Raw genomic sequence first — 69701 nt, forward strand, 5'->3', positions numbered from 1 at the left:
TCTTATTCTATACATTACAGAAATAAAGAATAGAAACGGCTCACTTATCCCAGCAGTCAGCTCTAAAGATATTACAATTTCCCTGGCATTTTTTGTGTTTATGGTTGAAAATTCTACAACTTACTTAAAATACATTCATTAGTTTTAAAGCAAAAACTCCACTAAACCTTGGCAATGAATACAAATTGCCCAATCCTGCTGTTTACGGAATAACACAGAAATGTTAGTGGCACTTTGATATTTACAACACGCATTCAATTGTTTTGTTATATTTTGCCTGATCATATAATCTTACCATTTCTTGTCTTTTCCATTTATTCTTCTTAAAGTATACCTCCAGGCATGAAACATGTCAGGAGCTAACATTGGGAGGATCCACGTGCTAATAAACTTTACCTTTAGTTGTGGGGACCAATCACTGATGCCAAAAGGCATCCACAGTGTGAACATGGCCGTACACTGTGGTTATACAGATTTGTTAGTTCTATTTAAAAATCTTAAGCCTTCCAGTACTTATCAGCTGCTGTATTCTCCAGAGGAAGTGGTGTAGTTCTTTCCAGTCTGACCACAGTGCTGTCAGAAACTGTACAGAGCAGCTGAGGTTAGCTATGGGGATTTGCTCCTGCTCCAGACAGTTCCTGATACAGACAGAGGTGTCAGCAGAGAGCACTGTGGTCAGACTGAAAAGAACTACACAGCTTCCTCTGGAGCATACAGCAGCTGATGTACAGGAAGGATTAAGATTTGTTAAATAGAAGTAATTTACAAATCTGTGTAATTGTCTGGTACCAGTTAATAAAATAAAAAAAATTTCCTCTGAAGAACCGCTTTAAAAACAGTTCATCAAATTTAATGTGGCGCCTAAAATCATTCTATAATAAGAGGTGTGCAGGGGTGGAAGCTTGGGCATTTAAACCAGTCAGTGGTTTTGGGCAGCATGAAACAGACACCACCAGTGGGATTATGACATACTATGAAATGTTTATCCATTATAGAGAAATTGCAGCTTTAAAACCCACAGTCACTCTGCAGGCCTTGGGTGACACATGTATCCCTATTTGTTTATATAGGGAGATACACGTCACTGGTGGGGCGGAAAGCAGCTGCAAGGACTGTCCCTCATGACTTCTTAGGCCGTATTCACAAAGCAGAATTTCCTTGTGCAATTCCACTTTGGAATTCCACACAGAGGTTCCACAGCAGCAGAGTCCCATTGATTTCAATGGGATTCTGCTGCGCTGTTCACATAACAGAATTTCTCTTTAGATATCTGACATGGAAATTCATATTCCGGTGTCCGCAGAAAGAATAGATGTGTCTATGAGATGGCACATTTCTGAGCGATCCTAGCGCCAGCATGTTATGCCAGTGCTCTGCTGTCAGGGAATGTCTGCATGGAGGTTTTCTGTGCGGAAATTCCCCCATGTGAACATATCCTTACTGCCTTCCTGGGGGCTATTAAGACTATGATTTCTCTTAAATGCTCAAGAGTTTTAAAGTAAATCCTATTATGTTTTTATGTTCCCTTTAAACACCATTTAGTTTTGCTACATTGCTTCCATCTACATTGCATATAGAGATGAGCGAACTTACAGTAAATTCGATTCGTCACGAACTTCTCGGCTCGGCAGTTGACTTATCCTGCATAAATTAGTTCAGCTTTCAGGTGTTCTGGAAAAGATGGATACAATCCTAGGAAAGAGTCTCCTGGGACTGTATCCACCTTTTCCAGCCCACGGGAGCACCTGAAAGCTGAACTAATTTATGCAGGATAAGTCATCAATGACCGCGCCGAGAAGTTCGTGACGAATTGAATTTACTGTAAATTCGCTCATCTCTAATTGCATACTAGCAGAATTTATGAAGTTCCAAAACCGATATATCATATCTCTAATATAGAATTATTGATACCTGATAAATTTGGCTATGCCATACCATCTGTTTTTTTATTTATTTTTTCCTTCTTTTTTTTATTTTTTCAGAAACCTTTGGTTTCATGTTGTAACTGGTTTTACAGATTATGGAAACAACTGCAATGCTGAGTCCTCCTTGTGATAACACAGACCGTCTAAGCATTAATGGAGTCAAGTTTGCTTCTCACGTTTTGTAGAGTTACCCAGAAAAAGATTTTTTAGGTAGCATGGACCTAAAACAAGGCAATTGGGGCCAAACGGAACAAATGAAATTGGAGTCGAAATATAGAATTGGTGGATCATGTGAAAGCATATTTTCTCAAGCCTCCATTCAAAGCCCTGGCTGGACGATACTGAAGTCAAGCAAGTCCCAAGATGCCATAATATGTTCTCCAAGTTGTTCTCAGAATCAAACCTGGTCGGACCAAGAAAATGAATTTGGGAGCCCAGAAATTGTTGACGATGTTGTGGGCGATGAAATGAACTTCAGGTCCTCCTGGCAGCAAGTAGAAGACAAAAAAACAGACTGTCAGCCTAATCTTAGTAAAGCTTCTTATTCTATCTCCCAAATGGGTAATTCAAATTCTAAAATGTCGATATCGGAATTTTTACCAGAACATTCTATAACCAATGATGAAAGGCTCCAATATTTCCTGCAAGAAACAGAAACTTATCAGCGGAATAAAGAGCCAGGCCCCAACCTTGTCAGTTCTGAAGAAGTGGATTCTGAGAACTCTCAGGTAAAGTAGGCTGCAGGAAAATGACATCTGTGTTTGGAAAATGGATCAGCAGTTTATTTCATAAGATTGGTATTGGTGGTTTGGGCAGTCGAGTTTTTTTTTTTAGTTTTATATTTATTGCTATGTGTCGGTTCTCATTGAAACATGTCAAGTCAACACCAGCAGCTTAAAAATGCAGAGTGTCTTTGATTTTTTTTTGTAGTTGCCCAATTTACAAGATATACTGTGATAGCAGGTGAATCTCTCCCCAGTCACCAGTGTAGTTATGTGACCTAGATATGCAGGGATTGCTATTGGTAGGCCCCAGTCAATCATTTCTGAAGGAGCAGCTATCTGCACAGAGCTCTTTGTGTGTGAAGTCTCAAAAAAATCGTGCATAATCATTTCGGCTGAACAAAGACTCTGGATGCATGCTGACAGCAAGCCTTTAAGCCACACAATGCAGGTAATGGGGAAAAGGAATAGATCTTTTACATCCTGCTGATTGTACTTGTGATGAGGCATGAGGATGAATCATTCAGATTTAAACATATTTTGGTTATTAAATGGGATATAAAGTGGGAGAGTGTGTATAGTATGTTAATGTTAAAATACCTTGACAATCGTATTCAAATGAAGACTACAGTACGCTGCAGAATTTCTCATTTTAAAGGTGTCATCTGAGGTTAGATGAAAAGCATCAGCTTCTTTTTCCAGATGTAGTGCCACCTCTGTGCATGAGATATGTCTGGAATTGTAGCTCACTTACCATTCAATGGAAATATTCAATAATCACCACATCTATGGGCAACCTAATATATGTATATGCAAACATGTTTACTTCAATTAAAGAAAAAATACTTAAAGATTTTTCATACAATTTGGTCAGTACATGGGGTATTACTTTTAGATAAAAAGAAGCATTTCACATGTGCATTTTACATGTAAAAGATAATAAACTACAAGCTTAAAACTGAAGGATTGTGCCCTACAGGAAACTTCTGTAGTGAAAAATAACTTATCCCCTATCTAAAGGATTAGTTGGGGATAAGTTATAGATCCTCGGGGGAGGGCATGGGGGACTCCCTGCGATCTCCTGAAAAGGGTCCCAATAGTTTGCTGGAAGGGGGCGTACTGACCCCCGCACGGAGCCCCTGCCGACACCCCCCCTCCATGTATCCCATAGAGATACATGGAGGGGGTGGGTTGGCCACGGCTTCCTGCAGGGGTCGAAACAGCCGCTTCTGGCAGACTGCTGAGGCCCTGTTAAGGGCAATTGTGATATGAAGTTTTTTAACTGACAGATATGAGCATTGGGACTGTGCGTTTTAAGAGGACAACTCCTCTTTTTTGTCAGGATCAGGACCTGACGTAGAGAGGAATTGTCCTCTTGAAACATGTAATTCCTATGCTTATATCTATCAATAAAAAAATTCTTTATATCATGATTGACCTATGGGATTATTAACTTATTGGTGAACACTACATTTTAGAGGAAATTTTGCCAACCTCCTCACTCTCCATGCTACTGTCCTTCACTGCTCCTGAACAGACCCGGCAATGGTGGCCAGTGGCCAGCTACCAGACAAAAAAATTATTATCCATATTAAAGCTAAGACAATGAAGCAAGGCACAATAGAGATAATAGAGATATTTTTTTTTAAGGCCATTGGATATTGTAAGTAGTACCTAAATACCCTTGATAAATTTTCTTTTTTCGAATAATTTTGGTTCTTTATATACTGTTATTGTATTCTTATTTAATATTGCATATACTTATTGTTCTGTAGTTTATTATGTTGCAAAATAAAAAAAATAAATAAAAAAAAGAGATATTCGGAAGATATCCCGGGCTGCCAATCTCTCAGAGGTAAGGTAGAAGCCAAGGGATATTGGGAAAATACTTTATTGTAGGATACAATAAAGGCTTTTCCCAATATCCCTTGGCTTCTACCTTACCTCTGAGAGATTGGCAGCGCGGGATATCTTCCGAATATCTCTATTGTGCCTTGCTTCATTGTCTATTGCACGCCAACCGGGCGTGGGAAGTCCGCAGCAGCCGTGCAGCACCTTCGGTGTGATCTATGATACATTTTCTGAGCGTTGTGCCTCGTTTATTGCACAACTCCACAAGGTGAGCATAACCATCACCTTTCTACCACATTTCTACTGGTGATGCCACACATGGAAGCGCTCTTGTCCTATTTTGTTTATATTAAAGCTAAGAACAGTGTTGTGCCTCAGCACAACATCAAAAAGCAGAGCAATTTCTACCTTATTTCACTATAAGGATAAGGGTACCAAATAGCACCTTCCTCTCTTTTTCTTTTTTTCTATATCGGCCCTCACTACAAGGTACAGAGCCTCATATTAGCATCCAGCTTATAGCTGCAACACCTGGAAACCTCATTGGTTCTGCAACAGACACAGATCATTATATGCGTTGTTCTATTGGTGTTGCAGCCATACTGTGAGCCCTAATGGGAGGATGTATTAAGCTGTCTGCAGTGGACCTAGAGCTCTTTTTTTCAGCTCTGTATTAAAATGGGTTCTCTCCTGGGCTTATGTCCATACACCTAATTAGGAAACTAGAACCATAGAGGCTCTAAGAGCATGACCCAGCCCATCCATGCATCACATGGACAACATCCCTAGCTGCTACAGTAAAACTCAATGGTTGGCTGAGGTATGATCTAGAAATAACAGCTGAGAACCCGGACATGTGGACCCGCTGACCAGCAGATGGAATCATTGGCTACCAAGTAGAATTGTTTTTTCTTGTTTAGACAATCAATTTATACATTCCCTGTATATAGTACATAACATCCAAGTATATAGCTGTGAAAAGTTTAATTTAAAGTGTTTATTTAAAAGTGTAAAGAGTGTTATAAGCGTAAAATTTCCCAATGTATTTTATTTTACGCGATCATTTTCTGCAGTTATCAGCAATAAAGGACTGCTTTTTTTAAATGTGAACCTAGCCTTTGTATTGCATTACTTTTGTAAGCGTAGTCTCAGTAGTGACCATTAAAATGCATTTCTAGTAGTCACATACAATTGAAGGATAAAATGCAATAAACACAGAAACTGCCAGTCTACGCATCCCCACTTTATGATAGAATTCTTAAACTTAGAAAGGTGGCAACTTATCATACAAGAGGGAGGTTGGTCAGTTGATACAGTGCTAAGTAACTACAATTGTCAGGAGATTCAACTGAGCTTCAACCTTCAACCGCATGGTGTTTTGTGAACCTCGCTCAATGTTGTGTGTGTAAATGATCAAAATGGCCTATTTATATATAAATCGTCATTGCTGTTTAACTTTATGCGCAACTAGCAAATAATGCTCTCTGTTTCTGTAAAACATGACTTAGTTTGGAAAAACAAATATTCAGTACAGAGAGGTATCCCCAGCTTCTAAAGTTATCTCGTTTTTTACAGAATAGGGGATAACAAGCTGATCACAGATCTGGAGAAAGGAGGAAATTGTCCCCTAAATTTATCGAGTGCAGCACATGTGTGGATAGCATTCTATGCATTCTCTATGGGGCTTCAAAATGTTGCAGACTTCAGAAATGTTTAGAAGCCCCATAGGGAATGAGTGGAGTGCTGGCTACACAGGCACGCTGCTCTCCATTCATTTAGTCGGACTACTACCAATCATCTTGTAAACATTTGTTGATGGGAATACCCCTTTAAGGGCTAACTAATATACAAAACTAGCATTTAGGTTCCAAAACTGTCCAAGAACCTAAGCAACCAGCTAGAAGAGTAGCATACCTATAGATAACTAGTAACTTAAGAATTAAGAGTTGCAAGGTGACGAATACAAACAGTGTCCTATGGTTACGTGTTACTTATTCACCAGCATGACTACTACAGCAGCCTACAAACATTAGAATTACTGACATGGATATTGGTAAGTACAGAAGTATTTCTTTTTTTACAAGAAAAATCATTGCAGAAAATTTTGGAACCAGGTTAAAATCTGGATAAACATGTAAATTGTAAAATGATGTGCACGGCATATCACATACAGCGAGAACCAGAGAACGACACCCCTTTATTTAGACAAGACGTCTTGTGAGAAATGCATCTACTGTAGGTTCTTTTAAAAAATGAGTGACAACACAATGAGCGCCTGTGCTTTTTATTTTTTTTATTTTTTTAAACCTAGCAGCTTTCTTATTTGTCTGCTATTTTATATTCAACTCTCTAAGTATAATCTCTATTTAACAACAATACGACTGAATTTGTTGTAAGTAATTGTACTATTTGTTGATGTTTTAGGATGTTAAGTCGGTATTTATAATATAGATCAGAGCTGTTAAGTGTTTGCTTTAAATGATTACATTTGTAGCTCAGTAGAACAATACTTCAATGTATTAGACTCTTGTGAATTCTCTATTTTAAACTGTTAAGTGCCTGTGCTTATTGTACAGATAACACAACACTGATTAAAATATTTATTTCTGTTGGTTTAAGGCAGCAGAATCGAATGGATCTCCAAAAATCTCTGTATCACTCCTGAAATCGATCCTCATGGAGCGGGAGTTTAAAATAAATGACCTGGACAAAGAAATACGGAAATTGCAAAATGAGAATCTACACTTGCTAGAAGAAAGACAAAGTCTTCTTTCTGAATGCGATAGGCTTAAACAGGATATGAAGGTAGAAAATAAAAAATGTCCTTATATTTAAGTGTAGTTAAAGGGGTACTCCGCCCACAGACATCATTACCCCCATCAAATGGATAGAGGATAAGATGTCTGATCACGGGGTCCTGTCATGACATCACAAGGTGGTGTGTCCTGATGTCACGTCTCTGGCGGCCCAAACCCAGCATTCTAAACATGGGTGGGTTATGTTGATGTTAAGGGGGTCCCAGCAGTGGGAACCCCGTGATCAGACATCTTATCCCCCATCCTTTGGATAGGGGATAAGATGTCTGTGGATGGAGTACCACTTTAACCTGTTTGTGTTGAGGAATATTATTGCTAGTTTTCTTTAATAATGATATGATGATGTAACTCAACATTGCTAACATACGTAAAGCAATATATTTGTCAAATGAATACCCATGATTAGGCTGGACTAGCAGAGATTTGTTTTGTGTTGTGCTTTATTTTGCTATTTGCAGTTGCTGTAATTTTTACAAACTAAGTATGTAAAATAAGAAAAATAAAACCAATGATTCAGTGATAAAGTTATCTAAAGGTATATTACATAAAGTATATGTACATTCCTACAGGATGAAGTACATAGCATCAACTCTTGGCTCTGCATTGATGTAATAGGATTGTGCAATATGTTTTGTTATATGTGCCTTTTACCTAAATTCACATATGTCTGGCATAAGTGAACTCAGCCTAAATCTCGACGCAATTGATGCCATAACTGATGACCACGTGCATCAGTTGTCATCAGTTGTTTAGCATCCGGCATCCATTATCTCTGAACGCCAGATGGAGGAACGAGGCAAGCAAGCTGCATTCCCCTGTCTGGTGCCATCCGGCGTGTCTGGAGCTAGATCCCTTATTAGTCGGAATTGCTAATATGTAAATCACCGGCTTCGTGCAATGGAGGCGGCATGACATACCTAGCATTCCTGCTACCATGCCTGATCCTACCTCCATTATGCAAATCTGGCAATTTGGCCGCAGTGCAACAAACTATCATAGTATCAGAGATACTGATCCTACAAAAGTCCGCTGTAATAACCTACCGAAAGGAAGTTTGTTCCTGTGAACAGTCAATATGTGGTATACATTGTGGTATACAGTCAATATGTGGCATACGAGTAGTACAGCAGAATAAAAAAGGTGCTGTGCACCACTCATTTGTATAGGTATAGTCCGCTCCTGCATGTAGTCATGCAACAAATGTTGGCATTGTGTGCTGTTACTTTCGCTTTGACACCCTTTTTCTGTAAAAATAGGGGTACTATGCACCTATTACCAATCTGAAAAGAATGGTTCCTCATAGTTCTCATGCTTACCCGCTATGGCTCAACCACTGTGTGCAGCCACTGCCAGCTAACAGGCCATCTGCAAAGGGGAGCCTAGGAAAGAAGAGGACAGGTTGTTGCAGGCTCCTGCCTGTTGTGATGTTACCAGCGTCCTTCTGCTGACATTGGAAACCCCCACTCTTTAATAGCTGGTATGGTTTTAAGGGGGTTGCTAATTTCCATATGCTGTTATACAACCTTTTTGTTGGAGACATTTGAATCTGTATGCAATAAGCTTTAAATAATGTTTGGGACCAAAATAGGCAAAAAAGAAATTAATAAATAAATACTGTAAAGTAAAGGGAATCTATCAGCTATATATGACGCTCAGAGCTAAAGTGTTATGAAGGCATTGCCGAGCAACAGCATGCACACCTTCTCCCTCCCCCACCTCTTCTTACCTTGCATGATTGTTGTAGAGGGCTTGTCTTCCAGCACAATGCCCAGTTCATCAATCAATCAAGGCATGGAGGTGTAGGGGAGGGAGGAGAGGTGCATGCTACAGCTCAGCAAACCCTCTAGGACACTTGAGCTCTAAGTATAATAAAGAAGTGACAGATTCCCTTTCAATGTATAGAAAAAGAAATAAAGATTTGAGACTAGTACAATTGTCTCCAGTAATGTTCCATTAATTGCCAATGCAGGTTATGTGAGCAACACAGCATGGGATTGCAAGTCATCTGTAGCTACTAAGAAGCTGGTTAAAGGGGTAGTCCACTGGTGAAAAGCTTATCCCCTATCCTAAGGATAGGGGATAAGTTTGAGATCGCGGGGGGTCTGACCGCTGGGGCCCCCTGCGATCTCTCTGTACGGGGGCCAGGCTCTCCGGCCAGATAGCGGGTGTTGACCCCCACACGAAGCGGCGGCTGACACGCCCCCTCAATACATCTCTATGGCAGAGCCTCAATACATCTCTATGGCGTCATGATCCTTTTGTTGTTTTGTGTTCAATAAAATTGCTTGATTAAGAACACTTACCTGCATCCTGTGTATACCTGGATAGAGCAGCGCCTGGATCCATTGGTCTTTTTTCTCACAAGTATAGAGTTGTATTGAGGGGGCGTGTCGGCCGCCGCTTCATGCGGTGGTCGACACGCCCCCTTCCCACGGGCTGCCGGGGCCCCGTACAGGACATCGCAGGGGGCCCCAGCGGTCGGACCCTCCGCGATCTCAAACTTATCCCCTATCCTTAGAATAGGGGATAAGTTGTTCACCACTGGGTCACCACTGGACTACTCCTTTAAGGACTACTTCTCTACTAGGTTTTCATAAAGAATCCACTTTTTAATACTTGCAAAATTAATACCAAATATGAAATGTCATATAGCTGATAAACATATCTAACACTTTTTGGTTTTATTTCCAGGCTATGGCATTTGATGAAAAAAGAAAGGAACGTGATTTATTTCTTTCATATGACCCATGCTCCCCCTTGGTTCTTCAGAAAGAAATTTGTAAGTCATTGTAATATGTCTGCTTTTTAAAGTCATAGGGCAGCTTGTTGGGTTCCTCTAAATATTGTGCCACCAAAACAGAGGGTTATCGTGTGTTTTAAAAAATTTTCATACCCTAATTCAACCAAATGGAAAAGTACCTAGAAAGTAAAGGCAAAAAGAAGGGAAAAGTGTCTTAGATACTTCATGGATCTGTCAATATTATCATCCACAAGAGAGTCATCCGTCCCACTTACATATCATGTGACATACCGGGGAATGGATTCAATATCCTAAACAATATAAACTACATCTCTTACAACAAGTGCAACATTTTGTTTGTAAAACAATTTGCTGTTCCTAACAGTAAGTGATCTGCGACAGAACAAAGCACATTTGTTCCTTAATAAAACCGAAAATTGCTTTATTTTGCAATTAGTTATGCTATTAGGAGGCCAGGCGAGGTTAACTCTGAAAGGAACAATTTATCAGCCAGAACATTTGAGCTTTTTCAGATGATGTGCTATAGAGCACTAATATATTTTCAATGTACATCTACATTAATCAAACTGTCACCAGCAATATATAAATCTGTAAGTAACATAACAGGGAGATAGCTTGTATTTGCATGCATTAATAATTATACCTTATTTAAAGTGGAACTACTTCTACAATCTATTCTTTTGTGATGTACATGAGGGTAATCTGAATTGCTTGGAAAAGTTCTTTGTTGTGTGTATACAGTATACATCACTATATCATTATTTATTAATCATTTCTGATACCTAAGGTCATAAGCAGATGATGTGCCATGCTCACTTATAGTACTATGACCCAGCAATCACATGCTCATTACCAACAGTACAAACACCTGGAAACCATCAAAACCACTGTGGAATCCTTTCTAGATAATCTGTCTATGATACATGACTTTGAAGTCTATTATTATTAGTTTATTAGTTGTATTAGTTTTTTTAATTAGTTTTATTAGTTTTGTGTCCCTTTAAGGCTGGGTTCACACTGCAGAATTTCTGGGCAGAATTTCTGCCGGAGATCGAGCCGGCGGTGCTAGGACCACGCGGACTGCATTGCTGCCCCCATAGACTGCAAAGCACTTCTGGGTGGAACTTTTAGGAGATCTGCTCAGAAATGCATTGCCATCTATGGGAACGGCAATGTAGTCCACACGGTCCTAGTACCGCCGGCTCGATCTCCGGAAGAAATTCTGCCCAGAAATTCCACAGTGTGGACCCAGCCTTAGGGTATAAGTGTTAAAATAATACAAACTATTAGGTCACAAAGAACAGGGTATGTTACATAATATGTGTGTCTCCACAGCTCTGTGACTCATCAGTATTCCTTTATGTCAATTTATCCACTCCTGTGTATCTTTAAAGGGTTTATCCAGGAATAGAAAAATAGCAATTAAAAAAAAAAAAAAAAAAAAAAAAAACGATCCCCCACTGTCTCTGGGTTGGGTGTGGATCTGCTGCTCAGATCCATTGAAGTGAATGAATGGAGCCAAGTTGTTAAACCACACACAACCTGGAGACAGACGTGGAGCTGTTTTTGAAAGAAGTTAGCCCTGTTTATCTATTCCTGGATAATCCCTTTAAAGTGTACCTGTTACTTTAAGAAAAACTTTTCATATGTTCTACAGACATGTCAAAAGTGTTGGATTAGTCAGTGTCTGATCAATTGCTAGAATAAGTAGGGAGAAAAGTGCAGACAATCCCAAAGACTTACATTGTAAGTTTATCTTGCTTAGTGTTCTTTTCTCCCAGCTAGTTCTAGCTATCGGTTGGGGTCTAAACACTCGGATGCCAATTAAAATTTTTTGACATGTCTCTGCAATAGTGACAGTGCTCATTTAAGGAATGCAGGGGAGTTTGTTTAGAATATGTTTTTTTGTGGTTTGTAACATCTTAAGTTGCAGCACATCAAAGCTATGTAGTGCTGGTTTACATTAGCCTTCTATGATGTGGATGACCTTTAAGGAAATCTGACAGAAGGGTAACCTGCACAGCTGAATAAAAAGGTAGAGTGTGCGAGTGACCCCCTAACGCTTACTTTTTTTCATATTTGACAGAACATTCTATGTAAAGACTAGTGGTGTTTCCATGGGAGCCAAACACTCACCATCCCTGGCAAATTTGACCATGTCCTTTTGGGAGTCCAATTACATTTTTACTTCTGACAATCCATTTGCCAACAGCATACAGTGGTACGGTCGCTTCATTGACGACCTCCTCCTCATTTGGAGGGGGGACGCTGCGACCGTACCACTGTTTGCTGCATATCTGAATGACAATCCATACAATCTCAAATTTACATATCAGTTTGATTCACAGACCATGGCATTTTTGGATTTAACCTTTACCATCACTCCATTAAACCATATTTCCACTTCGACTCACCGTAAGCCCATCTCTGGTAACACTGTCCTTACAGCTGACAGCAATCATCCGTTACATACCACCAGATCAATACCAGTTGGGGAGTTTACTAGACTCAAAAGAAATTGCTCCGATACAGCTACATATAAATCCCAGGCCATTGAACTGAAGAATAGGTTGTCCAATAGGGGTTATTACCACCACACCTTACATAGGGCTGAAGGTATTGTAGCCAATAAGGATAGAAGTGCCCTTGTTAATCCACAACATGCACCAACAAAACAAAGCAAAAAACCCATTGTGGCACTCACTTATTCTCCCTATTTCAATAACATCAAACAAATCATTAACAGACACCTTCATTTCCTCAGGAGGGATGAGACGTTATCATCCCTTCTGACTGAGGGGTGCCAAGTAGTGTCCAAAAGAGCCCCCACACTTGGTGACCAGCTGTCGCCAAGTGTGGTTGTGAGTGAAAGATCCAGCCATTCACATTGGTTAGCTCAAAAAGGTTTTTTCAAGTGCGGACAGAGAATATGCCGCACTTGTAATTATGCTAAACCTACCAAAACCTTTACCACTGCCGATGGCACCAGGACTTTTTCTATAAAGTCGTACATTAATTGCAATTATACCAATGTGGTGTACATCATAGAATGCTCACTCTGTCAACTTAAGTATGTGGGTTACACGACTAGGAAGCTAAAAACCAGAGCTTTAGAGCATTTGAATGATAGTACTACTACATCGAGCAGACACAGATCAGCTGCATCTGCCCACTTTCAAACTGTGCATCAGGGTAATACCAGTGGTTTTACTATCTATGCTATTGAACTCATCAAATCTAGCATTAGAGGAGGATGCATTAGGAAAAAATAGCTGACAGAGAAGCTTTCTGGCAGTTTACGTTAGGAACACGTAGTCCCACAGGATTAAATATCCGACGGGAACTATTGTTCCATTATTAACTTTATATATTTCGTCCTGTTCTTTTTATCCTTATCCTCTTGCTAGTTTCCAGCTTTTTGGTATGTGGTATTATATATTTAGTATTTATGTATTTTTATATACTTTTTAAATATACATCTTTTGTACTTTGTATGTGCATTTTATCTGCATACCTCGATCCCTGTCTATCAGTGTGATGCCAGGTACATGGGCGTTATTTCATCTGGCCCCACCCTTGAATTTGGGCATATAAGTGCTCACCTGTGCTCACACTGACATCACTGAGGAAGAGCGTTCGCGCTTGAAACATGTCTGACTAGTGTGCTTTTACTGTTTGCTCCTCACTGAATAAAGCTGCCTTCACTGCAGTGCTGGACTCCTTCTTTATTTCCAAGACCCCCTAACGCTGCCTACTGTGCGAAAATTAGTGCAACCAGTCTTGTTACTAATATTTAATTTTATTTCAAGACAGGAGGCATCCGCATTATGCATTAAATCTCTCTTTACTTTCTCTAGCAGCAAAGTATTAACGTAGCAACACAGAAAAAAACATTATAGAATGTTCAGGTGCATACAAACATGCTATCTAACACAGTAGCCAATCAGGATGGTAATGGCATAGTCTATATAAAGGTGATGATGCTGTAACTCTGCCTCTTTCTTTGCTGCTCCGCAGTAAGATACGTGTATATTGTGTACCCTAAGGTTTTTCTTCTAATTTACTTATTCATTTAATTTAACATTTGTCTCAATTTCCCCTTTATTTGATTTAATTTCCCCTTATTTCATTAACCCCTTGGGGACCAAGCCCATTCTGACCCTAAGGACCAGAGCATTTTTTGCAATTCTGACCACTGTCACTTTAAACATTAATAATTCTGGGATGCTTGTACTTATGAATTTGATTCAGAGAGATTATTTTTTCGTGACATATTCTACTTTATGTTAGTGGTAAATTTTCGTCGATACTTGCATAATTTCTTGGTGAAAAATTCCAAAATTTCATGAAAAATTTTAAGCTCTCTGCTTTTTAAGGAAAATAGACATATCAAATAAATTATATATTGATTCACATATACAATATATCTACTTTATGTTGGCATCATTAAGTTGCCATGTTTTTACTTTTTGAAGACATCAGAGGGCTTCAAAGTATAGCAGCAATTTTCTAAAATTTTCTAAGATTTTTACAAAATCTGAATTTTTCAGGGTCCAGTTAAGTTTTGAAGTGAATTTGAGGGTCATTATGTTAGAAATACCCCATAATGGACCCCATTATGAAAACTGCACCCCTCAACGTATTCAAAATGACATTCAGAAAGTTTATTAACCCTTTAGGTGTTTCACAGGAATATCAGCAAAGTGAAGGTGAAAATTCAAAATCTTTGTTTGTTACACTAACATGCCAGGATTGTGAGTTTCCTTTCGGCCTCAATTCAGGTGATCTCTCCAGCTCCTTTGCATTACTGAGCCCTTCAACGCCTAAAGATTCAACATTTAAGAGACGGTTTAGGATATTCCGACGAGATTCAACTGTTTACAGAAGCAAGAGAAGAACTTCTCTGGTGGCTTCATCACATTCAAGAGTGGAATTGCAAAGTGAACTTCATTGCCAAACTGAAACTAATCTTGGAATGAGATGCCAGCCTTCAAGGTTGGGGAGCTCGCTGCGGTTCCTTATCCACAGGTGGAAAATGGACATCTTCAGAATCTCATCTCCATATCAATTGCTTAGAATTATTAGCGGTCTTTTTTGCTTTGAAAAGCTTTGCAAAAGATATGTTGCATTGTTCCATTCTCTTACTCATGGACAACATATCTGCAGTCCAATATGTCAATTGCTTAGGCAGCACAAAGTCGAAACTCTTAGCGAACATCACCAAAGATTTTTGGCATTTTTGTCTGAACATATTGTTCTGAAAGCAGAATATATTCCAGGTCTTTCCAACCTAGTGGCAGATTGGCATTCCCGCAATTTAATCGACTCCAGCAATTGGAAATTGGACCCTCAAATTTTTCGTCTTCTCAATCTTCTTTGGGGTCCTCTTCTTTTGGATCTCTTCACATCTCGCACCAACCATCAAACCCATTGCTTTTTCAGTTGGCGTCCGGACCCAGAAGCTCTGGGAGTGGATGCTCTATCTCAAATATATTTCGATATTCTCAACAAAGCATGGGCACCAGGACTGCTTACCGATCAGCCTGGAAACTTTGGGTTTATCGGTGCTCACAACGGGATTTGGATCCCATACACGCATCTATTTTCGATGTCTTGAATTTTCTTTCAGAGGCTTTTGACTCTGGTAAAGCCTATCATACCTTAAATTTATACCGATCTGCCATTTCTGCTTACCATGCTTCTATTGAATCCTTTCCAATCGGTAAACATCCCTTAGTATGCAAGCTCCTTAAAGGTATTCGTTTCAAAAGACCTCCCACTCCTAAATATCTTTTCACTTGGGATGTCAATACTCTTTTGTCCCTATTTAACTCTTGGGATGATAATGATTCTTTATCCCTTAAACTACTTTCTTTTAAACTCACTACCCTCTTATGTCTTATTTCCATAAAGAGGGTATCTGATGTTAAGGCTTTAGATATTTCTAGACATCAATTTACACCTCAAGGAGTTATCTTTTCAATTTTCGGACGTACTAAGACTAATTTACATACTGTTTTCTATCCCTCTTTTCCTCTTCAAAGTAAACTGTGTCGTTCATTGCCTTCAAACTTATTAGTCAAAAACTCTATCTTTATGTAATCCTTCTAATTCTCAGCTTCTCATTTCCTATTGTAAACCACACTAACCGGTTTCTTCCACTACACTTCCCAGATGGGTCAAACAATCCATGACTCTAGCTGGCATTGATACTTCTATATTTGGTGCTCACTCCACTAGGGGTGCGATGTCCACCAAACTTGTTCAAGCAGGAGTTTCTTTATTGGATCTTTTTGAAGCCGCCAATTGGTCATCTGACTCCACTTTCAAAACGTACTACTTTTAGACCTGAACCCCATGTCTCCAAGTGTATTATTTAATATCTTATATACTCTACATGTATTGATTATTATACTATTCATTGTTACTTTATTGTTATTTTATTGTATATTATATTAAGCTTTAAACTTGCATAATGTGGATGCCTTCTGTATTGATTTTCCTTTCCGACGGAAAGTACAAGGAATTGAAGATTTTCCTACCCTAGGTGACGAAAAATATAGATTTTATGAAAGACAGGATGTGAGCATTATCCCTCCCTTTTGCCCATCCCTTAATGTTTGTTTTTTCTCCTAGCATATTGATCTCCGATGGATGTGGATCATTATTCACGTCTTCAATCAAACTTACAGTCTACTGTTCCTGTTCTACTGTTCCTAACTTCTTACCTGCTACTGTTGCGGTTTAGAGGTTGATTATGTTCTTCAACTTCTTATTTCACATTAAAGTAAGATGCAGAGTTACAGCATCATCACCTTAATATAGACTATGCCATTACCATCCTGATTGGTTACTGTGGTAGCATGTTTGTATGCACCTGAACATTCTATAATGTTTTTTTCTCTGTGATGCTATGTTAATACTTTGCTGCTGGAGCAAGTAAAGAGAGATTTAATGCATAATGCTCGCCTCCTGTCTTTCATAAAATCTATATTTTTCGTCACCTAGGGTAGGAAAATCTTCAATTCCTTGTACTGTGCAATGAAGGCGGGCTGCTGCATTATGTGCAACAATTTCTCCAGCCTGGAGGAACGGGGAGTTGGTGTAAATGCGGTCCATCGGTGCAGCTCTCAAGACACAGTTTCATAAAAGATGTGCATGATAGAGAGAATGAATGAAAGGGTGCACTCACCATACGTCTTTTTCTGTGCTTTATTCATATGAAGCATAACATGACACAACACCTCAGTACAGTATAATGCAGGGCAGATAACTAAGGAGCGCCTTCACCTGGACAAAGGTGAAGATGCTCCTGAGTAATCTGCCTTACTCTTCTCACTGATTCCAGGGTTTTACACTGAAACATCACCCTTGACATATAAAACATATATGTCTAAGCTTAGTAACCCTGTCACTAACAAAGGTCACCCTCAGATAGCATGAGCAACAGATCTTCTTTAGTGCTCAAAAAATACTGCCATTTTGTTTATTATAGCTTAGTATAACACATGCTTCACACACACATGGAGCGATAATACTGTATAAGTTTATATCAAATATATGAATTTACCATGTTACTGTCTGTATTTTAGACTGTGCATAAAGGAATCTGGTCAGTCATGATGCATTGTTATATTTCCTTACAGCGAACCTTAAAAATCAGATTAATGACCTCCAGGAAGCCAATGAAAGTGCCATTTTGGAGTTAGCAAAAGCTGATGAGGAGATTTCACAGCAAAGAAAGGACTTTTCAAAGCTTAAAGCAGAATATACTCAAAAACTAGAGGAGTCACAAGAAGAAATAAAGATTCTTACAGAGAAGGTAATAGGTGGCATACATATACTGTAAGTTACAAATAGTCTCTTCTGTTCTCATACAATGGATTAAAATTCACTATACAATTCATAGGCAGGTGCTAGACTGAGCCTGAAAATTCTGCTGCAGATCTTGTGTAGTTATATATCAGATCTGCACAAATGTATCAAAGAATTGGCCCCATTGTCATAAATTGGTGCTTATCTTCAGATGTTTCTGTCAGATGTAGTTCTAAGGATCAGTGACGCCCCAAGTGGTCATACATTTATCATCTATCATTTTCATAGGAGACAAATTACTTTTGCTGTCTTAACATCTTTAAAGGGGTACTCTGTCACGAGCTCCTGGCGCCAGCTCCACCATTCGGAAGTGTGTTCCAAATGCTGAGCAGCAGAGTACCCCTTCTATTAAAAAATCTTAATCCTTCCAGTAGTTATCATCTGGGGAAGCTGAGTTGTCTGTCTGACAACAGTGCTCTCTGCTGACACCTCTGCTTGTCTCCGAGTTGGAGTAAACCCCCTTAGAAAACCTCTAATGCTTTGGACAGTTCCTGAGACAAGCAGAGGTGTCATCAGAGAGCACTGTTGTCAGACAGAAAATAACAACTCAACTTCAGCAGTTGATAACTACTGGAAGGATTAAGATTTTTTTTAATAAAAGTAATGTACAAATCTGCTTAACTTTCTGGTGCCAGTTGATATATATATATATATGTATATAACAGCTTTTTCCTGGAATACCCCTTCAATGTTGTTTTCCCTATTTTTTTCCTCTTTATTTTCTTTATAACAAATTACTAATGCAGCATTAAATATATCATGAGCTTATTTCTCCCCACAACCCATCCGAGTGAGAAGAAAAAAATAAGCTAACAAACAAAAATTTATAAAAAAAACATGTACGTTCCTCTCCAACAATTTAATTCAAGGGTTCCCTATTTTAAATAGTGTTAAATATTTTGCAGGTTTTCCAATTGCTGTTGACAGACCTCAACAGATTATCTTAACTTAAAGGGAACCTGTCAAGTCCCAAGTCTCACAACACTGGCCCCAGTACCTTATAGCTGTTTTTCTATGCTGCCTCTGATGCCACAAACACAGAAAAAAAAATAAGCTTGGCACTCGCATTGTATGCAAATAAGTGTTTTTTAGTCATGGGGGAGTAGATACGGTAGCTTCTAATAATGACCGCCCTGATTGACAGCCAAAGTGCAAGGCTTCTCCCTGGTGTTCTCAGTCAACAGCATAAGCAAATAGCAGAAATGATGTTAGTTATATTAATTTAGATGTGTGTATTGACAATATAGGCAATTTTAATCAAAAGTGGAGCCTTATTTTACTGTCTGTGGTCCAATGGTTTTAACATTTACTACCACTTTATTTCATATCCATACTATTATTGATAGCAATATAATTACTATAAAATTTTGAAGAACAAATCCATCATGTATATTTGATGACCATTGCATTAATATTTATTTAAAATTCAATTTAGAAGAATAATAGAAGAGCTGATGAATTCTAAAAGCAAAGCGGTCATAATGATTTTAACTGTAAAATCTTTTATTGCATTCTAAAATGATTTAGCAATATACTAGATTTCTGACCAAATGATGTCAGTTTCCAGCTGCTCCTCATGTGGCAATATATCTAGGGTAGGATTTTAGTTAATGGGTAGAAGGTTAAAAAAAAAAACTCTTTTTGTAAATGACTCTATAATTATGGATTATGAGCCATCCCTCTGGGGACAATTGATGGACAGCCATTTTCAAGTCTCTCTAGAGATGTTCAATTGAGTTTAAATTAGGGCTCTGGCTGAGCCACCCAAGTACATTTACAAATTTGTCCCTAACTCCTGTGTTGTCTTGGTTGTGTGCTTAGGTTAATTGCCTTGTTGGAGGCACTTTGGATCAGTTTTCATAAAATATATTTCTATGCTTTGCTCCTTTTAGCTTTCCTTCATGTATGACCAGTCTCCCTGTCCCAGTTGCTAAAAAAGCACCCCCAAAGAATGATGCTTCAACCATCATTCTTCTATGTAGGGATGGTTTGGGGCTGCTCATGATGGTTTCCTCCGACATGACACTTGGAATTGAGGAGAAAAAGTTTGATCTTTGTTTTATCAGGTCAAATAATCTTATTTCTTACAGTCTGAGAGCCCTTTAGGTGCTTTTTATGCAAACTCCAGATGGCCATGTTACTGAGTTTTACTGTGTTTAACTGAGGAGAGGATTCTATCTGACCACTCTGTCATAAAGCCAAGATTGGTGGGGTGCTGCAGTGATGGTTTACCTTCTGGAAGTTTCTCCCATCTGCACACAAGATATTTGGAGCTCATTCAGTGTGACCATTGGATGCTTGGTCATCTCTCTTACCAAGGCCCTTCTCCCCCAATTACTTAATTTGGCAGGGCAGACAGTTTTCCAAACTTCCTCCTTTTAAAGATACCTGTCTCAAGCTTGATCATTTTTTTCTAAATCCTTCCAGTTCACCCCCACCCCCATTATGATAAACCACCCCCTGCATTTATTTACTTATTTTTATTATTTTTTTAGTTTTCTACCTTGATATTGCTCTGCATTTTCTGCTCAGTCTCAGTCAGATTCACAGACTGGGAAGGGGTGTTACCCAGCAGGTGTGACAAGCCATACAGGGGAGTACTTCCTCCCTCACTCTGCTACACACAGCCCAGAGAAATTCAGTGTTGACTGGCTGAGGCAATAAACATCCTCCTCAATTCTCAGCACTGAACTCTACAGTGTATCAGGTCTGCCCAACAGCTTCTAAAGGTAGCTGAAATATTTAGCTCAATATTTTGCACAATATTCAGCACTAGTAAATCATGTAAATCATGCCTCTACAGTCTAGCTGAGCTCAAAGGAAAGCGGAGCTGAAATATTCAGCTCTGTACACTCTACTCTGTGCTGAGCTGAGGTCCTTTCTACATTTTCTAAATGTTTTCTCTGTCAGGCTGCTGCAGGAGACAATCTGTTAGCAGGACAGTAGGAAGGACCAAACTTTTAGGGGGTAATTTAAATCATAAAGTAACAACATTTAGTAAGTATATTAGAAAAGTAATTCAAATAGGCTAATCTATTACATATACATTTTTATTCACAATATTCGGTACCATTTAAATATGATAAAGGCCACTGCACTCTTAGGAACTTTCAGTGCAGCAAAATTGTACCAATCTCCAGATCTGTGCCCCACACAATCCTGTATGCTATGCAAGTGATAGGCATGGTGTGTAAATTATACAAAACAAGTACAAAACCTCCGAAAGCTTATTTTAATATTAGGTTGTAATGTAACAAAAAAGGAAAAAAGCACCAAGGGGGAAATGATTTTAAAAAACCAATAAACAAGTAAAAGATTTTAAAAACTACGGTACTTCCAAGGTAGCAGAGGGGGTAATAGTTTAATAGGATGCCTCTCTACTAACTAGAGTGTATTTTTTTATTCACTTGCAGATCAATCAGCCATCATCTATAATATCTCATCCTGAGAATTACCAAGAAGGGCTCCAAAAGGAAATATCCCAACTCAGGAGTGAGTGTAGAAGATTAAGGACACAAAGTCACCAGTTGTGTGAGGAAAACTACTTACTTAAAGAAGATTTATGGGATCTTAAAATGCGAAATGATTGTTTACTTGAAAGAAAACATGTGTTGACACTTGAGAGTAAGTGAAAATTTTAAATCATTTAGCAAAAATATTGTTATGACATTGTATTCAGCTGACATTTAAATTGTATCTCTGGTTGGCGGTACCTAGACTAATATAATAGGGAATAAGATTTTCTGCCATTCTGTAATATATATTCTCCATGTCAGAATATTTTCTGCACCTAGAGCAATACCCATCATCAGGGTTAAAGTGTGCCTGTCAAATCCCCCAGAAAAAATGTTTCTCAGTACCTAATCCTGACCATGTACATCTAATTTTTATGCCTCTATCACCCATATTTATTATAAAAATTAATCTTTTAATTTGCTCACAGTATTAGTGTCCCTCCGATGTGTGTGTGGGAGGTGGTTGGTGTGTCTGCATGAGCCTTGTCCATGAGTCTTAACTTGTCCGTGACTCAGGGACAAGCCTGAGGCTGGGTTCACACTACGTTTTGTCCCATACGGGAGCACATACGGCAGGGGGGAGCTAAAAGCTCGCGCTCCCGTATGTGACCGTATGCGCTCCCGTATGTCATTCATTTCAATGAGCCGACCGGAGTGAAACGTTCGGTCCGGTCGGCTCATTTTTGCGCCATATGCGCTTTTACAACCGGACCTAAAACTGTGGTCAACCACGGTTTTAGGTCCGGTTGTAAAAGCGCATACGGCGCAAAAATGAGCCGACCGGACCGAACGTTTCACTCCGGTCGGCTCATTGAAATGAATGACATACGGGAGCGCATACGGTGACATACGGGAGCGCGAGCTTTTAGCTCCCCCCTGCCGTATGCGCTCCCGTATGGGACAAAACGTAGTGTGAACCCAGCCTGATGCTGCTGCAGGACTGGTTAGTGTCCCAGTAGGTATGGGGACCCTTGGTGGTGGGATTCTCAGGGACTCTTTTCTTTATTAAATATTCACAACCATATTACAAAAGGTCTTAAATTTTTATCAGTAACAACATATACAAAGTTTTTGGATCTGAAAGTCCCCATTTAATTTGGAACATAGCTGTCAATGGTAAATATGTATGCAATATTCTGCTGGTCAGATACAATGGCCAATTTTAATGTAGCCTGTACAACTGTCACGGTGCAAAAGGGGGACTAAAAGAATCAGAAAACTTTTATGTTCTGAACTTTCTACTGAAGGGGGACATACTAGAGGGCACCCCGTTACCAGTTTTGCTGTTGAGCTCAAGGTTACTTGCCATGCCCCAGATGCAGGAAAGCTGCATTTTACAGCGCACATTTCCACTGCCTGCATGTTCCTCAGGAATATTTTTTTAACTTTATTTAAGGTTGTTTATTACCCCCCCCCCCCCCCCCATCAGACACTGCTGTTCTCCTTACCAGGAACTGATTTTAACAGATGTTTCTTACACAGTTCCAGACTATAACTGTGTAACAGGCCCCATTGTTTTTAACCTGTAGACTTTTTCCTGTATTGCAGAGGGATGAGCTTATTAGATATCAACACCCACACTAACTTAGATACAGGGGTTCAGTGCCTTTAGAAAAACAAAAACAAAATTTAAGTGTCCGTGTGATTTGAAAAAAAAAAAAAACATTTGACACTTGAGGTCTGGATGTACAAAACCCCACCGATCATTAAAATAAGCTGGGAGAAGTGCAGGCTGAACACACCTCTCTGCTTGCCGCTCTCCTTGTCTTAATATCAGGCAGCAGTATTAAAGCACAACCTAAGAAATCTGTTAAATGAATCACCCCTTTGTGCACTATAAAATCATCAATGACCTAAGTCAGTACATTAATCCACCATTACTCAGTGGACTATCAACATGACCAAAAATGGTAAGCCATACACACTTGAGCACTGAGACACCTCCAACAATGGCGGGAGTACTATACAAGGCTCTAGTTACCGTGTTTCTCTGAAAATAGAACCGGGTCTTATATTACTTTTAGCCACAAAAAACACACTAGGGCCTATTTTCAGGGTAGGGCTTACTTATTTACAGTACGGTATGCACATTAAACAACATGACGGTTCCACGGTATTTACACCCCCCCCCATTATTATCATGTGATGGGCGCAGCTCTGAAGCCCAACGTCCCCCCCCCCGCCAGTTTATCAGCCCAGCACTCCACATTGGGGTAATAATCGTTTGTCACCCGCAAGCGCAGCTTCTCTCCCCCCAAATAATGATCGGCCGCTGTGCTGTATCTATTCCTGTGCCCGGGCTGCAAATAGGTATTACAAAACAAACTTTAACTCACCGTACCTTCGTCCTCCCTTCCCCCGTTGCTAAGGCACCGGCCTCATGGTCCCTCCGCTGTTATCGCTGCTTCCTGGTGTTGGGACGTCACCGAGCCTTCAGCCTATCACCGGCCGCAGCGATGTCCCGCCTTGGCCGATGATAGGCTGAGCCGACTGTCATGTAAGAAGCCGGCCGGCTTCTTACATCACAATGGGCTCAGCCTATCATCCGGAGAGGTGGGACATCGCTGCGGCCGGGGATAGGCTGAAGGCTCGGTGACGTCCCAACACCAGGAAGCAGTGATAACAGCGGAGGGACCATGAGGCCGGTCCCTTAGCAACGGGGGAACGAAGGACGAAGGTAAGTTTAAGTTTGTTTTTTAATATTTGTAGCCCGGGCATTGTCTAAGTCAGTGGTCTTCAACCTGCGGACCTGCAGCTGTTGCAAAACTACAACTCCCAGCATGCCCGGACAGCCGTTGGCTGTCCGGACATGCTGGGAGTTGTAGTTTTGCAACATCTGGAGGTCCGCAGGTTGAAGACCACTGGCCTAGGTCTTATTTTCGGGGTAGGGCTTATATTGGAGCCCACCCCGATAATACAGCTACTGCCTATTTTCGGGGTAGGGTGTATTTTCGGGGAAACACGGGTATTATCATATATACTATTATATACTCAGAGAAAAAGAATGCCAATTAGTGTATGCCCATAATTATCTCAGTATCATACACTAAATTATACTGTACATAAGTCCCAACACATTTCTCACCAGAAGGTGCTGGGATCATCAGGAAACAACTGGGTACTGGCCCGATGGGTATGGTTAGTTAATTATACTTTGACCATAACCAGGACATAACAAAACAAATGCATAAATATGCAGGTAAAAATAAACAAGCAGGATGTGCAAGGGACTTTAGGTCATATAGTAAAGCCATAAATAGAAAAAATAAACATAGTGCAGCATAGGTCATTATGATAAACAAAAAGGCCCACAATAGAGCCTTTCACTGTTCCCCATAGATGGCAGAAGTAATAGCAGGTCAGGAGCCTGTCTTGCCGCTGGAGACAATCTCCATAAACTCACTATAGAATCCATCACATGCAGCAAAATAAGGAAAACAGCAAACCTGGGAGAGGAATGTTTGCTGTGTACACAGCTGTCACACCCCCTCCCATTGACATAAAGGGAGGGGGCGTGGCATGATGTCACTACCACAGCCACCCAAAGCCAACTTTCTGCACATGTATGATCAGAACACCAGGGTGCCGCCCCGGAGAACGCAGGGGGATAAGATGTCTGATCGCGGGGGTCTGGCCGCTGGAACCCCCGACAATCAGACATCTTATCCGCGATCCTTTGGATATGGGAATAAGATGTCTAGTGGCAGAGTACCCCTTTAATGGCATCCTAAGTTGGTGCCTACCCTGCTTGCTGCTGGTCACACAATTGTTTATAATCCATAGGCTAATCCATAAAATGAACACATACATTATTGTTTGTATATATATATATTTTATCTTTGTAGATGACTGGAGTGAAAAAGATAATTTAAATGCTCCATTGATGAAAACTAATATCTCACTTGAATGGCATACAAAAGACCAGAGGTAAATCCAATGTTCAATGCCATTTTTCTGGCACATTGTCTATTGTATAATCCAGTGTACATTTCTGATCTAGTACCTTTGGGGACAAGAGGATTGATAGTCTATAGTGTACTGACTGTAGAGTGGTAATGCTAACTGGTGTAGGTAGCTGCTCTAACAGCCTCATTAATGTGGTCTTCTGATGTCTTAAATTGGGGGCTGTGGAAAAAAGAATTGGGGGAGTAGACTCAGAAGGCTTCCATACACATTACATTGTCAGATGATCAAACAGGTCACTTTATTCCCCATCGCTGATCTTTATCAACAAAAATAATTAGCTGGAAAAATGACATCAAATTCATAAATAATTTCCCAGCTTAATGGAACCTTGTCTGTCCTTCTGTAGGGTCATATCCTGCAAGACTGACAGACAATTTGGGGCAGGGGTCTCAAACTCAAATTATCTGGGGGCCACTGGAGGTAGTGGCTGGGTGAGGCTGGGCCACTTGCGCCCCTCATATATAATGCGCCCCTCATATATAATGCCCCCATCATGCGCCCCTCACATATAATGCCCCCATCATGCACCCCTCACATATAATGCCCCCATCATGCGCCCCTCATATATAATGCCCTCATCATGCACCCCTCACATATAATGCTCCCATCATGCGCCCCTCATATATAAAGCCCTCATCATGCACCCCTCACATATAATGCTCCCATCATGCGCCCCTCATATATAAAGCCTTCATCATGCACCCCTCACATATAATGCCCCCATCATGCGCCCCTCATATATAATGCCCTCATCATGCACCCCTCATATATAGTGCCCTCATCAGGCACCCCTTTCATATAATGCCCCCATCATATGCCCCTCACATATAATGCCCCATCATGTGCCCCTCATATATAATGCCCTCATCATGCACCCCTCACATATAATGCTCCCATCATGCACCCCTCACATATAATGCTCCCATCATGCGCCCCTCATATATAATGCCCTCATCATGCACCCCTCACATATAATGCTCCCATCATGCGCCCCTCATATATAAAGCCTTCATCATGCACCCCTCACATATAATGCCCCTATCATGCGCCCCTCATATATAATGCCCTCATCATGCACCCCTCATATATAGTGCCCTCATCAGGCACCCCTTTCATATAATGCTCCCATCATATGCCCCTCACATATAATGCCCCATCATGTGCCCCTCATATATAATGCCCCCTGTGCTGTGCCCCTCACATATAATGCCCCCATCATGCGCCCCTCATATATAATGCCCTCATCATGCACCCCTCACATATAATGCCCCCATCATGTGACCCTCATATATATAATGCCCCCTGTGCTGTGCCCCTCACATATCATGCCCCCTGTGCTGTTCCCCTCACATATAATGCCACCATCGTGCGCCCCTCACATATAATGCCCCCATCATGTGACCCTCATATATATAATGCCCCCTGTGCTGTGCCCCTCATATATAATTCCCCCTGTGCTGTGCCCCTCACATATAATGCCCCCATCGTGCGCCCCTCATATATAATGCCCTCATCCTGCACCCCTCACATATAATGCACAGGGGGCCTCACCTGTCGTGCTCTTCACATATAATGCCCACTGTGCTTTGCCCCTCACATTGAGGAGTGAGGAAGGTTAGTGAATGGAGGAGCAGGAGCTTCAGCTTCCGCTCCACCATGCTAGAGTACGGACCCTCCCCCCCCACCCCACCCCCGCCTTGCTACACCGCTGTGCAGTGGGCTGCAAAATTTCGATCTGCGGGCTGCAAGTTTGAGACCCCTGATCTGGGGGAACAGGTGCAATTACCGTTAAATTTTTTTTTATCTTGGAAGTTCCAAGTTAAAAACAACTTTTGAACCATAACTCATGTTTAATGTATCATATGTTATTATCTATCATCCCATGGTCACTTCTGATATATGAAATAATTTCCATTCTAATGTTTAGGGCTACTTAAAGTGACCACAGTCTTATCACGTTCAAAGGCTTATGAGAACTGATTAAAATGTAAATGTGCCTCACAATGACCACAAAGAATACATCTTTACTGTGCCTTGATAACAAAGTGCCACTTTGACTCCCACATCTCAACTTTTAGTCTTTCCAGGAATGATGCTTTTAAAGTTGATGGAACATTTTCAAAATGCAAAGCAGCCTTGAGGTCTATGAACATAAAAGAACCCTGGGAAAGTAAGTACTAAGAGTAATTTTCTTTTACATGCAACAATGATTAAAGATGGGACTCAGGTCTCAGACTGCTGCCTGTTCTAATTATTTCTACTCTACCTATGCTGAGTAAACTCATTACTGAGCTGACCTAAGAAATGTTAACCTTTGCATACAATATAATACATGTATAAAATAGATAATTTAAGCTTGGTAATTCAGGGAACTTTACAGTAAATTATTAACATGTTTCCTCTTTGGAACTTGCTATACATTATTTTTTTTCTTCCACCAGCTGTCTTGGCAAGTTGTCAGGACCAATTAAAATTAGAATGTTGCAGTTTTATAAACTACAGATATAAATTCCTCAGATAGAATGGCATAGCTATAGGCATTGCAGGTCCGACTGGGCTTCTTAAAATATACTTGTCATTAGCAAAAACTTTTTATATAGATTATAGTTGTTATTATATATTTGTTATATACATTGTTTAGCAGCTATGTAGCAGTTATTACCTGTGCATTTCTGTGAGGAGACCAAATACAGGAAGTGTGGGTGGACAAGCAGGGCTGTATGCACTGAGGACAAGCAGAGCTCTGCACAGTGAGGACAAGCAGGGCTCTGTACAGTGAGGACAAGCAGGGCTCTGTGCACTGAGGACAAGCAGGGCTCTGTACACTGAGGACAAGCAGGGCTCTGCGCACTGAGGACAAGCAGGGCTCTGCGCACTGAGGACAAGCAGGGCTCTGCGCACTGAGGACAAGCAGGGCTATGTACACTGAGGACAAGCAGGGCTCTGTACACTGAGGATAAGCAGAGCTCTGTGTACTGAGGACAAACAGGGTTCTGTACACCGAGGACAAGCAGGGCTCTGTGTACTGAGGACAAGCAGGGTTCTGTACACCGAGGACAAGCAGGGCTCTGTGCACTGAGGACAGGCAGGGCTTTGGGCTGTGAGGACAAGCAGGGCTCTGTACACTGAGGATAAGCAGTGCTCTGTGCACTGAGGACAAGCAGGGCTCTGTACACACACTGAGGACAAGCCGGGCTCTGAGCACTGAGGACAAGCAGGGCTCTGTACACTGAGGAAAAGCAGGGCTCTGTACACTGAGGACAAGCAGGGCTCTGTACACTGAGGACAAGTAGGGCTCTGTACACTGAGGATAAGCAGAGCTCTGTACACTGAGGACAAGCAGGGCACTGTGCAGTGGGGATTTCTCTGTACAGGAGATCTTGGAGGGTCTCAGCATTCGGACCCCCTGCGATCAGACACTTATAACCTATCCTGCGGATATGGCATAAGTGTCTAACACTGCAGATCTCCTTTAGGCATAAAAAGAGAGCTGAAGAGGGGAATGGTTACTTCACCTGCCGACTGTTCTGAGGGCCTATCCAGCCACCACTGTTCTGTGTAGAGTGATTACAGGGGTAAGGTTACTGGAAGGGAACGCCAAGCCTGCTCTTATTGTTATTGCTATTACTCTCTTCTCTGACTCTGTAAGTAACTTTGCAGCCATCAACCACTAAACCTACACTTGAGAGAATAGGCAGGCAATAAACAAAAACATACACATATGATTAAGTAAATACATTTTAATTAAAACATCAACTAATCCAAACAAATCCATAAATGAATATTGATATTATTAAGAAAGAAAATGCGTTTTCAAGTTGGTACAAAAACATAAAACAGACAAGCTTTTAAATCCTTCTCCTCAGGGTGCTGTAGCTCTCAGTTCCCCGCTTGTCCTGGTTTACATCACATCGGTAATGGCTTGATTCTGTGAGCAGTGATTGGCTGCCGCAGTCACATGCTGGTACAATAGATCATACGGCAGCCCACTCAGTCAATCACTGTCAGTAGTTATGTAATTCACTTATTTACTCTACAACTTCTTCAGTGATTTTATTGTTGCTGTAATATAATAATAATATATTATCTGAACTCTGATCATTTCAGGTAAACATGAGGAACGTTTTAAACATAATGCTTCGCCATTTTCAATGGACAGTGAAAGCACGGAGGTTTTGATCATGGCTTCTGAAGATGGCTTTCATAAACCTGCCCAAACACATGTCCTTGGTAAGTAAACATACTGTCCTACATTTCACATATTCAATGACATATTGGTCGGTATGTGTTTACACTATGGTGGCATGTTATAAAGACTAATAATACGTAGAATAATAATACGTAGAATAGGTGGCATCACTTTATTGGGGCTTGTCCAAAGAATCTCTGCACTTCATGAAGTGCATTCGTTCCCCATTACCACTGAGCTATTTCTGCTGAGAAGCTGCGTACAGCAGGTTCAGCTGTTCATTGCCCTGACATGGTCATTCATAGCTTACAGTCCTCATTGATGTCTTCAGGTTTTACCTTACCTTGAGACAGCTTTATGAGGGTCCTGGATACAAATCTAGGAAGATGACATTGACATACAGTTTTATATACACTCTAGCACCTGTATAAAGTTCATGACTTCCACTACAGTCAAGCCAAAGCATCTTTTGACGACAAGAAGATGTAGTAATGTTTAACCCCTTGAGGTCTGGGCTAGTTTTGTCCCTTGAATACATGAATAAATATTTTTTTTCTCTATTTACATTCCGGGGGTCATATATTTTATTTTTTTGTGTTCATTGTAGCTATATGAGGCTTTGCTCATTGGAGAGACAAGTTGAACATGAATTTTTCCAGCATATACTGGTCATCGTAATTGATGGTATTACATTTTTACTGATGTGACAAAACCATGTGATTTTTTTATATGAATTGGGGCAACTCTAATTTAGATTTTATCACTAATATTTGTTTCATATTTTCATTTTTATACTATGATGTAATGGCTTTTATTCTATGTGCCGGTACTTTAACCTATGGACTTTTAGTACACAAGCAGTGCCATGAATTGGCACATAGAGAAATGCCCTAATAACAGGTAATATGACCAGACAGAGGTTCTTCAATGGACTCTGAGTGGCCTGCCATACTATGTAAGGGGCCCTGTAATGTTATGTGCTGACATTAGCTTTGGTGGAAGAAATCAAATGTTTCTCTGATCTCCAACATTAAAGTGGGCTGTGGTTGTGTGTTACCTGTTAAAGTGTTTCCAATAGATCACCTTAGGTGATACAATAATGCCCTAAATTTACCATATACCTATTTACAATTGCTTATCTTTATTATTTATCAAACTAAAATAAAGTGAGTTAAAATTGCTGGTCTATTCCCTCTGTAGTTTTCCTCTTACTTATGGTGCACTAAGAGTGTTACCTATCAAAAGTGAAAAGCTGTGGCTGCAGTCCACATGCTATAGTATTTGGGAATTAGACCATTATTAAAACCTAACACTATGCCTCCCTCAACATGTTTCACCACTAGACGTGGCTTTGTCAAGAGGTAGTGGGCACCTACCTCGGCCAGTGATTGGCAGAGCCACAGTGGGAAGTATGGAGCTTTCACTCCGGTCTACTTCCTGGTGCTGCTCAGCAAATCACTGGCCAGAAATAGCAAATAGCTGGGATGTAGTCTGATGCATCAACCCCTGCCAACCAGGGAGAGGACTGCACCAAAGGCCAGAGGTGGCAGGAGGTAAGTCCAGTTTTTTTTTTCCTGGACTTACCTTAATGCTGGAGTTCCCAGTTTAAAGAGCATTACCAAATGTAAAATGTAAAGACATAAAAATACATAAAGCATGTAAAATAAATTCAGAATATTATATTATTTTATGTATTACTGGCCCAATGCCAAAGTGCTTTTATTTAGATGTACCCTAGTATCACTGAAAACGGACTATAGTAATGTAGAGAGTTCAACTCTATACAATGGGGGTTCATGAGGTAATTAATACACAGAAATCACAGACATCTGCGATTTCTGTGTCAGTGATTTCTTAGATTTACCCTAACAATACTTCCTGGTATGTGTTCTACTAGTTAACTGTTATCATTGATTGATATCACCATTTATATAAATGTTTGCACAATAAATATTATTGAAGCTAGCTAGGATGTGAACATGCATGTAGATAACAGAAAAGCTATTAAAAAAGAAAATGAGGCATTTTAAGCAATATATCTATAATATTATGGCTATGATATAATAACTGTGACTAAATTACATCTTCTGACTCTAACATATTACTAGACTGTGACAAGAATCCTACTTAAAGGGGTACTCCAGTGAAAAACTTTTTTTTTTTTAAATACACTGATGCCATAAAGTTAAACAGATTAGTAAATTACTTCTATTAAAAATTCTTAAATGGGCACTGTCATGAAAAATAATTTTTGATATGTTGTAGTACTCAAGTACTACAACATATCTCTAATATACTTTTATTAAAAAAAATGCTTTTAAAACGTTTTAAAAGCAATTTGAAATTCGGCCACTAGGGGGCGCCCTCCTAGTGGCCGAATGCAGTGCAGAGTGACGTCACAGCAAAATTCCGACTGATTCCGGCAGGGCATCAGTCGAAATTTTGCGCAGGCGCAGTAACAGCCAGGGCTCTGCATCGGCTGACGGCCCTGCTGCAAGGTGCGGGCGGCGCGGGGGGATTGGCTGCTACAGCAAGGTGCGTGGAGTGCTGCTCTAAGGTACGGGGGGGATGGGGGGCGCTGCTGCAAGGTGCGGGGGGATGGGGGGCGCTGCTGCAAGGTACGAGCGGGATGGGGGGCGCTGCTGCAAGGTACGGGGGAGGATGGGGGGCGCTGTTGCAAGGTACGGGGGGGGGGGGGGGGGGTGTTTGGGTTTACTTACCGAGCGGCAGGAAGAGTCTCTCCCGCATCGGCTCCTGGCTCACTCCTTCCCCCATGAAACTCCTGTCCTGGGTGCCTCCAGTTGTTTTACCACTACAACTCCCAGCATGCCCTGACAGCCAATAGATGTCAGGGCATGCTGGGAGTTGTAGTGGTGAAACAGCTGGAGGCACCCTGTTGGGAGAACTAAGGGCGGAAGTCCCCCCCCAGCAGGCATCAGTGACGTGGTGCCTGCTGGGGAAGTCTGCCTGGTAGTGAGCACACTACCAGGCAGACTAAATGCCATTTTAAAAATAGTAAAAAAAATTAATAAAGGCAGGGAGGGTGTTAGGGATAGAAGGGCAATAGGCAGGGACAGAAAAAAAAAATCATGATGGTGGGAGCTACCCTTTAATCATTCCAGTACTTATTAGCGGCTGTATACTACAGAGGAAACTTCTTTTCTTTTTTGGATTTCTTTTCTGTCACAACCACAGTGCTCTCTGCTGACACCTCTGTCCATGTCAGGAATAGTCAAGAGCAGGAGAAAATCCCCATAGCAAACATATGCCACTCTGGACAGTTCCTAAAATGGACAGATGTGTCAGCAGAGAGCACTGTGGTCATGACACAAAAGAAATCCCAAAAGAAAATAATTTCCTCTGTAGTATACAGCCGCTAAGAAGTACTGGAAGGATTAAGAATTTTTAATAGAAGTAATTTACAAATCTGTTTAACTTTCTGGCACCAGTTGATTTAAAAAAAAGTTTTCCACTGAGCACCCTTTACTGCAAGATATGTGAAAAAGTCATAACAAGTTAAAATTTCTTGCAGGTGAAGACACACATGAGCCAAGTGATGAAGCCTTGTGTTCTGTAAACCAGAGCAGGAATATTCATCCAATCTCTCCACAGACTAAAAAAACATTTGATACACCTACTGTCAAAATATCCTCTATCACAAGGTAAATGTGGGAAACTGGACTGGCCCCTACTATTTAAGACTGACTGTAGGCAGTAATGTAACTTAAAGGGATATTCGAGGATTTTTTATTTATTTGACTATGCTACAGGGGCTGTAAAGTTAGTGTAGTCCATAATATAGTGTCTGCACCTGTGTGTGACGGTTTTCTCACAATTCTTCTGTGATTTTCACCCCAATATTTATTTTTACCAGCATACAAAATGACTGTTGTCTCAGATTTTTCCCAGGTTGCAATGCGGCCGAGACCTGACTCACTAGTCAGCTGATGACAGGGAGCCTGTCTGCTTCAATGGTGGAGCAATCGCTTGGTGGGATTGAGAGATCAATCTGCAACTAATGCAAAGGCTGTAGGCACCCTGATTGAAAACCACAGGTCTTTTGAATGGATGCAGCTCATTTATGTTTCAATAGGTGGGGTGGCTGATGTGTGGGAGGGAGGAAAATGGAATTGTGGGATTTGTAGTAAAAAAAAACAAAGGTCAAACAGGAAATACCAGTTCACAAAAAGCTAGCCACAGCGTTATGGTAATCTCACAACATAGCCATTTAGCCCCAAGACAAGCGCAGATCCTTCCTAAGCATTTCCATTATAGCCTGCCAGGTAAGTACTAAAATCACCTTATGGTGGATAACCCCTTTAAATTACCCATAACCTTGCTGACCAAGCAAGTACCCATCCAACAAATAATGCCTACCATATGTAGGTTAGCAAGGAATATGGGACAGATGGAAGGATAGTATGATCAGACTACACAAGGATTGTTTGGAGGTACATGAGTCAGCAAAGGACCTTGGGCACAAAACAAAGGATATTTTAGAGCAATGCTAAAAAGTTTCTTATTTATATAATTGAAAAGTTGCTTCATTTTATATTTGACTTGCATTGTAACTAATATAAAACTAGTTGCAAAGGTATATATAAATTTAAAAGATAATAATAACATGCACACATCTCTTTAATATAGCAGAGAAACGTTCCCATAAGTTCTATAAATGTGATAACGTCTTTCCATAACATTTGTTTTAAAGATTTGTTTTAGCACTTTAACATTTTTGACTAAAAAACATTTCAGTTTTACACATTTGCGGTTCTTTTTTATAAACTGCTCAGCATAGTCAATTAACACCTGCCATCTATATATAAAAAACTCAATGTGTGTGTATGTATGTATGTATGTGTGTATGTTCCAGCGTATGCATGTATGTGTGTGTGTATATTTTGTTTAAAGTCCCATGCAAATCAATGGGAAATGTATGTTCCCACATAACTTCCGTACGGCTGTAGATATTTCAATAACTGGTACACATATTACAGGTCGGGATAGGAGGGCGGGATTGGAGGACGGGATAGGAGGTCGGGATAGGAGGACAGGAAAGGAGGACGGGATAGGAGGACGGGATAGGAGGATCAGGATAGGAGGACGGGATAGGAGGTCGAGATAGGAGGACGGGATATGAGGACGCGATAGGAGGACGCGATAGGAGGACCCGATAGGAGGACGGGATAGGAGGTCGGGATAGGAGGTCGAGATAGGAGGACGGGATATGAGGACGCGATAGTAAGACCCGATAGGAGGACGGGATAGGAGGTCGGGATAGGAGGTCGAGATAGGAGGTCGTGATAGGAGGACGGGATAGGAGGTTGGGTTAGATGGACAGGATAGGAGGTTGGGATAGGAGGTCGAGATAGGAGGACGGGATAGGAGGACAGGATAGGAGGTCATGATAGGAGGATGGGATAGGAGGACCAGGATAGGAGGACGGGCTGCGGAATCTGTAGGCGCTATATAAATAAAATTATTATTAAATTATTATTATTATAGGAGGTCGGTATAGGAGGTCAAGATAGGAGGACGGGATAGGAAGTCGGGATATGAGGACGGGATATGAGGACGAGATGTGAGGACGGGACATGAGGTTGAGATATGATGACGGGATAGGAGGTCGGGATATGGGGTTGGGATTTGACAACAATATATGAGGACGGGATATGAAGTCAAAAGCTTCCTCCATTGTTTATTTTCCTCCCCAACAAGGATTAGGAAGGAAAAAAAGGGCAACGCCGGGTATTCAGCTAGTAATCTATACTGTATATGTAAAACTCAATATGTGTGTGTGTGTGTGTGTGTGTGTATGTGTATGTGTGTATGTTCCAGCATCACTTCCAAACGGCTAAAGATATTAACATAAAACTTGGTACACATGCTACTAATATGTCAACAACAAACATAGGATAGGTAATTTAACCCTTTCCCACCCCCATTTGCCAGGGTCGGGGTTTATATTTAAAGTCCTATACAAGTCTATGGGAAATATATCTTATTGCACAACGTCCAAACAGCTGGAGATATTTCGATAATACATGTTACTTAAAAGTATATAATAGTTGAATTAACCCCTAACCTACCCATATGTGAAGGATGGGGTTTTTGTTTCAAGTCCCATGCAAGTATATAGGACTTCTGGTAACTTATTCCACAAGGTCAACTCTGCATCTCCTGGTGAATGTGTCAGTCCAGCTGGCAAGCCACACCCTCTCCACATTGCATGCCCCATCTCGCAAAGACATACCCACCCTTTAAGCCACACCTTTTTTTTTAGCTTACAATATCTTTACAACAACGCAGCCCTACCTGAGGACGGGATATGAGGATTAGAAATGAGGATTAGATATTGGGTCAGGATATGAGGACGGGTTATGAGGACAGGATATGAGGTCAGGATTTGGAGATGGGATATGGGGACGGGATATAGAGTTGGGATATGAGGACGGGATATGAGGTTGGGATATGAGGTCGGAATATGGGGATGGGATGTGGGAACGGCATATGAAGATGGGATATGAGGACGGATTATAAGGTCGAGATATGAGGATAAAATATGAGGACAGGATATGAAATCGGAATATGAGGAGGGGATTTGGGGTCAGGATATGAGGAGGGGATATGGGGTCAGGATTTATGGACGGGATAGGAGGACAAAAGCTTCCTCCTTTGTTGCTTTTCCTCCCCCACAAGGATAAGGTAGGAAAAACCGTGCAGCGCCGGGTACTCAGCTAGTAACAAATCAAAATAGAAACTGAGCTAATCACTACGACAAAACAAGTGACATACAAATAAATATTATATATTATAAGACTGTAAGTGGGAAAAGTAATGGGCATTTTTCTCCTGGTGATTTCTCGTGTATACCTTACATTCCTTAGGATAACTGTCCAGCTTGTTAGAAATCAACATTTTCCAAAACCAAATTTACTTTTGCCATTAACGGGCTGGTGCGCAGGCTCCCAACTTAAGCCCGCGTCATACCGGCTGGCCCCCAGCTGATTCTTGTAGCTGAGGGCCGGCGTTAATAACCAACATGCGGCGATCGCCGTGGCTGGCTATTAACACTTTAGATCGCCGCTGTCAAAGCTGACAGCAGTGTCTACAGAACCCTGTAAACGCTCCCTGGTGGTCCAGTGGGGTGGATCGACCCCCCCCCCCCCCACCCCGCACAGGGCGATCCACTTCTGAGGTAGCTGGAGGGCTTACCTCTCCTGTGTCAGCTGCTGCGCTGTGAATGATAAAGCCTGGCAGGACCAGGCTTTATCAATCGAGTGCAGAGCACACAAATCAATGTGGTTCTATGGAACCATATTGATCTGTATGAGGAATCAAATGATTCCTCCTAAAATTCCTCTAAGGGGACTAAAAGTGTAAAAACAAAAAGTTTAAAAACACACACATTAACCCTTTCCTTTTTAAAAGTTTAAATCACCCCCCATTTCCAAATTACATATAAAAATATATATACATATTAAAAATGAACATATGTGGTATTGCCACATGCATAAATGTCAAAACTATAAAAGTATAAGGTTAATTAAGCCGCACAGTCAATGGCGTACACGTAAAAAAATTCCAAAGTCCAAAATTGCATATGTTTGATTACTTTGTATACCTTAAAAAAATTTATAAAAAGTGATCAAGAAGTCTGATAAAAACAATCATGGTAGTGATAAAAACTTCAGGTCATGGCGCAAAAAATGAGCGCTCATACCACCCCGTATACGGAAAAATAAAAAAGTTATAGGGTGGACAATTTTAAACAAACTAATTTTGGTGCATGTAGCAATCATTTTTTTAAAGTAGTAAAATAAAGAAAACCTATATAAATTGGATATCATTGTAACCGTGTGGACCTACAGAATAAATATATGGTGTCATTTTTACCAAAAAGGGCACTGTGTAGAACTGGAAGTCCCCAAAATAATTGCAAAATGGCATTTTCCTTCCAATTTTGTCCCACAAATAATTATTTTCTGGGTTCGCCGTAAATTTTGTGGTGAAATGATTGATGCCATTACAAAGTACAATTCTTGGTGCAAAAAATAAGCCCTCATATGAGTCTGTAGGTGCAAAATTGAAAGCGTTATGATTTTTAGAAGATGATGAAGAAAAAAACAAAGTGGAAAAACAGAAAATCCGTGGTCCTTAACCCCTTAACGACCAAGGATGTATATTTACGTCCATCGCCGGCTCCCACGATATAATGCGGGGTCATGCGGTGACCCCGTGTCATATCAGGTCGGTCCCGGCATGTAAAAGTAGCTGTGACCCAGGGCTAATAGCACGCGGCAGCGATCGCGGTGCTGCGTGCTATTAACCCTTTAGACGCGGCATTCAAAGTTGAACGCCACATCTAAAACTATCAGTGGGGCTGATAGAGACCACAGCAGTGAAAATGCGGTGTCCCGATCAGCTAGGACGTGAGCGGAGATCCTCTTACCATCCTTCGGCACGTCCGATTGGTGATTGATTGCTCCAAGCCTGAGATGCAGGCTTGAGCAATCGACCGCCGATAACACTGATCAAGTGCAGTGATCAGTGTAAAAGATCAGTGTGTGCAGTGTTATAGCCCCCTATGGGAGCTATAACACTGCAAAAATAAAGTGTACAATAAATGTTAATAAATGTGATTTAACCCTTTCCCTAATAAAAGTCCAAATCACCCCCCTTTTCCCATAAAAAAATGTAAATAAAAATAAATATAAACATATGTGGTATCGCCGCGTGTGTAAATGTCCGAACAATAAAAATATATAATTAATTAAACCGTACAGTCAATGGCGTACGCGCCCAAAAATTCCACTGTGAAAAAATAACGTATTTTTGGTCACTTTTTATATCATGAAAAAAATTATTAAAAAGCGATAAAAAAAATTCAAATCAATACAAAAATGGTACCGCTAAAAACTTCAGATCACGGCGCAAAAAATTTGCCCTCATACCGCCCCATATGCGGAAAAATAAAAAGTTATAGGGGTCAGAATAGGACAATTTTAAACATATAAATTTTCCTGCATGTAGTTATGATCTTTTTCCAGAAGTACGACAAAATCAAACCTACATATGTAGGGTATCATTTTAATCATATGGACCTACAAAATAAAGATAAGGTATCATTTGAATCGAAAAATGTACTGCGTAGAAACGGAAGCCCCCAAAAGTTACAAAATGGCTTTTTTTTTTCAATTTATCGCACAATGATTTTTTTTCCGTTTTGCCGTAGATTTTGAGGTAAAATGACTGATGTCACTGCAAAGTATAATTGGTGGCGCAAAAAATAAGCCATAATATGGATTTTTAGGTGCAAAATTGAAAGGGTCATGATTTTTAAAAGGTGAGGAGGAAAAAACTAAAGTGCAAAAATGGAAAACCCGTGGTCCTTAAGGGGTTAAGGGGTTAAACATGATTCTTTTTAATCTTTTTAAATAAATACATAAATTGTACTAGATGTATAGTCTAACAATTCTTAGTTGGAATTCTGTGCGAAGATTCCGGAGCAGCAGAATCCTGTTGATTTCAACGGGATTCTGCTGCGCCGAGCACACGGCGGAATTTCTGTGCCAGATATTTCTGGCACAAAAATTCCATTTTCCGTGTCCGCAGAAAGATTGAACCTATTCATTCCTATTGCGGACTCCACCTGGAATGCATAGCCGTCTATATTAAGTTGGCTCCCGCAGTCTGCAAAATGTCAGCACGGAGATTTTCAATGTGGACATTACGAGATGTGAACATAGCCTAATCCCAAACCTGTTTCTAAGCTACTGCATGTTTTTTTTTTATAATTCTGTCTTTTCTAATTTGGTCAAATTGGGTATGTGAGACACCCAAGGAGGTTTAGGTTTGAGTACTGCTGGCCAACAGCCAAGCACTGACCCCTCTCCCTAAAATGGAGAGAATAAGCAGTAACTGTGCTCAATGGAGACCACTAAAATCACATTGGGGGAGATTTATCAAAACCTGTGCAGAGGAAGAGTGGTGCAGTTGCCCATAGCAACCAATCAGATCGCTTCTTTCATTTTCCACAGGCCTCTAAAGAGGCCTGTGGAAAATGAAAGAAGCAATCTGATTGGTTGCTTTGGGCAACTGCACCACTCTTCCTCTGCACAGGTTTTGATAAATCTCCCCAATTGTCATTACTGAAAGGTTAAAGCTCAAGTCCAACCATACAAGGAAACCCTAATGATGGCCAGTGAGTCCTGTGCCTGAGCCCTTTTCTCATTAATAGGACTCGTGCATGGAACTTGCAGAGAATCGGTACAGTTGCCTCCCAACTGTACCACCCAGCATGCCCAGTGTATTTTCATGTTGAACTTTGCAGAAGGGAAGTGAGAGCGATTCTGGACATTTACTTTAAAAACAAATCCATGCAGGATTTAAAAGTTCTTTTGAAAGTCCAGATATGGTTTAAAGGGTAGCTCCCACCATCCTATTTTTTTTTTTTTGCTAGCCCGTTTCCCCCCCGTTACGGCACTAGCCCGTTCACTCCTCCCCACCCCCCACCCGCCCCGCATACCCCGTTCCCTCATTACACTTGCAGTTACTGCAGAGTCCGGCAGCGGGCGTGCAGGGACAGCGGCAGCAACGAGGCGGCGGTGATGTGTGGGAGTAGTAGCCTCCCAGCCAGTGGCCGGGGAGCCAATGCGCTCGCTCCCGCCTGTCTGATTGACAGGCAGGGAGCGAGTGCAGCCTAACTGAAAAAGGACTGATTGCCACTCCAAAATCAGTCCTTTTTCAGTGGCCGGTTTTTAAATGTAAATTAAACCTTTTTAATGAAAAAAAATAAAATAAAAGTATATTAGAGATATGTTGTAGTACATAAGTACTACAACATATCAAAAAATAAAGTTGGTGACAGTGCCCATTTAAGGATTTATTTACTGATAGAGACTAATAACTATTGGGAAAACAATTAGGGTAACACAACATTCCATTCACTTCCATATGTCAACTACTTTATAGAAAATAGCTGTGTAGAAATGTGGAATATTTCTGTATGTTTTCTTTTTTTTGCTATAGACCGTATTTACCTGTATTACCACGTCGCCCATTTGCTCCAAAAAAAGTTGCTGACCTCAATCTTGGAGATCTGATAAAATTTTCACGTCCAGGTGGCAAAATAAGTAAAGGCACCATCCAATATAAGGGTCTTCTGCCAGGAAGAGAAGAGATGTATCTGGGAGTTGAGCTAGAAGGGGATGTGCTTGGAAAACATGATGGAATGTTTCAGGGAGCACGATATTTCCTTTGGTAAGATATCCTCAGAATTTCATCTTTTCTGTATTTTTCTGTATTTTCACACTCAGTCTAGCACCTCTTTTACAATGTTTAGAAACTACATAGACTTCTTGTATGACAAAGTGTGAAAGTAAGAATAGCAGTTGTCTACAGGTCCTGTATAACCACTGCATCAATTTTCATGTTGCTTATTTGCATATATCATGCTATATTTTATTAGTAGAGAAAATATGACAACATATGAGGATAATGAACAATAATAAATAATCAAAAAGACTTCCCAGGGCTCTGATGATAGCACCGTTTCCCTTCAGCCCAGACACTACCCTACATTGTAAAGCCTAATTTTCTAACCTGGTGGTCCCCATACTCATCGGTGTCATTAACTCCTTAACAACGCAGGACGTATATTTACGTCATGCGCTGGCTCCCGCGATATAAGCAGGGTCAGTGTGTGCAATGTTATACGTCAAAGTTGGATCAGCCTGTAGTGTGGTTTTCCACTGTGATTTTGAGTGTGACTCCATATCCAGACCTCCATGGGTTGATTAGCATTGATAATTTTTGTGCGATTTTGCTGAAAGTATTTCATACGATTAGTTCATTCATTCAGATCTAGGATGTGTTATCTTAGTGTTCCCTTAATTTTTTTGAGCAGTGTATATCTCCCCTTGTTTACTGTGAGTCCAATCCTCACAAAAACTTTACCCCCTGGCTGAGTAAAGTTACTCATAAGATTAGCCATTGTTGCCTATGTAATGTTGCCATAAACGTATGTGTCCATACTAATTATCACTGTCTCTCATAATCTAACTACTTAACAGCATTTAAAAAAATGTGTTTTTGTTTTTTTACAGCAAACCAAATAAAGGAGTATTTGTCAATTTTAGCAAAGTTATCATGGCCTGGAATTAAATAATGAAGACAATTGCAATGCAGACAATGCAAGCAAACATGATGCAAAACCCAGCAAAATGTGTAAAGTCTGTGTGACTATTATTTATTGTGATCTTTATAAATGTTCTGTATCTATATTGAGGTTTGTCTGTTCTAGTGCTATACCCCTGATATTCCATAAATGTCTAATAGATAGGGGTCCCATCTCCGGAACCTGCACATATTTTGAGAACAAGGGCTCCCGAGCTCCGCTGGGCTTGTTTGTGGCAGCCAAATAATCAAGAAGGCTGCTTTGTGCAATTTACATACCTACCATTGAGGTTAATGGGAGTTGCATAAACAGCGTAGCATCATCATGAGCTACGCTATTTCCATAACTCTGGAAGTATGTTTTTTTTTCTTCTGCAGTTTTGTTGTACATTTTAAAACCTGCACATTCAATTTTGTTTATGGTAGTCTTGTTGTACATAATAAAACCAGCACATCCAACCTTTTTCCATTTAAGAATTATAGAGGCCACTGTGCTCTTGGCAATAACATTTTTGTACCCTTATTGAGATCTGTGCCTTCAAACAATTCTGTCTCTGAGCTCTACAGACAGTTCATTCCTCTTCATGGCTTAGTTTTTGCTCTGATATGCATTGCCAGCTGTGAGACCTGATATAGAGAGCGTTGTTTCCTTCCAAACTATATTTATTCAACTGAAGAGGAATTGGAGGCTCCCAGAGAAAAACTGGCATACATTTTCATTGTAAAGTGCCATAGCAAAGGGTCTGTATACTTATATCCATGCATAATTTTTTTTTTTTATTCTTCATTTTTTTTTTACCTTTTATTGAACCATTCCCCAAACATAATCATTTCAAAACTTTGAGTTTATTACAACTGAAAGCAAAACATCGAAAAGTTTTAACCTTTCTGCTGTAGAGAATAAACGGGATTCAGTTCTCAGCGCAAAGAAGATTTGGCATATGACATGGTGACCTTCGGCAAGAATGAATCGCTCTCTGTACAGTCTTGTAGTAAAATACACATAGTCTAAGGCTAGGTTCAGACTACGTAATTTCCACCTGCAATTCCGCTTTGAAATTACAGGCGGAAATTCCTCTTGCTAAAATATATAGTATAGTGAATGGGGTTCCGTTCACAAATTCACACCTCGGAATTTGTGAAGCAGAGTTTGTGAATGGAAAATCCGCTTGGAAATTTCCGCCTGAAGAATGGCGTTGCTCTTTCTTCAGGGGGAAATCCGCGCGGAACACATTGCAGTCTATTGGAGACTGCAGTGTCTGCGCGGCCCTAGCGCCGACTGATTCAGTCAGCGCTGGCCGCACTCGGAATCTCCGGGCGGAAATTTTCTGCCCGGAGATTCTGTAGTCTGAACCTAGCCTCAGGGTCTATTCACTCGGCAGAATCTCCGCCTGCAGAACTCTGCCTCAAAACAAAGCCCACAGACCTCTACTATAATTTTAGTTTTTAATTTTAAATACATTTGAAAGAAAATCTAAAATTCTATTTTCATATTACCATTATGGGATACTGAGTGCAGAATATTTTTTTTTTTATTATTAATTCATTTTAGGACCAGGCTGGGACATAAAATATGAAAAAGATAAAGGGTCTGAAACTTTCCAAATACATTCTACGTTGGCTCAAAAGCTGTACTATATAAGATATGGTGAGAAACCTTGTTGTGACTGTTTTAATGAAATTTTGTCCTTTTTTCTAAACAAAAAAAACCCAAATACGAACAGAAAAACACTACTAAGGAGCAGTTCAGATATATGTAGAAAACAAGGCAAAGTCCAGCGTAGTTTTTCAAGCAATGCAGGTAGGTTTATTCAGTCATAATGACTAAGGCTGCATATTGTGGCCGAAACGCGTCACTTGTCATCCATGTTGGCTGATTGCTGAATAAACCTACCTGCATTGCTTGAAAAACTACGCTGGACTTTGCCTTGTTTTCTACATATATATAATTTATCATCAAATTAGTAAGAAGGCCCACTCTTTTGTTGAACTCTCTCATAGTTACTGTATCTCATGGTAACTGTATCTATATTATATCTGAACATTGGGGGGAATTCATTATTCCATGCTTATAGTCTGTTTATGGCTTACGTATGTTTGAATAATTCAATATTTTAATTTGTACTGATTGTCTAATATGTACAGTGATCGCTTCAGATGGTTTGCAGTTATGTTAGCTTTTAAGTATGCTCATGGCTGGAGTCAACTTGTACAAATGTATATATATATTTTTTATTAATCTTGCATGGGTTTACTAAGGATAGAAGTTGTCAAACCAATCTAATTTGCTTTTATGAAGAGGTGAGTAGAAGCATTGACAGAGGAATGGCTGTGGATATAGTGTTTCTGGATTTTGCTAAAGCGTTTGATACTGTCCCTCATAGACGTCTGACAGGTAAGTTAAGGTCTTTGGGTTTGGAAATTTTAGTTTGTAACTGGATTGAACACTGGCTCATGGAGATCAGGGAGGTAAACAAGTGGCTCAGAAGCTGGTGTAGGAAGGAAGGGTTTGGGTTCATGGAGAACTGGGCTGACTTCGCTGTCGGTTACCGGCTCTACCGTAGGGACGGGCTGCACCTCAATGGGGAGGGTGCAGCTTTGCTTGGGGAGAAGATGGCTAGAAGGGTGGAGGAGTGTTTAAACTAGGGACTTGGGGGGAGGGAACCTACAGCAAAGAGGGGGAAGATAGTGTAGATAGAGAGGTGGGAATTATAAATGTACCTGGGGGTGGAGCGGAGGGAGGGGTTAGAATAGTTAATAGGAATAAGCTTCATAGGAAAGTAAAACTTACACCCTTGAATCCCATTAACCCCAATAACATAAAGGATGGAAATGTAAAGTGTATGTTCACAAATGCCAGAAGCCTAGCAAATAAAATGGGGGAGCTTGAGGCCTTGATACTGGAGGAACATATTGATATAGTTGGGGTCACTGAGACATGGCTGGACTCCTCGCATGACTGGGCTGTCAATCTGCAGGGGTTTACATTGTTTCGCAAGGATAGAATGAACAGAAAAGGTGGTGGAGTCTGTCTGTATGTAAGAAGTGGTATGAAAGTCAGTGTGAACGATGCCATAGTGTGTGATGATTCTGAGGATGTGGAATCACTGTGGGTAGAATTACAAAAGGAGGGAAATACTGAAAAAATAGTATTTGGTGTAATCTACAGACCCCCTAATATCACTGAAGAGATAGAAGTTTGGCTTCATAAACAAATAGAGAGGGCCGCCCGGGCAGGTACAGTGGTAATAATGGGAGATTTTAACTATCCAGATATAGATTGGGGTCCGGGGTTGGCTAAAACTACAAAGGGGCGACAATTCCTAAATTTATTGCAGGATAATTTTATGGGCCAGTTTGTGGAGGACCCAACAAGAAGTGATGCCTTGTTGGATCTGATCATTTCCAACAACACAGAGCTGGTTGGTAATGTAACTGTGCGGGAAAACCTTGGTAATAGCGACCACAATATAGTTACTTTTGACTTAAAATGTAGAAAACAAAGACAGGCGGGGAAGGCAAAAACATATAACTTTAAAAAGGCAAATTTCCCTGGGCTGAGGGCTGCACTACAGGACATAGACTGGGGGGAGGTGTTCTCAAATACTGATACAGAAGGTAAATGGGACATCTTTAAATCAACTCTAAATAACTATACAGCTAAATATATACCAAAGGGGAACAAATATAAACGATTAAAACTAAATCCTACATGGCTGACACATGATGTTAAAAGAGCAATAAACAACAAAAAAATAGCCTTCAAAAAATACAAATCTGAGGGGTCAGCTATAACATTTAAACAGTACAAGGAGCTTAATAAAATCTGTAAAAATGTAATAAAAACAGCAAAAATTCAAAATGAGAGACAGGTGGCCAAAGAAAGCAAAACTAATCCTAAATATTTTTTTAGATATATAAATGCAAAAAAACCAAGGACAGAGCATGTAGGACCCCTTAATAATGATAATGGGGAGGTTGTCACAGGCGATCAAGAGAAGGCGGAGCTACTGAATGGGTTCTTTAGTTCTGTATACACTATGGAAGAAGGAGCTGACATTGGCCAGGTCATTGCTGGTAACACATCATGTAATGTACTGAACTGGCTTAATGTAGAGATGGTACAAGGTAAGTTAAGTGATATAAATGTAAGCAAATCCCCAGGACCGGATGGACTACACCCAAGAGTTCTTAGAGAGGTAAGTTCAGTAATATCTGTACCCCTGTTCATGATATTTAGAGATTCTCTGGTGTCTGGTATTGTGCCAAGGGACTGGCGCAAGGCGAATGTGGTGCCAATCTTCAAAAAGGGCTCTAGGTCTTCCCCAGGAAACTATAGACCGGTAAGTTTAACGTGCATTGTGGGTAAATTGTTTGAAGGACTTATAAGGGATTACATACAGGAATACATAGGGGATAAATGTATTATAAGTGATAGCCAGCATGGGTTTACTTAGGATAGAAGTTGTCAAACCAATCTAATTTGCTTTTATGAAGAGGTGAGTAGAAGCCTTGATAGAGGAATGGCTGTGGATATAGTGTTTCTGGATTTTGCTAAAGCGTTTGATACTGTCCCTCACAGACGTCTGACAGGTAAGTTAAGGTCTTTGGGTTTGGAAATTTTAGTTTGTAACTGGATTGAACACTGGCTCATGGATCGTACCCAGAGAGTGGTGGTCAATGATTCGTACTCTGATTGGTCCCCGGTTATTAGTGGTGTACCCCAAGGTTCAGTACTGGGCCCGCTGTTGTTTAATTTATTTATCAATGATATAGAGGATGGTATTAACAGCTCTGTTTCTATCTTTGCAGATGACACCAAGCTTTGTAGCACGGTACAGTCTATAGAGGATGTGTATAGGTTACAAGATGACTTGGATAGACTAAGTGTCTGGGCATCCACTTGGCAAATGAGGTTCAATGTGGATAAATGTAAAGTTATGCATCTGGGTACTAATAACCTGCATGCATCATATGTCTTAGGGGGGATTAAACTGTCAGAGTCACTGGTAGAGAAGGATCTGGGTGTACTTGTAGATCACAGACTACAGAATAGCATGCAATGTCAGGCTGCTGCTTCCAAAGCCGGCAGGATATTGTCATGTATCAAAAGAGGCATGGACTCAAGGGACAGGGACATAATACTCCCCCTTTATAAAGCATTGGTACGGCCTTACCTGGAATATGCTGTTCAGTTTTGGGCACCTGTCCATAAAAGGGACACTGCGGAGTTGGAAAGGGTGCAGAGACGCGCGACTAAACTAATATGGGGCATGGAACATCTTAGCTATGAGGAGCGATTAAAGGAGTTACAATTGTTTAGTCTTGAGAAGAGACGTTTAAGGGGGGATATGATAAACGTATATAAGTATATTAATGGCCCATACAAAAAATATGGAGAAAAACTGTTCCAGGTTAAACCCCCCCAAAGGACGAGGGGGCACTCCCTCCGTCTGGAGAAGAAAAAGTTTAGTCTCAAGGGGCGACACGCCTTCTTTACCGTGAGGACTGTGAATTTATGGAACGGTCTACCTCAGGAACTGGTCACAGCAGGAACAATTAACAGCTTTAAAACAGGATTAGATACATTCCTGGAACAAAATAAGATTAATGCTTATGGAGAAATATAAAATCTCATCCCTTCCCCAATATCGCGCCACACCCCTACCCCTTAATTCCCTGGTTGAACTTGATGGACATATGTCTTTTTTCGACCATACTAACTATGTAACTATGTAACTATGTAACTATGGATCGTACCCAGAGAGTGGTGGTCAATGATTCGTACTCTGATTGGTCCCCGGTTATTAGTGGTGTACCCCAAGGTTCAGTACTGGGCCCACTGTTGTTTAATTTATTTATCAATGATATAGAGGATGGTATTAACAGCTCTGTTTCTATCTTTTCAGATGACACCAAGCTTTGTAGCACGGTACAGTCTATAGAGGATGTGCATAAGTTACAAGATGACTTGCATAGACTAAGTGTCTGGGCATCCACTTGGCAAATGAGGTTCAATGTGGATAAATGTAAAGTTATGCATCTGGGTACTAATAACCTGCATGCATCGTATGTCTTAGGGGGGATTAAACTGGCAGAGTCACTGGTAGAGAAGGATCTGGGTGTACTTGTAGATCACAGACTACAGAATAGCATGCAATGTCAGGCTGCTGCTTCCAAAGCCGGCAGGATATTGTCATGTATCAAAAGAGGCATGGACTCAAGGGACAGGGACATAATACTCCCCCTTTATAAATCATTGGTACGGCCTTACCTGGAATATGCTGTTCAGTTTTGGTCGCCTGTACATAAAAGGAACACTGCGGAGTTGGAAAGGGTGCAGAGACGCGCGACTAAACTAATATGGGGCATGGAACATCTTGGCTATGAGGAGCGATTAAAGGAGTTACAATTGTTTAGTCTTGAGAAGAGATGTTTAAGGGGGATATGATAAACGTATATAAGTATATTAATGGCCCATACAAAAAATATGGAGAAAAACTGTTCCAGGTTAAACCCCCCCAAAGGACGAGGGGGCACTCCCTCTGTCTGGAGAAGAAAAAGTTTAGTCTCAAGGGGCGACACGCCTTCTTTACCGTGAGGACTGTGAATTTATGGAACGGTCTACCTCAGGAACTGGTCACAGCAGGAACAATTAACAGCTTTAAAACAGGATTAGATACATTCCTGGAACAAAATAAGATTAATGCTTATGAAGAAATATAAAATCTCATCCCTTCCCCAATATCGCGCCACACCCCTACCCCTTAATTCCCTGGTTGAACTTGATGGACATATGTCTTTTTTCGACCGTACTAACTATGTAACTATATAACTATGTAACTATGAATGCTAAGATATGCCTAAAAGTAGGGTGCTGTAAAGAGCATTCGTGGAGGGTGTATTGACCACAAAAGAACAGAGATACTTGCTTTGTACCATTTTAACATCTGACCTTGAACGTACAGCATTCTCAAATTCCTCCCATTGTTTGCAAAATAAACTTCTACCTTCAATGTTAACATTAGGTGAAAAGGCTCATGAAGGCTTCTGGGTTATGTTTTTTTTTTTTAACTTGTGACATAACACAGAGGTTCAAAGACAAGCCCTACTATAAAAAAAATTATCACTAGTGTATTTACTAGTGTAAATCATGATAGATCCAAATATATGTTTGTGACATAAGCTAGGTTAATAATAGCAATAATAGACTTGGACAGGCATCCTGCACTCACTGCAGTAGATCGGGTCACTTGGCTCCTCTCACTGTCTTTTTACCAGGCGGGCTGACAAGGCTGGTGTGGGGCGCTCAGAGGCGACTGCCGGTGGTTTCGTGCACAATGATGTGCATTATTGTGCGCAAAACCACTGGCAGTCGCCTCTGAGCAGCCTTGTCAGCCCGCCCGGTGGAAAGCCTGTGAGAGGAGCTGAGTTACCCAATCTACTGCGGTGAGTGCAGGACGCCTGTCCTAGTCTACTATTGCTATTATTGATACATACTTTACATTGTCCTAGCACCATCGCTGGTCGTTTTGCCTGGTCACCTGTAGTGTTGTCCCATGGTCCATTTCTGAGATCTGTGGTCGGAAGGTATCGGTGTTGCTTGGACCTCTCTTCTTTAGTGTAAGCTAGGATAATGTTAATCCTTGCATGTTAATCCTTCCCTTTTCTGCAAGAATTTAAATAGGCAATGTGAGATTCAAAAACTTTTTAAGTGTTGTGGATCTTGGCAACACTTTTCTAATATACTTTCTAAGAAAATGTTATTTCCTTTTTATAGAAGTCATGGCTTATAAAATCATGGCTTATAAAGTCAAGGCTTTATTATTGATTTGTCCAAGCTGAAGCACAGGCATGGATAAAGTCCAGTAAGCGAGGGTGGGCTATCACTCCTCTGTGTCTGATAGGACTCCTCTCTGCTCTCTCCTGTTTAATAGACTCCTCTCTGCTCTCTCCTGTCCTATCAGACAGGAGAGAGCAGAGAGGAGTCCTATCAGACAGGAGAGAGCAGAGAGGAGTACTATCAGACAGGAGAGAGCAGAGAGGAGTACTATCAGACAGCAGAGAGCACAGAGGAGAGCTATCAGACAGAAGAGAGCACAGAGGAGTACTATCAGACAGGAGAGAGTACAGAGGAGTACTATCAGACAGGAGAGAGCACAGAGTAGTACTATCAGACAGGAGAGAGCACAGAGTAGTGCTAGCCCACCCTCACTTACTGGACTTTGTCCATGCCTGTGCTTCAGCTTGGACAAAGCCATAATTGTATAAGCCATGATTTGTATAAAAAGGAAATAACATTTTCTTATGAAGTATATTAGAAAGGATAATGTTTTGCCAAGATGTCCAACATATAAAAAGTTTTTGTATCTGACAGTGCCCATTTTAAGCATAGTCTGTTATTAAAGAATAGTATAGAGGTTTTTGTATATACTGGTGTGGCAGGCATAAGGCTCCATTTTGGTTAACAAATGCACAATGATGTGGGTTTTGTACTGCAGCCTACAATTCCCATGAATCCTGGTTTTTCCTAGGACATATGATTATTGCAGTTGGTCATTTCATCATGCTAGTGTTGGTTCTGATGCATTTTCTTACTCAAATTGAGTTTTTTAGAGAAATATCACCATGAGGAGAAGGTGACTTGACCTACCATCCTAATTGAGGTATTTTATGAGGATTTGACATCTTTAGGCTGTGTTCACATGTTACATTTCTACTGCAGTTTTGTTGTTTTTTTACACATTTTTACAGCATTTTAGCTGGTTTAATCTCTGGTACAATCTCCATTTTGTTTGCCATGATTTGGGGTAAATCACAGCAAAAACAGAACAAAAACAGTAAAAATATAATGGGTGAGCAGAGCCTCAGGGGAGATAGCAGGTGGAGCTAGGAGGGGTGGGGTCTGGGAGCCAGTAGCATAGATATGGTAGGTGATGATGTCATTTTGTAGTCCAGAAGGCAGAGTCTGACATTCTTTTGTAACCATTATGCACTGGAAGATTTGGAGAGTCAGACTTAGGATCACATGACTAAATTAGAATATTAAAACACATGGTGAGAATACAGCTGAGAATAAAACACATGGTGCTATAGGACTAGCTATGGTGAGTGTGCATGTTATAAGCAAAAAATAACCTGGAGTGCTTCTTTAATATTAAAAATAACACATATTACACAACTTGGAACATTTATTCAGTCACTGTTCAGTTACATGTATCTATCCAGTGTTTATATACATTTCTTAAACTGTATGAGAATTAATGTCATGGCTTAATTTGCATAATGTGCATTCTTTAAACAAGATGCTTTAGGAAATGGCTGGTGTCAAGTGTTTTCACTTGGTTAAGTCAACTAAAGATAAGTAAATCACAGCTTCATGGGAAAAGCGTCCTTTTAGAGTTAATATTTTCTGTGTCTCATTACCTTTGCTGCAGAAGGTGGTAGAACACTCTAGTTTGGATACACTGCACACTCATTTACATAAATAAATTCTACTGCCCCATCATTAAAGAACTCATAATGTTACTGTACAGTACAAGTCTAGAACGTTCACAATTCACTCCTGTTTAAGATACACTTAATATAAAGATACCAAGGAGCAATTTCACTTCCTAGGATATTACCATTTATGAAATCTGTAAGGTAAATAGTAAACAACCATGGTATGAATAATACCTATTGCTATGAAGTTAGCTTCAGTGGAGCCTCATCACGGATCAGAGCAGTCAAATTATATTTACCCCTTTACTTTCTCCTATGCTTGTCTCTGGATAGAACTTAGTGTGAAACCAAACCAAGTCCTTTAGACGACAAGCAAGGAATTGTGAATTCCACTTACACTTGGTGAGTGGTTCATTATAAACCACTCACAATCGCCAAACCGCATTCAGAATATAATCTCCAATGTGAATTCTCCTATATCCTCCGCTTCAATCCATTTCGGTAGGTAAGTAAACCGTCTGAAAACACGATGTGGAAAAAACAAAAAATTCAGAGAGTGGATGATGTTCACAGAACATATGTAAAATATTTGAATGCAGTCTCCAAGCACTTATTTTACTGAGGGGGGTATATACGTCTGCCACCCCCCCCCCCAAATCCAGTCCGCTTCCAACAATCCTCCCGTGTTCTCCTCCACACAGGCAAGGGGCATTCCTTCTTATCCCGCTCCGGTGTAGTTTAACTCCACACATTTCTTATTCAAAAGAGAACTTCCACATTTATTTTGTTTGGCATATAGATATTTAAAATAAAGATGAGCGAATTGAAGCTGACAAGCCTGAATTTGTTACGAATTTCATGAAATATTCGATTCGCAGCGAATGCAAAATTGCTGCGATTCTATTACTCAAATCGCTTAATTAAACTAAGTTTACTGCGGTCCAGGCTCCAGGGCATCTAAAATGGCAGATCCACATGTCAGTACATGGGGCAAGGAATGCTGGGAAGGCAAGGCAGGAAGGGATGTAGACAGGATGACCCTGAATCACATGCAGGATCCAGCCTATCAGCCAGTCACCCTGTGATGTCACAGCCCTATATATTTGGTAGCCATTTTGTGGCTCGTCATATCATTCATTACACTGCATAGAGATAGGATGGACATCGCTGTGTGTGTGTTACACAGAAAAGCTCATTCCAGCAGAGTTTCACATCCTAGTCACATCAGCGTTTTGGTGGAGAGCAGTGTTTTTTTCACTGAAAATAATTTTTACTGCAGAACTGTTGTGTTCTGCTGGTGTTGTGCAAAATATGTTTTTTTAAGCATACTGTACCACATTTTTCTGCCCTCATAAGTGCATGCCACATACCTACATCTAAGTAGTGTACTATTTTGTACCTATTAATCTGTCAAGGGCCTAGATACTGTGAAAGTACACACCTGCTGCTGTTCTAGACAAATACTGTTTTAAGCGTATTGTGCTCCCCTAATATACGCACTAAGTATGTTAGGCAGAGACGTGCCAGGACATGCACAAAGAAGTGGCAGATGCCTAAATTCATAAGGAAGAAGTCGCAGCAGACTAGGGGAAAGTGGCAGCAGGAGTCGCAGCGAGAGGCCTGAGCTCCCGGTATCAGCTAGCGGTCGTGTCTCAACCAGCAACTCATCCACCGTCATCGATTGGTTAACACGGTCATCCACTTCATCTGACGAAGCAGAAGCCCCGGCACTCAATTAATCTTTTTTCTTCTTTTTATTTATTATTTGCAATATCACATGTAGTACAACGCAGCACGCGTTACGGCACAAAAGCCTTTCTCAACTGCATAAAGCAAACACATCACATGACTAGTATATAACACATGGAGGCTAATTACAACTCATTAGTCACCATGACTACAACATATAAACAAAAGGGAGCAGTTGCTACATAGAAATACATAGGTCAGAAAATAACCAAAATACTTGTATTGTTTCATTTTCACGTCCTCGCCTTGTTAATTCTTCATTCAAGTTGGTCTCTAACATAAAATCTAAATTAATTTATTAGATGATTATAAAAAGAAATATGAGCAAACTCAAAAATACCTCAGAGCAATCTTGCTATCTCATATTCACGATTCATCCCCTGGGGTTCAAGGGTACCCAATTTGTGAATCCAGTAAGCTTCTCGTTTCAGGAGAAGCTTCTTTAAACTCCCCCCTCTGCGAGGAGGCACTATCTCTTCCAATACCTTGTATTGGAGCTGCGCAATGTTATGGCCCATTTTTTTTAAATGGGCAGGTTAGGATACAGAAGGAGATTAAAATACTCCTGGATGGTGATATATGTTCTCCCGAAAGCACATAAGAGACTGAGGGATCTATCGGGTCGGCCGATCGTGGCATCGGTGGACTCGGTGTTATCCCCTCTGTCTATAGTTTTAGAAAAAACTTTGACCCCACTTGTGAAACAGACTCCAGCTTTTTTGTTGGATACCACTGACTTCCCAAATTCTATAAGGAACACTACTGGTATCTCAGAAACTACACTATTAGTTACGATTGATGTAGTGAGTCTATACACTAGTATTGCACATAATAAAGGGTTAGATGCAGTGACATGGCTACTACAGAAGAGTTCTTACACTGAGAAACAGAAGGGATTTTATATGGATTTATTGAAGGTGGTTCTCTATGAAAATTATTTCTTATTTGAGGATAATTTTTATATCCAGTGCAGAGGATCGGCGATGGGGGAGAACGTGCCCCCCCCCCCCCCGTATGCCAATGCGTATATGTCTTGGTTCGAAGACCAATTTGTATATAATAATGACTTATTCTTGCGACATGCCAAAATATGGTGTCGATTTATCGATGACATAATTTGCATATGGGAGGGGCCACGTTCGTCCATGGAAGAATTTTTCCAATATTTAAATAACATCTGGGATGAATTGAAATTTACGATGACGGTAGGTGACAGAGAGGTTAGTTTTCTTGACACTCTCCTGATGAAGAACAATAAGGGTGGTTTTGACACTGACCTTTATCAGAAACCAACGGATAAGAATAGTTTGCTTTATTTTCATAGCGCTCACCCAGCCTCAATTAAAAAATCTATTCCTTTTTCGCAAAAGAAGAGGATACAGAGGATTGTCACTGACCCCTTTTTGAGAGAAAAACGTACTAGTGAGTTGGTAGAGAAATTTAAAGCAAGGGGATATCCAGAGAGGGTTATTAATGCTATTCTACAGGATAGACCCCGAGAGACTACAAAAGAATGTAAAAAAATACCGTTCGTCAGGACTTTCCATCCCCAGATGAACATAATTGATAGGATAATATGTGAGAACTGGTCAATATTGGGTAATGCATATCCAGACATATCGGAATTTCACACTGCCTCCCTAATATGCAATAAAAGGCTCCCCAATTTACGGGATAGATTGGTTAGGGCAGATCTGGGGTCCAGTGTTAAAACCAAACAAATGTTCCTAGGTTCCCGAAAAAATGGGACATACCCGTGTTTGAGCTGTGCCAGTGCTCAAATGTATTGAAGGGAGACAGCATTGTACACCTGCATAGTGGTAAGGTATTAAAATAAAAGGCTTTTTTACCTGCAAAACGAAAAATGTGGTATATTTGATCAAGTGTCAGTGCGGTCTCCTGTACGTAGGGGAAACCACCCAGCATATAGGAGACCGCATTAACAGGCACAAATCAACGATACGGTGTGATAATTTACTGTTCCCGATACCTGCCCAATAAAAAAAAATGGGCCATAACATTGCGCAGCTCCAATACCAGGTATTGGAAGAGATAGTGCCTCCTCGCAGAGGGGGGGGGGGGGGGGGGGGGAGTTTAAAGAAGCTCCTCCTGAAAGGAGAAGCTTACTGGATTCACAAATTGGGTACCCTTGAACCCCGGGGGATGAATCGCGAATATGAGATAGCAAGATTGCTCTGAGGTATTTTTGAGTTTGCTCATATTTCTTTTTATAATCATAAATTAATTTGATTTTATCTTAGAGACCAACTTGAATGAAGAATTAACAAGGCGAGGATGTGAAAATGAAACAATACAAGTATTTTGGTTATTTTCTGACCTATGTATTTCTATGTAGCAACTGCTCCCTTTTGTTTATATGTTGTAGTCATGGTGACTAATGAGTTGTGATTAGCCTCCATGTGTTATATACTAGTCATGTTATGTGTTTGCTTTATGCAGTTGAGAAAGGCTTTTGTGCCGTAACGCGTGCTGCGTTGTACTACATGTGATATTGCAAATAATAAAAAAGATTGAGTGCCGGGACTTCTACTTGGTAAGGTTTCTAAATTATCCACGTGCACCTGACTTTATTGGTGGTGCCGACCACTGACCTTGGATTATCCACTGCATCTGATACCCCAGTCAACAGTTGTTGGGTTACTTGAACACAACCCTCAGTTGGCTTGGCAGGGGAGCAGTCTCTGTCCTCCCATTGCCTCTGTTCTATGCTGTTCCCTCCCCTACAGAAGTATCTTATGCTGTGGGTTCAGCTCCACTATTCACTGAGGACGATCTACTAGAGGACAGTCAGTAGCTACTGCCCAGCCAACAAGTGGAGGAGACATCCGCCGCTTCCTCCGCTAGGCGGGCAAGTAGTGATGAGGAGTGTGACGTTGGAGGCGGTGTTGCCAGGGTTCAGTGTCTTGAAGCAGACAGTGTTGACGAACCTGAGGAGGACATCTGTGATGTGCAGACTCTTGTTGATGATGATGAAGCCGATCGCAATTGGAGCTGGGTGCAGAAGGGGCTTCTTCATCATCATCATCATCATCATCAGGAGAAGAGAGTTGCAGGTTGCCCGTGAGGCAGCAGCTGAGCCAGCAAGGTGGTAGCATGGTTGGCAGTCAGTATGGTGGCAGAAGTGTAAATTCTGGAGCCAAACATGCCCGGGGGAGACCCCCTGCTTTGCGGCAGCCTACCTTCCTGGAAGGTAGTGGAACAGGGGTTCCTGGAGACGGCGGCAGTAACAGTCAATTAGTGCTGTCTGTTGGTGGGAAAATCAGCTACTCGGCGGTGTGGCAGTTTTTCATCACGCATCCGAAGGAGATTAACATAGCCACATTCAAGATGTGTCGGCAGAAGGTGTAGCGTGGCCAGGGTCCCAATGTTGGCACCACGGGCCTGCGTCAACATATGCAGCACCACCATAAAGCGGCCTGGGAGAATCATGGCTCTGATGTAGTAGTCCAGCCCGCTGCATCACCCAGTGGCACGCCGCTCCCTCTTTCAGCCAGCTAAGGCTCCACCACCTCAGCCGAAGGGAGCTGTGCGTCATACCCTCCTTCTGATGCTCCTGCTCCTCCTACTTTTAGTCAGTCATTCCGCCAGCAATCCATCGGCGAAGCCATGTCCAAGAGACAATGGTATTTGACAGTGGTGGCATACCTTGACATGCCCATACCAACATACATACACACCTTGAAGATCCTCTGGACTTCTGGGCAGCCAAACTTGATTTGTGGGCGCAATTAGCAGAGTTTGCCATGGAAAAACTGTCCTGCCCGGCCAGTAGTGTGTCATCAGACCGGGTGTTTAGTATGGCGGGGGCCATAGTCGCCCCAAGGAGAACCCGTCTGTCCACGAATAATGTGGAGAGATTGACCTTTGTAAAGATGAATCTGGCATTCACCCACCAATTTCCACCCACCAATGCCTGATGCATCAGAGTAGATTGACCATGGTGCCACACCAACACTTCACAAATATGTATAGTGCCAAACAGATTTAAGGCGCTTCTCCCCTATTACAATCATTCCTCCGCATCAGACCTTTTTTTCACCCACCTTTGTCACTGGGTAATGATATTGCCACACACCACACCACTCTGTCGCCGGCTCACTTTCAGGACTCCTGATGCTGCTGTTTCCACCTCCAGGCTGTCTCATTCTGCTGCCATATGGTCTCCTCATGCTTCTGTCAACTCCAGGCTGTGCCTTTAAGCCAATATATGTTCTATTTATGCTGCCTCCAACTCCAGGCTGTGCCATTCAGCCACTTTATGGTCTCCTCATCTGCCTCCAACTTCAGGCTGTGACATTCAGCCACTATATGGTCTCCTCATCTGCTGCCAACTCCAGGCTGTGCTATTCAGCCACTATATGGTCTCCTCATCTACCGCCAACTCCAGGCTGTGCCATTCAGCCACTATGTGATCTCCTCATCTGCCGCCAATTCCGGGCTGTGCCAATCAGCCACTATATGGTCTCCTCATCTGCCGCCTACTCCAGGCTGTGCCATTTAGCCACTATATGTTCTACTGATGCTGCTGCCAACTCCAGGCTGTGCCATTCAGCCACTATATGGTCTCCTAAACTGCTGCCAACTCCAGGCTGTGCCATTAAGCCACTATATGGTCTCCTCATCTGCTGCCAACTCCAGGCTTAGCCATTCAGCCACTATATTTTCTACTGATGCTGCCGCCAACTCCAGGCTGTGCCATTCAGCCACTATAATGTCTCCTAATCTGCCGCCAACTCCAGGCTGTGCCACTCAGCCACTATATGATCTGCTCATCTGCCGCCAACTCCAGGCAGTGCCATTCAGCCGCTATATGTTCTACTCATGCTGCCGCCAACGCTGTGCCATTCAGCCACTATGTGGTCTCCTCATCTGCCCCCACCTCCAGGCTGTGCCATTCAGCCACTATATGGTCTCCTCATCTGCTGCCAACTCCAGGCTGTGCCATTCAGCCACTATATAGTATCTTCATCTGCCGCCAACTCCATGCTGTGCCATTCAGCCACTATATGGTCTCCTCATCTGCCGCCAACTTCGGGCTGTGCCAATCAGCCACTATATGGTCTCCTCATTTGCCGCCTTCTCCAGGCTGTGCCATTCAGCCACCATATGTTCTACTCATGCTGCCAGCAACTCCAGGCTGTGTCATTCAGCCACTATATGGTCTCCTAATCTGCTGCCAACTCCAGGCTGTGCCGTTCAGCCACTATATGTTCTACTTATGTTGCCGCCAACTTCAGGCTGTGCCATTCAGCCATTATATGGTCTCCTCATCTGCCGCCCACTCTAGGCTGTGCCATTCAGCCACTATATGTTCTACTCATGCTGCCGTCAACTCTAGGCTGTGCCATTCAGCCACTATATGATCTCCTCATCTGCCGCCACCTCCAGGCTGTGCAGTTCAGACACTATATGTTCTACTCATGCTGCCGCCAACTCCAGGCTGTGCCTTTCAGCCACTATATGTTCTACTCATGCTGCCACTAACTCCAGGCTGTGTCATTCAGTTACTATATGGTTTACTGATGCTGCTGGGCCTGGGACATTACCTACAAATTTTTATGGTAGCACTAGCTACCATAAATCTTCAATGTACATTTTAAAATTCATCTTTTAATCTTAGGGATTGTGAAGCCCTATTGTCTCCTCATGCTGCCTCCAACTCAAGGCTGTGACATTCAGCCACTATATGGTCTCCTCATCTGCTGCCAACTCCAGGCTGTGGTATTCGGCCACTATATGGTCTCCTCATCTGCTGCCAACTCCAGGCTGTGCTATTCAGCCACTATATGGTCTCCTCATCTACCGCCAACTCCAGGCTGTGCCATTCAGCCACTATGTGGTCTCCTCATCTGCCACCAACTCCAGGCTGTGTCATTCAGCCACTATTTGGTTTACTGATGATGCTGAGCCTGGGACATTACCAAAAAAATTAAGGGAGCACTAGCTACCATAAATCTTCAATTTCAAATTAAAAATTAATCTTTTAATCTTAGGGATTGTAACGCCCTATTGTCTCCTCATGCTGCCGCCAGCTCCAGGCTGTGTCATTCAGCCACTATATGGTTTACTGATGCTGCTGGGCCTGGGACATTACCTTCAAATTTTTATGGTAGCACTAGCTACCATAAATCTTCAATTTAAATAAAAAAATTCATGTTTTAATCTTAGGGATTGTGAAGCCCTATTGTCTCCTCTTGCTGCTGTGTCATTCAGCCACTATATGGTTTACTGATGCTCCTGGGCATGGGATGTAATCTTTTCAAGACTGAGGCCCTATGGTTGTCAATGTCATAAAACCTGTGGAATTATCACAAGAATCCAATGAAACAGCTTGGAGCGATGAACTATAACTGATTAAATGAAAATGTTCACAGTCAGGGGGGTGTTGAGAGGCAGGGGCTGGAACAGGCGGTATCACGCCTGGCGGAGGACTGCCAGCTCGATTTTAAAATACAAGTATGAGCATTTTCACTGCAGCCACTTCTAGCTTTATGCACCCACTTATCCAATGGCACAGAAGCTGAATGTGCTCCTGTCCAAGTTGCTGGTACTGCAGTCCCTCCCTTTTCAAGTGGACACTCAGAGTATGGGGGTGCGCTGAGAGGCAGGGGCTGGAACGGGTGGTAGCTCGCCTCACGGCGGACTGCCAGCTCGATGCTCACCAGAATGGGTAATCAGAAAATGTAAATAAATTAAAATTAAATGAAATGAAAATTATATAAAAAATCTGCCACATCCAGACGCTCAGCGGCAGTGATTCTAATAGTGATGCCTCTAATCTGCATGTCATACTGAATAACAGTATTATTTCACTAACACAGCACACTCCCTATGCGTGTTAGGACAAAGCAAAGTGTTCTACACCCCTATTGAGGCTCTCTGTAGGCCAGAAATAGACATTTTTAGTAGCGATTCTCCACAAATAAATTCGACCTGAACCAAATTTTCCGGGAAAATTCCGCAAATCAAATTTTTCTGAAATTCGCTCATCTCTAGTCCTCACCTTCCCTATCACACTGCGCTAGTTATCCCCTTTGTACTCATTGGGTGGGGAAAGTTATTAATACTTTTGGTAGTTTTCTGAGTGATGCGGGTACAATGTTATCCTGGGAATCTTTTCAAACAAAATATGAATTGCCATCCTCACATCAGTGGCTATATATCCAATTCTGTTCCTTTTTCAGATGTCTAGTGAGGTCTTACTCAGACAGTGAGAAACCTACTGCTTTTGATGGGTCAATAGGCACAAATGATACTCCACTCTCCCTTTCGCACATTTATGCAACCATCAGGAATGTAGCATTAAAGAGAGTTTTGTTGAGAGCTCTCACAAAATGGAAATCCCGACTAGGAGAACAAGACCTTGAAAACAATATTAGAGAAGGCCTTAAAGCAGTGGTTAACTCCACTCCAAGTGAACAACTGAGAGAGTCATATTGGTGTATTGCCCAAAAGGCTACTTATGCCTTTCATTGGAGAGCCACCCCACCACCCGAACCTTATTTAGATAGCTGCCCATCTTGCAAACTCTATAAAGCTGATTTATGGCATTGTCTGTGGGAATGCCCAGCAGTAACTAAGCTGTGGAAGGAAGTAGAAAATCTTGTGAACACTATCTAAAACGTCCGCAATACCTTGTACTCTGAATCCTATATATTTCATTATCAACCGTTAAGAGAATCTGATCCTCCTTATAGAGGTAAATTGACCAAAGTATCCATTTACTACTATTAGTGGTTAAAAAATACTTACTCAGACACTGACTAGTAGACATGACCCCTAGTATAGCAGAAATTCTAGCTGACTTTCATGGGACCATGCAAAAAGAGCTAATACTTACACTCAGAAATACTGACCTACACACAAAAGCATTTTTCCAAAACTGGAGACAATATAGTCAATACCTACCTAATGCGACAACGTATTATGAAATATTTCTGCCATTCCACATGGTTCTGTTTAGAATCCATTTAAGGGTACACTGGTTACGATTAGATGATGCATGATAATATTCCTTGATTCATGTATGGTAAGATGTATATTTTACTGGACTGCTACTGTTAATATACAGATCTCTATGGGACTCCACACGTTTCTTTGTTCCACGGTTGGATTTGTTATATGTTTCTTTATATTCTATTTTTCTTGAGACTCAAAAATGGTGCTATGGCAATGCTCCTCCTTGCACAAAGGCAGAGGTAGCCTCCTCCACATCATCTAATGTACTGGCCTGTCTCCTGGTAGCGCCACTACTTTATTGAGGGTCTCTTGCTATTTGCCTATAATTTCCACCTGTTGTCTGTTCCATTTACACAACAGCATGTGAAATTGATTGGCAATCAGTGTTGCTTCCTGAGTGGACAGTGTGATTTCACAGAAGTGTGATTGACTGGGAGTTACATTGTGTTGTTTAAGTGTTCCCTTTATTTTTTTGAGCAATGTATGTCAAAATTTGCAGATGATCACAAGCTCTGTAGGGTAATCAATACACAGGAGGATACACAATAAAACATGGGACTTATTTACCTAAAATCCCCCCACCCCATCCCCTTTAAGAGTGATTTTATTTACTCAAGTGAGGGATTAAATCCTACTACATTCCTGGAGCATTTTATTGATGGAAGCTGAAACAGCTAAGCTAAATTATATAGCTGACAGAAGATACCAAAGAATGTTGCAAACATCTGATGTGGAATGAAAGTGAATTCTTGAACTGTAAACTAGGATACAATCTACATTTAGTGAGCAGCAGTTGTATCATGCTTATAAGGCTGCGGTCACATTATCTGGTAAAGCTCCAGGTAACTACTTGTAGATATACATTTTATATTTTTTTGTTAAAGATTGTAGTTCATAGTTTCTTAAATAAATAATGTGTATAAAACCTTACTAATAACTTTAGGCTATGTTATATACTCCGTTTATACCAAAAAAAATACTAAGCTAAATGGTTACCAATGGGTCTCTTTGGTCCCCATTGACTTTGAATGGGGTCTGCCTGGTATCAATGGTTTTGCAAGATTTGCCAAAAAGGCCTAGTACATAGGCCTAGTACAGATCTCTGACAACCGATCAGAACCCTACACGTAGGAGGGGGGTTGCAATTGGGCCTCCAGATCACGTGCCAAAAACTCCTTAAATGCTCCAATTGCTATTGATCACAACATTTAAACAGCTACATGACTGCGTCAGTGTGATGGCCGATGTCAGGCAATATCGGGTTCCTCACTCACCCCATGCCATAAGTGTATGTCATGGGCTGGGAGAGGGTTAAAATATGATGAAGGCATTACTGCCGAAACAAGCTAAATTAGACCATGCTTAAAAAATGGCAACAAAAATAAGTACACCCCTAAGTGGAAATGTCTAAATTGGGTCCAAAGTGTCAATATTTTGTTGTAGCCACCATTATTTTTCAAGCATTACCTTAAGCCTATTAAGGCATGGAGTTCACCAGAGCTTCACAGGTTGCCATTGAAGTCCTCTTCCACTCCTCCATCATGGAGGACAACATCACAGAGCTGGTGGATGTTAGAAACTTTGCGCTCCTCCACCTTCCGTTTCAGAATGTCCCACAGAAGCTCAATAGGGTTGGTCAGTTAATTGTCTTTACCCTTAGCTTATTTAGCAAGGCTGTAGTCGTCTTGGAGGTGTGTTTGGAGTCATTACCATGATGGAATACTGCCCTGCAGCCCAGTCTCCGTAGGGAGGGGATCATGTTCTGTTTCAGTATGTCACAGTACATGTTAACATTCATAGTTCCCTCAATGCACTGTAGCTCTCTTGTGCCAGCAGCCCTCATGTATGCCCAGACCATGACATTCCCACCACAATGCTTCACAGTAGACAAGACACACTTGTCTTGTACTACTCACCTGGTTAACACATGCTTAACACCTTCTGAACCAAATAAGCTTATCTTAGTCTCATCGGACCACATGACATGGTTCCAGTAATCCATTTCCTTAGTCTGCTTGTCTTCAGCAAACTGTTGGCAGGCTTTCTTGTGCTTCAGCTTTAGAACATGTTTCCTTCTGAAGCAACAGCCTTTCAGACCAAATTGATGCAGTGTGCGGTGTATGGTCTCCGCACTTACAGGCTGACTCTCCCACCCCTTCAAGCACTCATACTTCTATTTCCCAACTTTTTTTGGTCGACCATAGTGATACTTGTTCTGAGTGTTCTGTGATACATGTACTGTGAATTCTTTGTATGGTCTTGCCCTACATGCTGCAGCTCAGTTTTAAAGCTTTGGCAATCTTCTTATAGCCTAGGCCATGAATGTAGCACAACAATTATTCTTTTTCTGATCCTCAGAGAGTTTTTTTTGCTGTGTTGAACTTCCAGTGACCAGTATTAGATAGTATGAGAGCGATAACACCAAATTTAAGATACCTGCTCCCCATTCACACCTGAGGCCATGTAACTGTAACAAATCACATGACACTGGGGAGGAAAATTGCTAATTGGGCCCAATTTTAGACATTTCTACTTAGGGGTGTACTCACCTTTGTTGCCAATGTTCAGACATTAATGGTTGTGTCATTAATTTGAACCTGTTGGGGACGGGGGGCGTACCTGTATACCCTCTGCACACTCCCTTTCTATAACGCGGGGCCACTGCGTGGCCCCACGTCATAGTGGGTCGGGCCCGGCCTCTAACAACAGCCGGGACCCGTGGATAATAGCGAGCGGCACTGATCATGGTGCAGCACGCTATTAACCCTTTAGACATGGTGTTCAAAGTTGAAAGTCGCGTCTAAAGTGACAGTAAACTAATGCCAGTTAGCTCAGCGGGCTGTTTGGGATCGCTGTGGCAAAAATGCGGCATCCCGAATCACTGAATGACTGCTCAGTGCCTGAGAGCCAGGCTTGAGCAGTCAAGCAGCAGAATCATCGATCACTGGTTTCCTATGAGAAACCAGTGATCAATGTAAAAGATCAGTTAGTGCAGTGTTATAGCCCCCTATGGGAGCTATAACACTGCAAAAAAAAAAAAAAAGTGAAAAAAAAAAAAAAAAAAAGGTAATAAAGATCATTTAACCCCTTCCCTAATAATAGTTTGACCCCACTTTTCTCATAAAAAAAACCAGTGTAAATAAAAATAAACATATGCTATATCGCCGCATGCGGAAGTGTCCGAATTATAAAAATATATTGTTAATTAAACCGCATGGTCAATGGCGTATGCGCAGAAAGAATTCCAAAGCCCAAAATAGCTTATTTTTGGTCACTTTTTATATAATGAAAAAATGAATAAAAAGCGATCAAAAAGTCTGATCAATACAAAAATGGTACCGCTAAAAAACTTCAGATCACGGCGCAAAAAATGAACCCTCATACCGACCCATACGCGGAAAAATAAAAAGTTATAGGGGTCAGAAGATGACAATTTTAAACGTATAAATTTTCCTGCATGTAGTTATGAGTTTTTCCAGAAGTACGCAAAATCAAACTATTATATCATAGAATTGAACATGTATTATGCTATACAATAAGATATTACTGTAGATGTGGTCATATGTGATATTATCCATTCCAACTGTTCTTTTTTCTTATAATTTACTGCTACCTTTTATTTTCCCTTGTTTATGTTTAACTATTTTGTAAAAAATTTTTAAACTATAAATAAACAGTTATACAAAAAAATCAAACCTATATAAGTAGGGTATCATTTTAATGGTATGGACCTACAGAATAAAGATAAGGTGTCATTTTTACTGAAAATCTGCACTGCGTAGAAACGGAAGCCCCCAAAAGTTACAAAATGGCGTTTTTTCATCAATTTTGTCGCACAATGATTTTTTTCCCTTTTCGCTGTAGATTTTTGGGTAAAATGACTGATGTCATTACAAAGTAGAATTGGTGGCGCAAAAAATAAGCCATCAAATGGATTTTTAGGTGTGAAATTGAAAGCGTTATGATATTTAAAAGGTAAGGTAAGGTAAAAACATAAGTGCAAAAACTGAAAAACCCCTGGTCCTTAAGGGGTTAAGGAGACATCAACATTATACACTGTTATACAGGCTGTGCACTCACTACTTTGCAGTAGAGTGTCATTCCTAAAATATTGACAAAAATGTGAGGGGTGTAGTCACTTATGTGAGATACCGTACATGTGTGTTTTATGCAATAGCTATGTGGCTTTTTGCAGTTCCATTCCCATGTATGAATGTGCTCCAAGAAGTGATATAGTAATTATGAGGGGAATTCATCAATACTTGTATACTTTTTTTTAAATTAATCTAGTCATGAAAAGTCGCCTTGTTTTTTAACTCCCTGCGCCAAATTCATGAAGTCACACACACCTTGATGAATTTGGCGCTCGGGAACATTACCTCACAGTTTTCCTACATTTCCCACCTATCCAGGCACCGTCTGGGGATTGAACCCAGAATCTTATGGGATCAGCTGGTCAAAACACAGTTTCCTTATACTCTGTGCCACTCTTCTTATTTCATCAAACAGGGATTCCAAGCTAAGAGGGTAGATCATCTGTCTTTTAAGCTGATCCCATAAGGTCCTGCGTTCAATCCGCAGACATTTTAATTTTTTCCTCATCACCTTTGGAAAATCATAACGCTTTCAATTTTGCAGCAAAAATTCCATATTATGGCCAATTCTACTTTGCAGTGATATTAGTCATTTTACCAAAATATCCATGGTGAAGCGGAAAACAAATTCATTGTGCGACAAAATTGAAGAAAAAAATGCAATATTGTAACTTTTGGGGGCTTCGGTTTCTAGGCAGTGAATTTTTCGGTAAAAGTGACATTTTATCTTTATTCTGTAGGTCTATATGGTTAAAATGATACCCTACTTATATAGGTTTGATTTTGTATTACTTCTAAAACAAATCATAACTACATGTAGGAAAATTTATACGTTCAAAATTGTCATGTTCTGACCTGTATAACTTTTTTTTTGTACAGTCCAGTATGAGGGCTCAATTTTTGCGCTGTGATCTGAAGTTTTTTTCGGTACCAATTTTATGTTAATCGGACTTTTTAATAGCTTTTTATTCATTTTTTCATGATATAAAAAGTGACCAAAACTACGCTATTTTGGACTTTGTAATTTTTTTGCGCATACGCCATTGACCGTGCGGTTTAATTAACAATACATTTTTATAGTTTGGACATTTCCGCATGCGGCGATACCACATGTTTATTTACACTGTTTTTTTTGTTTTTTTTTTATAGGAAAAAGGGGGTGATTCTTACTTTTATTAGGGAAGGGGTTCTTTTTTGCAGTGTTATAGCCCCCCCTAGTGGCTATTACACTGAACATGCCGATCTCATACACAGATCATTGCCGTACATTGACACAGCAAAGATCAGTGTTATCGGCGGTCGATTGCTCAAGCCTGGATTTCAGGCTTGGAGCAATCAATCGCTGATCGGACGTGACTGAGGCAGGTAAGGGGACCTCCGTTCGCATTCTAGCTGATTGGGACATCACGATTTCACCCCGATGGTCCCAATCAGCCCGACTGAGCTGCCGGGAAGCTTTTACTTTCATTTTAAATGTGGCGATCAACTTTGAATGCTGCATCTAAAGGGTTAATAGCGTGCAGCACAACGATGCCATCGGTGCCGAACGCTATTATCCCATGGTCCCGGCTATCATTAGCCACTGGGACCGACCCGGTCACAGCGGGACCCCGCGTTATATACCGGGACCGGGCGCAGGGCATACAGGTACGCCCTGCGTCCTTAAGAGGTTAAAGTAGGTTTTATTTTGTAAACCTATGTGCTCCTCCTTCGTATACGTCACCAAATGAGAATATTTAATATAAAAATAGAGACACCACCATCGCAACACCATGCCCACAGGGGGAGCGACCCAGTGGCCAGGCAGCCCCACTGCTGCCCGACCAAGCCCCTGGCTCCGGGGCACTCCCCCCCACAGACAAAGCATCACAGAAACAATAACCGCCACAGTGCAACAAAATTGTGGATGTGCGGCTGTGTTTATTTTTCTCTATTTTTGTTTAAGAATATTTAATGGTGATGTGCATGGAAGAGGGCAGGGTTTGTTGAAGTGCGCACGCGCAACAGCTGTAGCTGAAGTCATGAGCTGAAGAGCGTTTGTTTCATCCTGCTACATTATGTGATTTTTATGCACCGTTGAAAATAAAGAACAGCGCTGCTTTTGTACCTGAGTCTGGCCAATTCATTCTTCTACTACCTTGTTCTCTAAAAAGAGCAAATGTTTTTATGATGCTGTGTACATTACTCAGGTGGGGGCACAGATGACAGATGTAACCATGGAGATTAATTGGGCTCAACTGCAAATTCTGTAGCTGCAGAGCACAGGAAGGCACAGAAGTGTTCAAGGTACATTATAATAAAGATGAATCTCCTAGGTTACAAGAATCCCCACTGCGGTCACTGTGTACTGAAAGTTCCATCAAGACAAGTGCCATAAATCAAAGTTTTTAGATCTTTTTCTGGTGTAAGTTTCACACTGTCTAAAACCCTCAATGACCACACATTGCTTTTATGGCAACTGTTTGACTAGTTTTCTGGGATCTTGTGATCAATGGCTTGTCTTTAGGATAGGTCAACAATATCTAATCTGATCCTACTGAACTGAATGGGAGCTTATCTCCTGTAACAAAGCATGGTTACTACACAATAAATGTAGCTATGGCCCAGATTTTTTAACAGGTTATAAAAACTTGACAGCATTAAATGACAACTGCGGGATACAAACATTTTTTTTTTGTCAATCTTCCCCAAGCTGCCGGCATAAAAAAAACCCCAAAAAACAGGACTTATCTGTCACCTCACCCCTCAGTGTCTCCGGTATCCTTTTCCAGCCTCCACAGCTATCCTTTTCCTGGTTTCTGTGGTCAATTCATCCCACTGTGGGTCAGCTAATCGCCAGCCACAGCAATGTCCCACCTTGGCCAGCGGTAGGCTGAGCGTCAGTTTGACGTATTCTGCCTCGGTCTACTTCCTGGTGCGGGGCTGAATATGTTATACAAGCTGGTCAGCCAATCACTTGCCGAGGTGGGACATCACTGAGGCCGGCGATTAGCTGAGCGGGATACTGAAGGAGCAGCGGCAAGTTAGTTCTGTTTTTTTCTTTTTTTTTATGCAGGCAGCCTGGCGAAGTTTGAAAAAAAAAAAATTATCTTGGAGTTCTCCTTTAACTGAAACTACAAAGAGAAAAGAAAAAGGGCAGGAGGACAGCACCTAGCATAATTCTGTGTAGGAAAAGTCACAAGGATCCCCAGTATAGGTGTTGTGCTCACCTGGCTGGATACTTGGGTTCATGCACGTAACCCCTCCGTATGGGGTACAGACGTATGGATCTCAAGCTGCAGCCTGCTAACTGTAGGACCGATCGCCTTCCAAAAGGGGAGTTCGGTATTCGTAGACAATTACATATAGCAGGAAAAAACTTTGTGCACTGGCACTGCTTTCATGCGATCCACATCAGATTCCGTAGCACGGGAATATAGTATAAAAGGGTTTTATTGTTACATTATACAAAAATAAATAACATTAAACAAATAGTGACAGGACAATAGGACAGTGTGCAAAATGCATTTCGGGAATATGTTTTCCCTTTTTCAATTGCTAAAAGTGGGCCGTCTATATATTCCTATATACAAGACTTTTTTTATACACTTGAAACTGGTGCCAAGATAAAGGGTTAAAGGTCAAAGTGAGCCCGGTCACATGTAACCGGCAAAACAGACAGTAACAAAAATGTGGTTAAAATAGCACTTTTCTGATTAAGTAACATGAACAGCAAAATTAGATGTAGCTCAATATATATAATAAAAAAGAGAGATCAGAATTACAGTTGTCCCTGAACCTAAATTGCAGTCAGGATGATTTCCGGAATGATTCCGAGGCTTGGATACATGAATACTATATGTTTGTATTTTGAGAAGTCCGCTATTTCATTCATTGTGAAGATCAGCCAATCAGAGGGCTTCTGGTGGACGTCACTGTACGTTCATGTTGAGAGCCAATAGGAGGAGAGCCGGCTTTTTTGGTTCAGCCATTAAGAAAAACGCCTACTTTTGACTTCATGGAAGGAGAGAATGTGAGTTAATATACATGGCGGCACTTTCGCGCCGATTCTGGGTTACAAATTCGGGTATATTGATAAATAGTGACGCTGTAATCCATGAGTTGTGATTGGTGGACATGCCGTCAAAGGCTGACCAATCGGGACAGCGCCTAACTTCTGGTTCCATAGAGTGGGAAACATATGTGTAGTTACAGTATATGCTGGCGTTTTCGTGCCAGTTCTGAATTATGAATCTGAATATACTGACCAATAATGATGCTGTGAACCGTAGGTAGTGATTGGTGGAGATAGCATCAGAGGCTATCCAATGGACGGGACACCTGCTCCTGGCTTCATATAAGGGAGGGAGATAAAAATATTTTAAGTATACGCCAGCGCTTTCGCACTAGTCTTAAATTATAAATCTGGATGTTTTGATCAATCATGATGCTGTAATCCATAGACAGTGATTGGTGGAGATGACATCAGAGGCTGGCCAATCGGGCTCAAGTCAGTTAATTCACTATAGCCAATAAATATATAGCTAACGATTTAGGACGTATAGGGTAAGAATATCAAAGTGGTCCTCAATTTATGTGTCTACAGAGGGACAAATGTAGACCCATAAGATATTATTATAAGATAGGCAAGTTCTTTC

The 69701-nt window shown here is 41.1% G+C and overlaps 1 protein-coding gene across 1 annotated transcript; it reads left to right on the top strand.

Moving 5' to 3' along the window:
* Window positions 1–2140: 2140 nt before the first annotated feature.
* LOC130357418 (uncharacterized) lies at window positions 2141–43551 on the top strand. Its single transcript, XM_056560111.1, has 11 exons — window positions 2141–2653; window positions 7118–7303; window positions 10006–10093; window positions 17722–17897; window positions 21364–21574; window positions 25311–25392; window positions 27510–27601; window positions 29539–29661; window positions 33153–33282; window positions 40652–40882; window positions 41728–43551. Exons 1-11 carry the CDS (start codon window positions 2141–2143, stop codon window positions 41783–41785), a joined length of 1890 nt encoding a protein of 629 aa, XP_056416086.1. The 3' UTR covers window positions 41786–43551.
* The last annotated feature ends 26150 nt before the right edge of the window (window positions 43552–69701 follow it).

Source organism: Hyla sarda, chromosome 2, assembly GCF_029499605.1.
Source record: "Hyla sarda isolate aHylSar1 chromosome 2, aHylSar1.hap1, whole genome shotgun sequence".
NCBI classification, from domain to species: Eukaryota; Metazoa; Chordata; class Amphibia; order Anura; family Hylidae; genus Hyla; species Hyla sarda.

Bases quoted from the DNA above. Each gene is read 5' to 3' on its own strand.
- LOC130357418 (XM_056560111.1), top strand. From the start codon at position 2,141: ATGGACCTAAAACAAGGCAATTGGGGCCAAACGGAACAAATGAAATTG. The intron at 21,575-25,310 runs GTAAGTGAAAAT...TTATCTTTGTAG, and splicing joins ACATGTGTTGACACTTGAGA to ATGACTGGAGTGAAAAAGAT. The intron at 25,393-27,509 runs GTAAATCCAATG...CTCAACTTTTAG, and splicing joins TGGCATACAAAAGACCAGAG to TCTTTCCAGGAATGATGCTT.